The sequence below is a fragment of the Rhea pennata genome, chromosome Z (genome assembly GCF_028389875.1).
Source record: "Rhea pennata isolate bPtePen1 chromosome Z, bPtePen1.pri, whole genome shotgun sequence".
Taxonomy (NCBI): Eukaryota; Metazoa; Chordata; class Aves; order Rheiformes; family Rheidae; genus Rhea; species Rhea pennata.
Window position 1 is genome coordinate 1,913,553 of NC_084702.1, and position 63,075 is coordinate 1,976,627.

At 43.4% G+C, this 63,075-nt stretch overlaps 3 protein-coding genes across 5 annotated transcripts; 1 reads left to right on the top strand and 2 right to left on the bottom strand.

Annotated features, from left to right (window-relative positions):
• Positions 1-5,329: 5,329 nt before the first annotated feature.
• ZBTB5 (zinc finger and BTB domain containing 5) lies at positions 5,330-16,033 on the bottom strand. 2 transcript variants are annotated; one of them, XM_062599071.1, is made up of 2 exons: positions 15,752-16,033; positions 5,330-10,262 (listed from the first exon to the last, which is right to left on the bottom strand). In XM_062599071.1, exon 2 carries the CDS (start codon positions 10,256-10,258, stop codon positions 8,237-8,239), a length of 2,022 nt encoding a protein of 673 aa, XP_062455055.1. In that variant the 5' UTR covers positions 10,259-10,262; positions 15,752-16,033; the 3' UTR covers positions 5,330-8,236. The 2 variants fall into 2 exon arrangements, with proteins under 2 accessions (XP_062455055.1, XP_062455054.1); XM_062599070.1 differs by lacking the exon at positions 15,752-16,033 and adding an exon at positions 15,165-15,474.
• On the top strand, positions 15,970-28,366 carry POLR1E (RNA polymerase I subunit E). Of its 2 annotated transcripts, none has more exons than XM_062599072.1 (12): positions 15,970-16,251; positions 16,402-16,505; positions 18,999-19,075; positions 20,379-20,464; positions 21,197-21,252; positions 21,652-21,796; positions 22,797-22,904; positions 23,378-23,474; positions 24,027-24,160; positions 24,860-24,941; positions 25,582-25,713; positions 27,982-28,366. In XM_062599072.1, the coding sequence occupies exons 1-12, from the start codon at positions 16,191-16,193 to the stop codon at positions 28,139-28,141; spliced, it is 1,242 nt and encodes a 413-aa protein (XP_062455056.1). In that variant the 5' UTR covers positions 15,970-16,190; the 3' UTR covers positions 28,142-28,366. The 2 variants fall into 2 exon arrangements, with proteins under 2 accessions (XP_062455056.1, XP_062455057.1); XM_062599073.1 differs by having other exon boundaries at positions 16,202-16,251; positions 16,407-16,505.
• Positions 28,367-37,607: 9,241 nt separating this feature from the next.
• FBXO10 (F-box protein 10) lies at positions 37,608-59,550 on the bottom strand. Its single transcript, XM_062599595.1, has 10 exons — positions 58,966-59,550; positions 56,058-56,897; positions 52,363-52,512; positions 50,701-50,837; positions 46,934-47,004; positions 45,820-45,972; positions 43,361-43,636; positions 42,110-42,420; positions 39,249-39,430; positions 37,608-37,770 (listed from the first exon to the last, which is right to left on the bottom strand). Exons 1-10 carry the CDS (start codon positions 59,548-59,550, stop codon positions 37,608-37,610), a joined length of 2,868 nt encoding a protein of 955 aa, XP_062455579.1.
• Between the last annotated feature and the right edge of the window lie 3,525 nt (positions 59,551-63,075).

Consider the following 63,075-nt stretch of genomic DNA (forward strand, 5'->3'; position numbering starts at 1 on the left):
GGTTTATACATTGCTAAAAATAGTGGCTTGCAGCTCAGAGCAAGGTTGGAAAGCTGTCCTCATCCCAAGGTAAAGCAAACATTTCTGTTCAGTGTGTGGGAATGGGCAGAAGTAAGCTCAGGCACTACCTCCTGACAGCCAGCAGCTGAGCAGGGCCTTCATTCATTTCTTTCCCTTGTCCTTTAATTCAGCACTCCCAGGAATATCAGGTGTCTCGGCCTGTGCAAGGGTTGGTATGGCTCCGTAATCTTGTCCCCACTGCTGGTTCTACACTGCAGCATCGCAAACGCCCTAGGTTGAAGGCATGACAGGCCCTCTTCCTTAAAAAAGCACACTGAATGCAATTCTTTGGCAGGACAAAAAAAAAAAAAAAAAGATGCTCTCTCCTCCCTGCTGGTTCCCAGCCCTGTGCCATCTTCTTCGTATGATAAACTGGCTGAAACGACATTTTTTTCCAGTGTCTCTCCTGGGATATTTTTCAGCCAGCTCCATCCCCTGAGGCAGCACACACATACTTCAGAGATGGAGGGAAGCCCATGTGAAGGGATGCGTTTCAAATAGCGCTGTCATTACTGTGACGGAGAAGCAGTTTCCCTGTTTATGCTAGTCTCAGACCCATAAGCATGGACACCTCTTTGCATAGAAACCACAGGGGTGTAGTAAGGACAAGGTCTGAAAATTAAGGAGAACCCTCTCCTCCACACCTGCAAATCATCTGTTTCTTGAAGTGATTTAGGAAGCTGTAAGATTCTGCAAATGTTTTAAGAGATTAAGCCAGTAACAAACTCTGCTCCCCCAATTACCTTGCTGTCTCTGCCTTCCACAGTTGTACAGCCTCTCTTCTTGCCGTGTCACTGCCCCATTACGCTTCGCTTCCCAAGACGTACTTTTTTTTACCAAGAGAAGAAAACATTCTTCTTCATACAGCCCAAAGGGTTTAATCATATTTCAGGTCCGGGTGAGAACAGGTCTGCTTGTCAAACTCCTGTTCAAAGAGACAGGCAAAGTAACACAAAACCTTCGCTGTTTAAAGAACATATAATTGCTGCTTTTCTAAAATCACAGTGCATGGGGAAGGCAGGGAGAGTGGGCTTCAATATGCAGAAGGAAAGTTTTTCATTTACAGCTAAAGAGCCTGCCTGTGCTGCCCCTACATATCTTTCACAGCAGCCCCCTTCCATCAAATAGCTGGTTACTAGGTTTGGGTGCTACTCTCAGCACTCGGGAACGAGAGAGTCAAATGCTTCTTCTAGCAAGACAGCTGAAGCCCTGCAAGATTCCCTTTGGGACTCTTGTAAAGAAGTCTAAGCTCAGCTTCACAAGCCTTCTTCTGAAGTAAAGAAGTTCAGACAAAATACGTGAGAAATGCATGAGGAAAGCATATTGCCAAAAGGCCAAGAAAATCTAGAGAAAAATGAGGGCAATCCTTCAACAAGACAGGCTGAACTATCCAGAAGTAATAGTGAAAGCGCAGGCAGTATTTGGCACCAGATGGACAAAGAAATTTGAAAGCAAGCCTGGGACAGTAACAAACCATTACGTGCTTATATTGTCCAGTTGACCATTCATTATTTTACTACATAGGAAGGTTTCCGGCAAGGGAAAATGAAAGTGGACAAGTCTACATATATCTAAAAGCCACAGTGTAGTGTTATCTCCACCTGTAATTTCATATAAAACCCAACACTGTGCTATGTAGTAATCCAAATCATTTCTTGAGAGCAAGATGAAAGAGGAGGGGAAATAGCTGGCAGAGCACTAAGCTTTATGTAGAGTAGGAGCTGAAAAATATGGGGAAAAAGTCTGTATTTAAGAATGTTTTTGAGTTCATCGAATACATTCTGCATTTCTGTTTCCCAGGGAAACTATTCTTCATGCTGAAATCTGTATTTAAAGTTATGTTGGTGTTAAATGAACCATAGTCTGATAGTAATAAAAACTATCGGAAGGTGTTTGCTAATTAGTTATTGATGCTAGCTAGTTAAAGAAAGATGTTTGCTTCATGCCTCAGAGAATATATGACATGTTTATCAATACATTTTGATTCACAAACCTTGTTTGCTACTGCATACTTGCCTATTAAAAACAGCAAATATTTGGGAAGTTTCTGAGACCTCTGCTGACCAAGGACAGGTTTGTAGCTGGGGTGATGCAAATAAAAAAGTGTGTTCCTGAGCATCTTGCATAGAAATTTTTAGATCGGTGCAAGAGAAATGAGAATGATTTACCTTGATGCTGAAGACCTTTGCTGTATTAAACGGATAGAAGTCCATAAGGTTAATTTCTCAAGCTGCACTACACATTTTTGAGGCTTTGGTTTTGGCATAAATAATTTTGATATTGGTGAGATTAGCATAATGGATTTGGACAAGTCGTAGCTTGTAAATAAGATTGCCCGAGTGACCGAAGCACAGGAACTGTGTTTTGTAGTATCTTTAACAACGACACATTCTGCAGCTCTTGGTCATCTTGCTCTGCCACCAAGGTGATTGTCAGTATGCCCTTACTAAGATTTTGCTTTGTAAAAATACTTCTAATAATGTAAGTGATAGAATAATGTTAACCTTATCTCTTCATCTCTGTTTAAAGGACCCTGGAGCTTTTGTAGAAGTTTGAGCATGATTCTAGTGACATTAATACATAATTAAGCCTTAACTATTCTCTGTCTGAGGGTCAACAACTCCTAATAGGATTTCCTACTCAAAAGTTCAGGACAGTCAAAATTTTTAGTCGTCAGCCAGTTAATAACTGTAACAGTAGTGCAATAACCTGAAACAGCTACCAGGGGTAGCAGTGCTATGCTTTCAGATTACTATTTCAGCAACTCTCTGTAATGTATTTAGAGCAACAGTGACAATGGATTATGGATATTACAGATGGTGCATCTCATTAACCTCACAAATAAAACACACTCTTTAAAAATGAAAGGCCAACTTCTTTTAAGCTGCCTACCTGACAAACAAATCTCTACATGAAAGCTAGCTTCCGGTATTTTCTCTCCTACATATATTCTTCATTCTTTCTAACTCTCTGTAGCGCAGTAAAGAAACTGTACCTCTGGACACAATTCTCCTGCTTCTTTCAGATAACACCAAAGACAGCAGTTCAATACCTTGGCTGGTCAATGCACTCGCACAAGGGTAACTAGTCTAAGCACAGTTTGTTGTGCTAGTCTAGTGTGTAATTAGTCTAACAGTTTGCTAAGATACAAGATAACAGGTTATCTTGCTTCCATTTTGCTCATAAGAAATAACTTTTTCTGGCAAGTGTTCCTGCAGCTACGATGAGAATCTGACTTCGATAATGTTACTGTTATTTTAATAATAACCATGAAGACAATCTCTTATAAAGTAGGTTCTACAAGAACAAAATTGTTGCTAAGTACTGCCTTTTATAAGCTTCTGATAAGAATCAGTATTTCTTTAGGGTAGCTGATGACTTTCAAGAAAGATGCCTTTTTAAGGGCTTGTGTTCGTAGTTATTTGGCACTGAAGCAAGGAGATTCCCACCAGCTGTGCTATGGGAGAAACATCATTTCACACTAGCACAGCTACTTCTTCATTCATTATGCACTCACAGCCAGAGGAACAGAACCTGGAAACTCAAGTGGTAATATACAAGCACAGCAATAAATGCACGGGAAAAGTTAGTAGCTGTGGACAGGTAGTTAGTTGACTGTGAAGCAACTAGTCATGCCTGTTCTATTCAGCCATATGCGAGGGTCATGGCTTTAATCACCTAACACAAAGTAGCAACAGCGGTGACACTGACCAAGCGAGAGTATCAGTAGTAGTTCAGCTACTTCGGCTCAGTAGTTTAATTGGTAAGGTACTTACCAATTCCTACACAACCACTGTCAGGGATAAAACCTTCTCCTGGTAGACCAAGAGGAGGAAACTAAAAAGAGGTATTAGTGTTTTGATTTGTTACTATTTAACAAGTTTGAATTATAAGCAAGAGGTGCTTGTGGACTGAGGAAGTAACATTAAAATACTCTGCTGGAATTCATTTAGATGTGCCTGAGCCAGTCAAACCCAAGCTGACACATAGTGGTCATCTGCAGAGACACTTAGCAGATGACAGAACACATATTCTGATTTCTGTGCAAGTTTTCAGTATGTACCTTTGCCATGGTCTTTCCAAGATGATCTCTGGCAGAAACAGTGAGATTTTAAAACTGATGAGTCTATAAGCAAACACAAGTCCTTAGCTAAGCATGCATCCTGTAAAATTACACTGATGTAATATTCATGCACAGCTTCCACCAACTGATAAATTAATTCAGAATCTTTCCCTTCCATAGTAAGCTCCAGTCTTACTGCTTCCACAAACTTATTTTTCTTACATTTCCAAGAAACATCACGATATAAAAATATAGCATTTAAATTATAGAGCAACTGGTCACATTAGTATAATTTATTCAGTAAGTCATCAAACTACTCTTCATTGTTTAATATTGATAACTTCAGGTATGTTGTGCAGCAAACCTGCAAGGTCACTGATTTGCATTCAGATATTGTCAAAAATAACCCTATCTTTTCTTGGCCCTTTATTCTTGCTCCCCTGCCAGCAAGCATCTGTGTAGTCAACGTTAACTCACCCAAGAAACTGAACCAGCTGAAAAACTACGTATTTCCATAAACAGGTGGAAACAACTTCCAGATTCCTATGACTTTCTCTGAGACCACTTGCCCAGCCTTTGCTTGATAAGGGAGATCCAGGAAAAGCATCCTTTCTTAACAAGGCTACAACAGGAAAGACGAGCCCCACAGGCAGGTCAACCAGCAGTAGAACACACAAAATGGTATGAATGAAACCTTTCACTTCACCTCTGTAGCAGAGAGGTAGCCAGAAAAGACCTCTGCACACACAAGTAGTGGCACCATGAGACAGTAAATCTATGTGCAAACCACCCTGAACTTCATCAAAACTACCATGGTGAAGTTCTGAACTGAGGCCAAATCACTCTGTTGGTTGAAATTAGCTCACAAAATGCTGATGGAATAATACAGTCCTTCAAGATTTTATGCTAGCTCAAATACTGCCCATCCTCAGCGTGATTACACATCTTCCTGAAATTAGCAAAACTTCAGGGTAAGGCAGAGCAAGGGCAGAAGGCCTGCACGAGCAGTACTGTACGTTCACCTAACTTGGGAAAAACGCAAACATACACTCATATTTCAATAGGGTTATTTTGTAATGCCAAACATCTAGTAATATACAGAATGCAATTAGTGAACTCACAAACATTACTTGTTTAGTCAGTCCTCTGTACACTATCAGCAAGTGAAGCAAGATAATATGGGCAAGAAAAATCAAATCAGACACATCAGCACGAAGTGTAGCATTTATTCTCAGGTTTGTTTCATAATACTAACATGATAGTACTTTTACATGAGATCTCACTGTAGTGTTCAGAAACTTAAGTTTTGAACAAAAATTGCCATGGTAAGTTTTTTGACAGCTAGTAGGCTTGGAGATGAAAAACTTCCCATTCTACAGTACAAGATAGCTAGAGTAGAGATACTTCAGAGATATTACTTCATATCGGAAGATGAAGAGAGTAAAACGCTAGACACAAGCGCCTGGACTTGCATGATGCCCCTCCAGAAGTATGTATCAATGAATAAGGAAAATTACAATTGCTACTTCCAAAGATGTCCCAAGTTTAACTTTTTCTTTAAAAATGACAGCAGTCCTCTCTTACAAGTTGACATTTCTCAATGTCATTTAAATCTTATTATAAAAACAGATCCAGAAGTACAGTTAAATATATGTTTAATTCATCTGCTCATGTTAATTCTTAATTATTCTAGTCTCCTTACTCACATATCTGCTTTATTCCTATGCATGATGGGATTTCAAGGATTTCAGATGTGCTACAGAAAATGGACACAAAATGGAAACAAAACTATTTTTTAAAGAAAACACTAAAAGGCAAGAAAGATTAAAAGACTATCTTACTAACAAGGCAACACACTAACACAAAAATATTAAAATATGAAATACTGCATTTTATTGATGTTTCAGTGAGATCATTTAGTATAGCTCAATGTTGTTAGTCCCCTGAAATCAGTTATTTCAAATAAAATGTGGCATTTCCTAATCTTTTTATAAAATGTGGTACATTTCTTTAATGCTTTAAAAATTTAAGAACCAGAAATAAGACCGTTAGGTAAATTCTACAATGACATTTCAACATTTTGAAGGAATTAATCAGGTCATTCACTACAGTTCCATCTACCTTGGATGCGCAAGCTGCAAACGACGCACTGACAGACACTAGGTATTTTTTCAACATGGACAGGTGACATTAGAGATGAAGATGCATTTCTTTATCAGCCATTTACTGTTTCACATAAAGCGAAACGTAGGAGTTCCATGTTTCCTTCGGTCTGACAATGAACGATTTTTGTACTTCAACAGTTTTTATAGCTCATCCTGCCAAGTTACCTACAGGACTGTGGACTAAGATTTTATTTTCAGTTTATGCAAATATAAATCTAAGATGTTAAAGATAGCAAACTATCAGACAGCACAAGTCTTCAAAACTGCTGAACATCACACAGGATATATTTGCTGTAGAGACAAAGAGGAGAAAGTTTCCAAAGAAGCATTTACTCTGTGATTTTGACACAGAAAACGTTGATCGTTTGTTTCTCCTGAGTAGAAGACACGCTAAAATCCTGACCCATCTCTTATACAGCACAGTAAGATTTATCAGAAGTGCTCTCAAATGTTATTTAGAAATCTAATACGCTGAAAGTTAATAATTAAGTTCACGTGCATCTTTAACTAATACTATTTGCAGTCTTTTTTTTTTTTTTGTTACAGTGGTATCAAAGAAGAGGAAATTAAAAACAAGATTTATCTGATTCGCTTGAAGAACAAAGATCAAACTGCTTTACAAGGTGTACAGTGCTCTTTTTTAAAAATTAAAATTATGCCAGTTCTTTTTTAAATTTATGTAGAAAAAAATACTGTTATGACACTACTTTAAACTGAAGGCCTGGATTTGATAACTACATTATTCAGCAACATAAATAAATATGGCAAATGAGGATCATTCCTTACTGCTTTGATCTGAGAAAAAATCCATAGTTGGAAAGGAAAACAAAGGAAAACAAGTATATGGAGAAGGAAATCAAAGCCTAAAGATAAGAATATCAGAAATGGATAGTATGTTGACACAGTAACATGGATCAGATTGACTATCAGCATCTGGAAAGAGCAAGAGACTATCTTATACAGTAGAAAAAGCCATCACAAATTCTCTTTCTCATTCAGACTAACAAAGCAGGCAAATACAAGCTCTTTTCGGACTTCTGTGCACATGGAATTTTAACATATGAAATACAAATCGGTTAAAATACTGCTAAGAATAGCACAAACAAGAAACAGTACTTCACTTATCACTTAATACAAGTTTCTACAGAAAAAAAATTGGTGAAACACCCAGATCTTGCTGTATTCAAAGTATATATACATCTGGCAGACCAAAAGTTACTCCTGGATTTAATTTAAGCACCTTCATTACATAGTGTCCTTTACTACAAAACAGCCAAACATACATTCAGAACTCTAAAACTATTTTTTATAATTAACATATTGTAAAGCATTTTATGGCAGACAGGTGCATCCAAAGTTGTTTTTCTTTTAAAGATATGCAGTTTGTATTTTTCATACACAAAGAGCTCTTTGCATTATTTTTCATATACAATTCATCAACTTACTTTTTACAAGTCATTCATTTAAATGCTTTCACTTTTACAAAATACCCTTAAAAAAAAAGAAATTTGCACTTAAATTCCTCATTCTTGAAATGTACTACTTAGACATCATCAGGAGACAACTATGTTCTCACTCAACCTCCACCCCTCTGCCCTGCAAAGGAACTACATAGTTTTAGGGATTATATCCCTGCGAGCCCAAGGCCTGCATGTACATAATAATAATAATGCTTAATATAGAAACAGTGCCACCTTCTGAAGATCTCAAAGCACTTCACTAACAGTTGTTTAAGCCTCACAACACCCCTGTGAGGTAGGTATGGTATTATCCCAAATGCACAGAACCTGTGGTGTGTGGGGCATAATCCCACTTAAAAGCTCACTGATCCCCAAGAGCAGCTTCTTAACCTGCAGCCTTGACCAAAATAGTGTTATTGTTCCTGAAATACTTCAGAGACTTAAAAGTTTGTATTGTCATTCTCATTCAGGCTAGGGGGTCAAAAAGATTAAAGCAAAGTGCTAGGTAGATTGCTGCTCTGCCACCTCAGGCAGGTTGTTTTGGAATGTTTATATAGATGGCTGGACTGGCTGAATCTTTTGCCACACTTTAAACAGGCATAAGGCTTTTCTCCTGTATGTACACGGATGTGTTTCTTACAGTCTGTCAGAGTCAAAAAAGTCTTGCAGCAGATCTTACATGCATATTTGCGAGCACCTTCTACAACCAAGACATTGTGCTCAGATAAGGCCTTCTTACATTTTGAGAGGACATCTGCAGATGCCCTTGTCAACTGTGGTGGACCAGGTTGTGAAGGATGCCCATTCTCAAAAGAAGTCGTCCCGTTCATTATCAGCTGGGTACTGGATGAGTTATCTTGCAGCTGGGAGCTCCTGACAGAGGTCACAACAGGCATTTTCGGGGCTATGCGACGGTAACCAGGAAAGCTACTAGCTCCACCTCTTACAGAGCCCATCATTGCCCTTGACAGAGAATGCAAGCCCAAGCCTGACCTCGGAAAATCCATACCAAACTGTTCTGCAGCCCGGTATCCAGAAGTCTGTACACAAGGAAGGCCCATTACTTCCTGCATTGGTCTAACAAAGTGAGAGTCTGCAGGCTCACTGAACGGATTCTCTACATGAGAGACTGTCGCAGATGAATGACCACTTGCAGGCCCAGATTCTGGACTCATTAGGTAAGAGGCATCACTGTCCATTCTGCAGTCACTTGTTGTATTTGGAATGTTATCATCGTTATTTTGACTAGCACCAAAGCTGCCACCTCTGTTTTTATTCAGAAAGCTGGAGATACTGAAAGTGGACTTGTGTTCCAGGTTATTTGACACTTCCATAATATGGATGTCTCCCACCCTATCAGTACTGGACTGAGGATCGGAAAAGCTACGATCACTGCTTTCAGGACTCAGTTCTATCTTCTCTGCACTCACTACTCCTTCCACTTCAACAGATTCACTACCTTCTGCTTGTGAAGTGACATCACTCACTTCATCTTGAGGTTCTGGGGAACTCAAGGGCTCAGATTTAACCACCACTCTCATATGTTCTTTTTCATTCAGAGCGACCTCTGGATTCTCACATGGGAAATTGTTCTTTTCAGAAGTAGTGTCCTGATCAAAGCTGGTTTCCACTTGTGTTGCCTGGGATGCCATGGACATCTGTGAAATGTTTCCTCCACTGTTGTCAGACTGGCTGGGCACCTGAGCATCTTCCTGAGCACTGAAAGATTGATCAAACATAATAGTATTATCCTCCTGATTATCAGTAACAGCATCAGCCTTAGAATTGTCCACAATCTTCAGTGAATCTGGTGAAAAGAAATCTTCCCGTGAATGAACTACTGACTGCCCACTCTCTGGAGTAACATCTGAAACAGACTCATCTATGGTAGGTCTAATTCGCTGCCTGGCCCGATCCTCAGAAGACTGTTTACGCTTGTGGAGACGACGGATAGGAAAAGTGGTACGCTGCTCTATGTTACTTCTCATTGATGAGCTCATAGTATTTGGCTGTTCCTCTGTGCTCTGAGAGGAATTCAATGCAGAGCTCACGATGCTCAATCCCAGCTGCTGAAGCATGAAAGATCTTTGCATGCGTGCATTTTGCTCTTGAACTCTATCATTAGGTGGGGACATTGGCAGTGTCCTGGTAGTAAGATAATGTTTACAGGCTTTAACAACAGAGTTCAAATGTAAGTGAGAAGCAGCCAGCAAGACATCCATAACATTGCTTTCTCCGAGCATTAATGTGGAAGTGTACATCATGTCAATCAGAGCAGCAAAGGCTTCTGCTGTCACCACTTCACTGTCCAGCTGAATCATGTTCATAGTTTGATCTCCCTCTGCAACAGTAAAGAGAGCTCGGAAATGTGTGCTACATGCTGCCAGAACAGAACGATGGGCTTTGAAATGCCTGTTTCCCACCACAATGACACAGTCACAAAGCTGGCCATGAAGCCTCTGGTAGTTTAGCTGCTGAAAGATTTGCTCAAAGTGTCCTGGAAAATCCATGATCCTACAAAACAGAACAGAAGAAATTATAATACTAAAAATGACTGGAGTTTCCATTAGACCACAAATGAGAGACAACGGCTAAAAGCCAGATAAACAATACTTTAAAATTAATTTACCACCACTTAATACCATACTGGTACTAAATGAAAGATGTCAAGGAGCACAATGCTGCAAAGAGCACAAAGGAGAGAGTTAAAAAAAAATCTGTTAACCCAGTATAGCCGCTAACACAGCATCAAACATGCCACAGACAGTTCTACTATAAAGGGAATAATGCAAGCCATGTGGCTCATGTTAATCCTTGTTCAAACTAAAATATACTCTTTAGCTAAACTTCTAATCTTGACTTAATTTTCTATTTTTGAAGAATCCACTGAAACCTTTGATAAATTGTTCAGATAATTACATAATCTTACACTCAAAAGTCTGAACTTCAGTTCTGGTCCATGTAGCCCAACTTCACCTTCAGCAACTTTTTTTTTTTAACCTATTTTTCTCTGCTACAATGCAGAACATTCTCTGAAATATCTGCCTCTTAAAAAAATAGAAACAGTTAATGGAAAAGAAGGAATTTTTGCATTGGAATGAGTGTCCAATAGCTATCAAGAATTTATGAGCCAGAACATACTGAACATGCTTTTCTTCCTCCCATAAAATAAATAAAATGGTCATGAGATAGAAAAGTCATAAAAGATGTCAAATTAACACAATATTGCAAAGACTAAAAATGTTAGGTCATGTGGGAACCCAGCTAAACACTCCCTGACAGCCTCATTACATTGGAGTTAAGGGAAGTACAGCAAACGGCTATCCCCAAACCAAGATGCAACTAGCGTTCATCTACCTCCTACTCCTCTAAGATATATGACATACACTTTGAAGGTCTTAGCTAGATTTCACCATATACTCCACCAGACTAAGAACCATGTCCCTGTTCAACGTACACAGGCTATCAAAGAACAGGGGTGTGAAGTAAGCACAGAAAGGCTAAAACTTCTACTGGCAAAAATCAGGAGCAGTAGAGAGGCATTTGCCTCTACCTGTAATTGGCTCTGCTGTATTTTAAGAAGAGTAAGAAACTGCACTTTATGCCTTCCAGCACTGGTGAAGATCCAGGTCTACCAGGGCATTAAAAATCCCCTAATTTAGCAGCACTAAGACTATGGCATCAGACTGAAGCAAGCACTGTAATCAGATTTAATTAAATATTCTGCCACAGTTCCCCTTATTTCTATAGATGAAGACATGTAATAGAAGAGTTTGAAATGTGACTTCTTTAAGGAATATGAATACAGAAATACTATGAGACGTTTACTTGACAGTATGAATATACTACGAAAATAAGACATGTTCAGACAAGAACAGATTACATTAAACAAGACAAAGTTCAGAATTACAGTTTTTATTTATGCACTTTTTCTCTAAGAGAATTCTAACACACATGAAAGTGAGGAAATCCTTCCTGGTGTATAAAACAAGAGGGAGGAAGAAAAAGGAAGATTCTGAAACTCATTTACCTCAGACAGCTGGATAAAGGGAGCACTAGGCAACTGTGAAAAGAAGCACTAATCCCAATAGAAAATGCTTAAAACAATTCACTGTAAACTCCTATGAAAATAACAACTCTGAATAAAGATCTATTTAACGTTGTTACTGTACCCAGCATTAAAGGACACAGGTCAGATTGAAGACTGTTCTTGTGACTCAGTCAAGATAGTAGTTCAAACAGAAAGCAAACACAAGTTCCTTCTGGAAAAGCTTTAAAGAAGTTTGCAAACTAATTTATTTTGTGTAACAAAGAGAGAAAAAAAAAGAGTACTCACTGCCTCAGAAAAAGGAATTCTATGTGAGTAAAGGATAGTTTATCATTTGCACCTCAAACCCCATTCCCAACCATCTATATTTAGGTATATTTGCTATTCAAGGTGCCAGATCTGTAGGAATCCTTGGCAAATAGCTAAAGCTTGAAAGTGTGCCAGTATTATGTTAAATAACTGTTTACCTATTAGTTACATTTCACAAAATATTACAATGCACTTGTACTGTGCTTAACTGTTGTGCCAGAAATAATACAGCTGATAAAACGGTCCCTTGAAGGCTAAAAAACACACTCAAATGTACACAGTAATCAGTGATAAAAGCAGTATTAAAAAAAAAAAAAAACTCCAATATCAGTTTGATTTTTAACAAGCCAGCAAGATGGTGAGAAAGAGGATGTGGAAAGAAACAGAAATCTCTGCTTCCTCTGACATTTTCAGCAAGAAGAATCCCTTCAAAACCTACAGTAATGGGTTCAGTCTGAAAAAGCCATTACAGTAGAATACCTAAAGTGAAAATTTAGTTAATGGTAGTTAAAATCATTTCTGGATTTTCCCCATACAACTAAAAGCTGAAAGCATGAGAGCAGACTCTAGTGTTAGGCTGCTTGTATGTGTTGGCTACAATTCTCAGTGCCAGTCAAGAAAGGCATTTTATTTTGGGCCTGACAAGACACAGAAAAGTATCAGTAACTAGTGACTTCACTGCCTAACAGTGTAGTTTACAGTATTAAATTTGAGGTGTTTGCTTTGCCAGGCTTTAGGTATAGTCCAGTTACTCACAACTCACGCATCCTCCCTGGTTTCAGGAAGGATGATTTACAATTTGTCTAAGAATCAGAGGAGATGAACTACTCTGCAAAAACTGCTGACGATTGCACCAGTCCTCCACAGAAGAATGGGAGATTACCATATGGCCTAGTATTTTCTCACTGTCTGAAGGTACTGCAAATACACAGAACTTTCAGCAAGACCAAGTCATCAGTAAACAGTAATAGCATAGTCTGTCAGCTGCAAAGAGCATCTTTAAAAGGGGTAATACCAAGTCTCCTAAAAGAAATCAGATTTTCTTAGATTCTCTTGGTTATCTGAAGCAACTGACCCCCCTTGCAGTGGCGAAATGCGTACTCATGTGCCCCTGTTCCTTGTATTTTGGCTCACCTCATCTTAGCACTATGATGCATCTCTCAGACTCTAAATCCTGCAGTAGAATAAAGTATTTGAAAGCAAAGACACATACTAAGAGACTGAAGCATCATGCTCCTGCATTTTGATATGCCATCAGGACACTCAGGACATTGTTTCTGTCTTACTGTGTAAGAAACAGTACTACATCGGAAGTCTATTTGGGTGCTATCACTACTTCATTTATTTACAAAGGGAAAAAGCAGTGAAGACTGCCACACAGAACTGGCAACAAAGACAGCTAATGGCATGGAAACATAAACAGCTATCAGTGAGAATCAATCTGAACTTACGGTTAGCATGTCAACAGCTCAAAGCCTTACTTTTGGCTCATGATATTGTGGCAGTCCTTGTTACTGGCCATTTCTCCCTCAAAAGAATATCCAGTATTGAAAAGAAATAATTCAATTACTAGCTATTCCTATTTAAGAATCATCCCCACTTCACCAGTCATACCACAAATACCACAGAGAGCCAAAAGGCTGCATGCAAGTGTCCAAAAGGAAAGAGTAGCCATACGCAACTCAGTTTGATACCTGCTTGCTCAAAATGCATTAAATTCTAAATACAGATCTTCAAAATCACTGCTCCAGAAGTCCACAGATTTTAACAATTTCTCTCTTATCACCCTCCTCGGTGATTCCGAAGGAGTCTTTCCTAAGCTTTTAAATAACTACTTGGATGAAACTAGGGTTAATTTAACTCTGTATTAAAGACGTATACTTTTGACAGAAAATGGTTCAGATCAGAGTAACAAACATTAGTAGAGGAACCTCAACAAAGGCTGCATTAGTTTTACACATAAGTTTAACTTAGAATCATAGGATAGGGAATTTGGAAGGGACCTCTGGAGATCATCAGTCCAACTCCCCTGCTTCAGTAAAAAAACTATCTATGTAAATGATTCAACAGATCAATACTGTATTCCAAACGAGAATTATCAAGATTACTTGCTTCTGATCTCCCCAAGCTCTTACTGAAAACTTATGTGTGATTTCAAATTGCTGATAAAACAGCTATGTTATATAATCTCTACACACATGTACAATTCTGTATATTTTAGCATGTACTACTGACAGGTTAAAAAAAGTTACCACTGCTTAGAAGTCTCATGAGAATGTAAATATTTAAGTTATGTAAATGTGACAATTTCATTGAATTCTTTCTGAATAATCTTTAAAGAATGGGAAGAAATCAAGTAGTTTTCATCAGTACAAAGATGGTAAGTTTATTGTGTGTTCTCACACAGGGATCAGTCTACCTTTGCTTTATAATACATCAGTTTATATACAGAGTGCAACAGCAGTAACATGGTTACCAGCTTGACCCTAGCAAAAATTTGTTCATGTGAACATGAAAAAGGGTGGCATCTAGCCACACCAACCCAACAGAGACAATACATACGTAATAAGAAATAAGTAGTACGCACAAAACATTTGTACACCAGCAGTACACGTAACATTTCTGCACTTGTCTGTTATGAGCCTGTTATGAGTAATCTGACAATTATAGCAAGCACCAGAAAGTAAAACCTGCTTTCTAACCTGTCAAATAAATGTATTTTTCTTTTAAAATTCCAAAACACTAAAGTGTACAAAGAGAAGAAAGATCAAATGCTTTTGCATTCTTTCCTGAGCTTTCTGAGAGGCACTGTACCGAAGGACCGAGTCATGAGCTGGAACATCCAAGTTTCGGGTCTGTCTCTAAAGACTTCTTCTACACTTCATCCTTGCATCATTACATCCTCAGTAGCTAAAAACGTATCAATATTTTTAAGATTACGTCTTACCATCATGCGCAAAACAGAAGTCAAAAATCCCTTTTCAAACACTGCATCTCATGCTTAGGAATGTGGTTTTTTTTTTTTTTTTTTTTTTTTTTTTTTGTATTTGATGACTTACTTAGAACCAAATACGTTTCAAGGATGTTGAAGCAGAGGCAAAACGTCAGCTTCCCTGCAATAACTGGAAAACAGCGTGCCCGAATACTCCACTCCTCGACTCCGCGTTTGCGAGGTACGGCCGATACCTTGAAAGCGGCATGTTTGCGTAACCCCCGAAAAAGCCTGCGGTTCGGCAAAAGGAGGCCCCCGGCGGCCGTACCAGAACCGTAAACAAACCCCCTCGCCGACCCGCGGCAACACCCGCCGCCCCCCTCAGTCTCTTCCCGGCCCGGCCGAGCCTCGTCTGCGGCCTCCCAGCGCGGCGGCCTCAGCCGCCCCGCTCGCCCGCCCCCGGCCCGCGCCGGCGCCGGCGCTGCCCCCCGCCGCCCGGCACCGGCACCGGCACCGCCGCCGCCCCGGCAGGTCGCAGCGCGGCGGCTCCTCCGCGCGCCCCGCCCGCCGCAGGCCGCGCCCCGCGCACGAACCTGCGCGACGGCAGCACCCCCGCCCGCCCGCCGCGCATGCGCACTACCGCGCGCGCGCGGCGCCGCGCACCACGTCACCGGCCACCGCCTCGCGCCGCGCAACGTCACCCGCCGTCCTCACCTGCGCTCCCCTCCCTACCCGCCGCTCTTCGCCGCCGCGCGGGAAGGGCCGGGGCGGCGCCGGCGCCGGAGCGGGGGGATCCGCGGGGAGCGGGCGGGGCCGGAGCGCCCGTCGTTCGCTGCCCTGCTCGCCCCGTCTCCTGCCCCCGGCAGCCGCTGCCCTCCAGCGGCCCCCCTCCGCGGCAGCCGGAAGTGACGCCATGAGGCCGCGGCCCCGCTCGGCGGGGAAGGGGCGGGGCACGGGGAGGAAACGGCCTGCAACCGTGAAGGGGGACGAGCGCACCGACCAACCAGCCAATCAGAGGGCCGCCTGGCTCCCGCTCGCTAATCCGCGACCTTGTTGCTAGCGAGCGATCGGGTCCCCGGGACTCGCTAATAAGCTGGCCGCTGATTGGGCGCGTTCCGCGCCCCGCCCCGCCGCACGCTGCCGAGACGACAACATGGCCGCTGCCCTGTGGCGCTACCGCGGGGACCCCGAGGCGGAGCAGCCCGCGCTCCTAGGTGAGGCGGGCTCGGCGCGGCGCGGCGGCGGCTCGTCCCACAGTGGGGGTGGGGGGAGGGCCCAGAGCCCCGTCGGCGCCGCGGGGCGGCCTGGGCGGGCCGCTGCCGGCGGCCCCGTGCCTCAGGCCTGTCTTTCGTGCTGCCCCGCAGTCCAGTTCTCCAACGGGAGGCTGCAGAGGACCGACGACATGCACTTCACCGTGTACCGGGACAGAGACAGTACCAACCCGCGGAAGAGGCACCGGCGGATCCTGGTAAGCGCTGCGTGCTGGCTCATGCTTTTCTAGCTAGCGCCGTGTATTTCCAAGCTTCGGCAGTTTTGTCGAGGGGAGACCCCGGGACAGTTTGGAAACATGTGTGTTTCTGTATGCATACGTTTTTAAACTTATTGCTGTAACAACTGTAGTTCTAAAAAGTATGCCCTTTTTATGCTTTAACTTCTGTATAATAATATGTATGTAGAGCCTCAATAAGTTGCATATTCGAAAAGCCACAAAACTGCCTCCTTCAGCATCCAAACTCCTGCTGGGCTGTTAGAGATCAGAGTGAGATCACAGAATGGTGAGGTTGGAAGGGACCTCTGGAGATCACCTAGTCCAACCACCCTGCTCAAGCAGGGGCACCTAGAGCATGTTACACAGGATTGCATCCAGGTGGGCCTTGAATATCTACAAAGAACACTCCACAACCTCTCTGGGCAACCTGTTCCAGGGCTCTGTCACTCTCACAGTGGAGAAATTCCCCCTCACGTTCAGGCAGAACTTCCTGTGGTTCAATTTCTGCCCATTGCCTCTTGTCCTGTCATATGGGACAACTGAAAAGATTTGTCCCCATCCTCTTGACACCCTCCCTTCAGGTACTTGTACACGTTGATAAGATCCCCCCTCAGTCTTCTTTTCCCCAGCCTGAAGTGGCCCAGCTCTCACAGCTGTTCCTCATGGGGTGGATGCTCCAGCCCTCTGATTGTAGCTGTAAGGGCAGGTATAACCGGACACGTGAACGTAGGACACATTAGTATTTCCATCTCTATGAATTGTGAGGTTTTGGATTTGTTTTTGCACCTTTTTCTGGTGGTTTCTGAGAATAAGAATGAGAAACCCTGGTCAGATACAAAGTTACTTTTAATACCTGTGGCACCTCTTTTCCTCTTTTTAGGCCATTTCTTGCTTTCCTGGTGTATTTGCTTTCATAATAGTACAGTGAGTGAGACCCTTAAAATCAGCAGCGGCCTTTGTTTTGTAGCAAGTTTAAAAAGTGATCAGATTTTGGGCCCTCCTCTTTCCAATTTTTCCAAAAACATCTCTGTATCTTGGAATATTATAGAGATTTCTGTCTAAGTTGTAGTTCAGATATTGGCTCCCATTATAATAGAGATAGGAGTGACAATGAGGAGGTATAGTAGTGAAAAGTTTAATACTGAAGATAGCTCTACTTGGGGTTAAGAAGAGGACAAATACTTGTTTTGTTACTATGAAGAGTTTTGTAAGTTCTGCTGAGTGACATTCTCGGCAAAGGCAGTTTATAGTTTCTCTAACAAACCACAGGGTATCTCAGTACTCCAGAGAAATGGTACCAAATATTGGTATGCTACCAAAGTCTCAAAGCATAGCTGTCTTTTGAGCGTTTTGGGATTAGGAAAGTGAATGAAACAAACCTCATGTCCTTTCAAACAGAATATTATGGGCTGTGCCTCTTGGAATGGAAAGGAACTTGGCACACAGTATAATATGACTAATTATATTGATAGTGACAAATGAGAATTAGTAACCTTTCCATCTGAACTGAATACATGCTTAAGTAACTAATTTTGATTGATACACAATGGTGTATATGCTGAATCTAATACTGATTTACTGATGTTACAGGTGCTTATTCTAATAACCTAGCTAATAAAGGAGGTAGTGCATGAAAAGTAAAAGCTGTTACTTAAAAAATAATCAGGTCCATGCGATGACAAAATCTTTACAATCTTTTTCTTTGTTTTCTGATTTTTTTGCATTTACACAATGAACATGAATTCTTTACCAGTCTTTTTTTGGGGGGGAGGGAGGGTTAAATTACATTGTAAGGATTTTTTTTCTTTCTTTCATTGAAGAGAAAGCAGAGTTCAAAGTCAGAAGGTACTTTTGGCTACTAGTATGAAATTTTACAGCTTTTTATATGCATGGTTCACTCCAGGACCTGTATGAATATTTTCAGCCAAAATCCTCAGGACTGTTTCATTGCAGTAGAGGCACACAGGCATTTAAAATGTGTTTAGGTGTCTAAGCCATTCCTTAAGGCTGCTTGCCCTTTATCAGTCAATATAGTTACCTGGCAACACTACAGCTTTAAATGAATCATTCACATTTACACTGTTAGTTTTGGCCGTTGTTTCTGAATTAAAGCATGATTGTCAACATAACCAGGTGTTTTAATTGCTGTGACATGCAAGTTTGTTATTGTGGTAAACTCTTAATTTAAGATATGATTGCCATTATTTCCTTTTGATGATTTCTTGTCTTCTGATTGGCTGGAAGCGGAAGTAGGGTGATAGCCACTTGCAGCTTCAAGAGATGTCTTTCTTTTAAAGGTTTTGTCCTGATGCAAAATACTTCCATAGCAGATGAAGTGTGCTTTGCCAGCTCCGTGACTGACATTTGATGCCTGGGAGCATAGAGCTTTGTGGCGGTAGATAAATAAAGTGAATGTAGGGATGGTTAATCACAGATGGACCTGCATTAAAGTCATTTTTCTGTGTTTTTCAGGTCTCAGAAACTGAAAGGCTTTCGTACGTGGGGAATAACTTTGGTAGCGGAGTTATGAAGTGTAATTCCCTATGCAGGTATGGGCGGTGGGCAAAGCTGGGGCAGGGACCAGGTGGAAGAATCTTGCCTTGTTATTCCCAAAAGTGTTTGGTTTTTTTGTTTTTTTTTTTTCTGTAGCTGAAACAAAGCTCCAAAATGGCTGCCTTCTTGAATTTGAGAGTTAAATTTAGTTTAATGAACCCTTATGCTACAAATGTTGAAGCTGTTCTGTTTTTGTATAAATTTAGAACTGTTATCTATGAACACTTCATATCACACTTCATGATTAAGAGGTAGTTTTAATGATTTCAGTGATGCTTGTTTGTGCCTCTGGAGGCCCTGAGATCTGTGCCCACCTAATGCAAAACTGTCACTTGAAGCTAAACAGATATCTGCAGCTAAGTTGGCTTGTTAGTGTCCCCATCTGCCCTCCTGTGCTCTGGGACTATGGGAGTGGATTCACTGGAGAAAGTCCTCACACATGCCACTAAAGCAGACAGAGGAAGAAAGAGGCTCAAGCACCAGGACTGAAATTAAAACAAGAAACGTGGAGCCAGACTCTTCTCAGTGACACTCAGTGACAGAATGAGAGGAAGTGGGCACAAACTGGAAACACAAGAAATTCTATCAGAACATAAGAAAACACTTCTTTACTGTGAGGGTGATGGAAGACTGGAACATGTTGCCTGGAAAGGTTGTGAAGTCTCCATCCTTGGAGACTTCAAAGCTCAACTGAATGAGGAGGTCCTGAACAGTCTGCTGTAGGGGACTCTGCTTCAGCAGGGGGGTTGAACCAGGTAATCTCCAGAGCCCCTTCCAACTCCGACTGTTTTATGATTCTATGAAATGTGGGGTGAAAGGGAAATCATGTGAGATAAATGATCCCATTTTAGAGGCAGCAAAGTAACATTTCTGTGAAATTCTGAGGACCGAGACTCAAAGTGATTCTTTCTAAGCAGAGAACTGGCCACAGGAAAAACCCAGGTTTGGAAAACATGAGAAACTGCGTAGGAGCACTGAGAAACTAAGCATCATGACATGTCAAAAGAGACAAAAAGAATGGACACCAGCACTCAGACGTGGAGACTCCATTCTGTGCATCTTGGAGCTAATTCAGTTGTCTTAGAACTTCCACGTTTACATAGAGCAACAAGGCTTTATGTACATATGTCTTGAAGGGAATTTGTTTTACTGTGAAATCCTGAATGTCTTTGGAAAATCAGTGTTTGCAAGGCAGAAAAATTAGCAGGGGGTGAGAAGTGCACAAAGCTTTGTGCCATGCTATTGTAATAGCATCACACTAAACTGTCTCCCACTGATCATCTGCTCCTGTGTTCTCAGGTATTTTGTTGGTGTGTTAGACAAGGACTCTGGGCAAATGGAAGTCTATAATGCTGAATTATTCAACATGCAGCCCTTGTTGTCAGGTAGGAAGATACTTTGTTTAATGCTAGCACCAAAGTCACAGTGCATGCATTCAGCCATTGATTTGTTGCTGACAGCAGCAGTCTCTGCTTCCTCCCTGGCTGTTCTTTCTCGCTCATTTCTGGATGACAATACATACACACTTCTTGTAAAGTGCTGCTTAATGTAGAAAATAAAGGAGAAGAGAGCAAGATTGCATCTGAATGCAGCTGCAACTTAGGATGGAGGCTAAACAGAAGACATTACAGGAGGGAGGGTGGAAGTACCAGAGCTAATAACAAAGTTGTCCGTGTTCAGCATAATGCAGATCTGTCTAGGTTTACTCTACCATCAAAAGCCTCAGAATATTCAGGTCTAGGGACCGAATCACTGAAAAGCAGAACAACTTTTCATCAGCAGAACTGTTTTCTAGTGTTTGACCCAGAAGGATAACTCCAAGGGTAAGGTCATGGGCCTTTGGAAGCTTACTTCTTTCATGTGCCACAGTATCTGGGTATTCCTGCAGTCCATATATGCTCATAGGTTTTTACAGCACAAATTGGTGTTTTTCTTCTTTATTTTGATTACATGCTGTATCATATTTTTTGTGTTCTTTTAATTGAAAAAGTGCTGTGGAAGGCATCTTGACATGATGTGCCAAGTCTTCCATAATGGATTAGAGCAGGAGAACTATTGAATGCAGATGTTTTCCTGGTTGCTGCAAGCTGAGCATACTGATTTTTGTTCCTTTATAGATAACTTAATAGCTGATGAAACAGAGGATTATCAGAATAAGTCCTACAGGGAGAAGGTAAAGTTGAAACCCCTTATCATATTCTAGTATGGTTATCTAGCTAACGATGGCAGATGATACTTGTTGGAGATTCAGATGTTTAGTTTACCACTGCAGTGTAAACCTGTGTAAGTTCAGTACTTCGTGTATTGAAGATCTGTGAGACAGTGCATAATTAGTTCCTAATTTAGCAGTATTTTTTTTTTAATTATGCCTTGTATACAGTCTTGGAGATTTCTCTCCCCTTATAGACAAGCGCTTGCTTTATTGCAGGGCTGTATCCACTGATCTATTTGAAGTCATCTTAGAGAATGTGGTTATGGGGCCACGTGGTGATAGTTAGGGGAGTTTTAGTCTTGGATACAAAGTGTTTTGAGTTCAGGAATTTGTTGTGATTTGCATCTCTCTTCCATGCAGATGGATTTGTGCATTGAGGCCTTTGGTACCAGTAAGCAGAAGCGAGCCCTGAACTCTCGGCGAATGAATGCAGTGGGCACTGACATCCTGAATACAGCAGTGACAAAAGCAGCAGCAAACATTATAGATGCAAAGGGAATAAAAGGTAAGAAGCAAATGTAACATGGGCAGTCAAAAGCATCTCTTTCTGTTAGTGACTTTCCACATATAAACCAGAAGTGGTGGGAAGGAGAAAGTGTTTTTCCTTGAAGTGGGCAAGGAAGTAGTTGGTTGAGCAGCTGAGAAGGGCAACTTACAGTTCTGTGGGGAACTCACAGTTCTTTCCAAGAACTTCTTTCTTCTGGACCTGTTAGAGTTCTTGAGAGTTGCCAGACTAAAGGAAGGTCCTTTTGGCATCAGTGTCTGCACACATTTTTGGGAGCTTACTTGGAAGTCCCTGGATATCTGCTTCCTGGAATGAAGGCAGCAAATTCACCTGGCCTGAAATGAGACATTTACATGCAGGTGAACTGCATCCTGGTTTCATAGCAGCGTGTGTGTGGGAAATGGTCCATGCCCCAAGCTAGGTCAGGGCCACCTCAAGAGCTGTTGTGCCAGACTGAGGGGCCTAGTCCTTTGCTGTGGAAGAGTCTACAGCAGAGACATTTCTGCTGTGGCATTAGTTTTTGCCACTGCTTTATGGAAAGTTCATTTTTCAAGGCCTCACTTGATCTGGTCCTCAAAATACAGCACATGAGAAGATATTTCAAAGAGTGCATCTTCAGTTTTATTTCTTGTTGTTAAAGAGCAGAACATTTCTGAAAGAAGTGATAACACTTGTGTCATCCGCCATCCATCATGCCAGCCAGAATGCTGAATGCGTTGGTGTGCATATCATAAGCTCTCAGTCAGCACCCTGCAGAATGCTGTCTGTGTGACACTAAGGAAACAAAATGGAGGAGAGCTGTGGTCTTCCCATAGCACCTTCGCAAGAGTCAGATAAATGTCTAAAACTGCAATCCAGTTTCATTTTCCAGCTAGAACTAGTCTAGTGTTCATCCAAGAACCCCACTGAGTTCAAAGAAAGCATTTGCCTTGTGGTTGTTTTCCCAGTGCTCTTGTCTGTATGATTCAAATGCTGTCTTCTTTCTTGCTTCCCTCTAAAGCTTTGATCCAGGATGTGGCCCAAGATGAAGTGCAGAACATCTCTGTCTTCCTCCCTCCATGTCATGAAGATGCTGACAAGCCAGAAAATGTCTACAAGTTTGAGGACAGTATCTTTTTCTGTGTCTGAGTGTGGTTTCCCACACTTGTAAGCCTTGATATCTGTCACGCTAGTGAGTGCTGTCTGGTGTCTGCTGACAGAGCTGAGTCTTCTCTCTCCTGAATCAAAACCTGTGAACAGAGATGTACTGTGCTGGGGCTATGGGCTTGCAAGTTCCACACCCTTCTTCCTTCTTTTAGAGAGAGAAGGATTCAGTGCCTGCCTGTTAGAAGCAGTTCAGTTATGAATAGTAAGGAAGTCAGAAATGTAGGAGAGATGCTTTGTGACAGAGCCACAGCGCTTTAGAAATCTTTGTTCTTGGCCAGCCTTCCAGTGCTATGATTATGTCCTGCCTATTTATAGCTTACTCCCCTCTTTCCCAGCCCCATACCTCCTTTAGTGATAGTGGATAAAGCATATCTCCCTGTGGACTGTTCAGACCGTGAAAGAGCACAATGGTTCTTTTCTTTAAAATCCTTGCAGTTCTCTCCCCAGCAGAGTACGAAGCATTGCGGGTTCCAGCAGAAGTCCTCATTAACATAACTCCAGAGGAAATCATCAAGAAAACAGAAGAGAAAAGGTAATGCTGCATGTAGTCTTCTAATAGTCATGACTGCCTCAGAGAGGCTTTAGTGTTTTGTGGGGCAGAATGGATACCGTGACCTGCTGTGCTCTACCCAAGCTGATCTTTTCAGTGCAGATGGAGGACATCTGTCAAGCATGACTGAGCAGCACTTGTCTCTGGGGAGTCCACATTCCCCAAAGTGTGTGTAGTTTTATGGCAAAGGAAGATGTGTGCACAGCAGCATGGCTGCCCTGTGGGGAATTCTTTTGCAGGGGAGGAAAGGGAAAAATCCAAAACTGGATTTGGAGGTAGCTGCCTGGGAGAGTGAGCATGCAGCTGTTCTGGGCATAGTTCCTGAGCACTGTCCCAGCAAAGTACTGACCAGAAATTTGCTGTGGCTTGACAAGCTGAGACAGGCAATCTCTTAACAGTCTGTGAGAGGGGCTGGGTTGAACATGGTGGACATTGACAGGAAAGTGTGCGCATAAAGCCACCTCATGGGTTTTGCTCTGGCAAAGTTCTGGGAACTCTTCTGGTTTGTTGATTCTCATGCTCTCTCCTCTTCAGCTATTGCTCCTTCGTTCTAGAGGAGCTGAAGTTCTTGCCTCCTGATGAGAAGAGCAGGGATCACAAAGCCCGATGCCTTTGGTTCCTGGACACCCTTATTAAGTTCAGCTTCCTAAAAGTCATCAAGAAGAAGCGTAAGACATTAGTGGAAAGTGTTCCCTCTCCCCTTCTCAGCTACATGCAGGGACTTGGTTTATAATAGGAATTCTCAAAAACATTGCAGAAAATACTTCATTTAAGATTTTCAGGACTTGTCATCTCGCACAGAAATTTGTGCATATGAGGCTCCCTGTCATTGCTGAAAATGTTATTGTTAACACTTTCAAGGGAGGGAGATGGGGAAGGGGAATGACAAGTCTGCCTGTAAGTATCCTCCTGCGTTGTTGAACGCACAGGGGTCACTGTGTAGGAGCTAGTCAAAAGGCTTGAATTAGAAGTGAGACTACCTATTCATAGCTTACTCCCCTCTAGACTAGTCTAGGTGGTAATAGAAATTTGTTAATAATTATTTTAATAAACTATCCTGACAGGACTGCAGATAAAGAATATATTAAAAGTAGAGTGATGCACAAATTTATTTCAAATTTTTTAGTACTGATATGGAAGGTCCCAATTGCCAAATAAAAAGCTATTAGGAGCCTCTGATCTGAAAGTTAATGAAACCAGAAATCAAGTGCCTACATTCCTTTTATGTTTTCTGTGTTGTTGGGAAGAGGTAATAAACAATAATAAATGTGTCATTGGGATTAGGATGTGTCATTATACAGGCAAATAGCCTGTATAATGAAGAGTCTGTATATCTTGTTTTATTGCAAGATGCCTTTCTGCCCTAGATCCAATGGGCCCTGAATGCCCACACATCATTAGCAGGAAACTTATGAAGAATTTCACTTCACTGACCTACAACAATGGCAGGTAAAGAATTGTTCTTTTAGTTTGATGTTCTTGAAGCTGTGACAGAGCAGAATTGAGCTTGAAGAGCTGTGGAGACATTATCAGGAAATCTCAGCATATACTTCCTTCCAAAACATGAAACTACAGTACCTTGTCTCACTTAGCAGTTTTGGCCCATGTAATTTTCTCTGTAGAACAGTGGGTTACAACCTGTAGTGGTCTCTGAACTGTGCAGTGAGCAATCAATAAATATTTCTATAGGGTTGTCAGCCAGGAATCTGCAGTATGCAGTGTTTTTGATGAGTTTCTAGCAGTCACGTTTCACATTGAAAACCCTCAAAACAACTTCACTTTACTTTCCTCTTGCAAGGCACCAATGTGCCAAAGAACCTGAGATGTCATCTGTCATTGGTTTCATCAAGGCCGCACAGTGATTAATGACCCCAGAATCCTGCTTTTGAACAGAAGCATAATGATCATATGAGGAGAACACAGAAGTCTGTCAGGCTCTATGATCAGGGATATCTATTGCTTTCAGCTCTTACCTAGTATGTAGGAAAAGTCAGTCTAATTGGGGCTCCAATTCTGTCTGCACCTCATGGGGATTGTGTTTTGGTTTCACTGAAGCTTCATATTTCCTGTCTTTTCTCTTGGCCTCCAGTGTCCAGAATTTAATCTCTGCATCAATGAAGGCTAAAATCGCAGCATACGTCATTGCGTTGGCTCTGCACGTTAACAACTTCCAAACAGATATTACTGTCCTGCAGAATGACATGAAGCTCCAAGAAAGCAGGTGAGCCATTGCATTTATTTGTATCTGATGGGATATGCTGCAACCCTTCTACAAATGGCACTTGTCACAAGGAGGTTCTCAAGTATATCATGAGGCTCTTCAGCTGTTTCACAGAAAAGGTTACTGATGCAGACAATACCAAAACAGCTGGCTGGGTTGAACTCTAGCACAGGACTCATCTGCTTCCTTCTAGCTCTCTTGCCTGACAAGTAGCGTTGCTTTCCACTTTCATCTCCACTGTGCCCCTTCTTCCTGCAGAGCTCTGATCTCTGCTAGGTTCCAGTCTGGGTTTAATTGCAGATTTGCAACTGTCTGGAACAGGAAGATTAGAAAAGCTTTTTTTTTTTTTTTTTTTTTTTTTTTTTTTTTTTTTTTTTTTCCCACAAAATTAGATTGTAAGCATGCATTTTGTGCTTCTGTGAAGTAATCACAGGCTCCTGAAATTTCCCCACCCTTGGCTTGGCACCAAGAAGAATGTTTTATTTCTCAAGTTCTGATGTGTTTAGGGGGGGTTCTGCAAGTCATCGTGCTGGGAGAATGAGAAGAAGTTGTAGGCAGAGTTCCTGGCGTTAGTATATGAGATGAGGATTTGCCACCTGGCAAGTGTGATGAATGCATGTGAGTGAAGATGAATGCATGGAAGACAGTTCACAGAATAAGTTTCTAGGCAGACAACTCTTGTCGGGATAACTGTAATGGGAAGTTGCTTCCTAGCCTTCTATTTGTCATGAAAAAATAAATATACTCTGCCATGTGGTTTGCATCTAGCGTATCTTGCAGCTGCAAGACGTGCTTTCACCAGTAGATGTCAGTCAGTGCACGGTCCCAGGCTCCCCAGGCTCTGTGAGAATTCATCTTCTGGTTGCAGTGGATCTCTTACTCCTGCAAAATAAATCAGGAATTGATTGGAGTTAATCAAATGTCTAATGAGCTTGCTGGGAAATCTCCCAACAAGCAGACATTAGCTCAGCAGACAGCTTGCTAATACGATTTCTGAATGGACCAGGTTACCCTATTGGCAATTGGAGTTCAACTGTGCTATTAGTATCTTTCTCCCCATCCTGCTCTGTGGATGATGATTCTGAGGACTTGCACTTCCTAACACAACAACACTGGTCCTTCACAACAGGATTGTGAGAGCTGATGTTGCTTTAGTGCAGCACTTCCCTATTACTACAAGAAAGACATTTCTGTCTGCAGGATTTTGTTGCTGGGAGTATCCTGTAGTTTTTGGTTGAGGGATGTAATGTGAAGCTGCTTTGATAACTGAAGTTATCAGAGCCTTTAGTCACCTCCTGGGTTTGAGAGTATTGATGATGAACATTGAAGGAATGAACCCTGGTTTTGCCCCCAGTTATGTTCTTTGGTGAATAGTGAGCACTGTTTGCTAATTTCCTCTTTTGGAAAGAGGCCATACTGTTTTGGGGGGTTAACATGCACATTAAATTTTTGCTTTTAAATACTGTACTGGGGCTGGGAGCACTGGGCAATGTATACTGGTGAGAAGAGGCTGGAGGAGACTGGGACCAGCTAGGAAAATTGAAGCATAACAAGTTTGAGAACAATCTGGTATAGCTTTGGGATGATCCATTCTTGGAATGGGAGGTTTGATTAAAGAACTCTAGAGATCTCTTCCTATCTAAATTTTTTTTGTATTTCAAGGATATAAAGTGACTTGGGAGGATTCTTGGGAGCCAGAACACTTCCTTGCTTGCTATTTTCAGAGGCGTTTGGTTTTCTCTGACAGGCCTCCAGGTGTATTCTGGTCTGCCCTGTTTTGCCCAAACTCTTCTTGCTACATACCTCAGCCAAGCCCCTCTGCTTAGGGATGCTGAACTCCAGCAGCTAAGAGGAGTGGCTCTTGAGCTGTACTAGTTTTCCTGCATCATACCATGCACAGGAAATGAGTGCCTTGTGAAGCATTTGCATTTGAAGAATGCAGATGGTGAGGATCGAGGCTTGCTGACCTTCCTTCAAAAATGCAGAGCAGCATTTTTACAAGTTAGCTGGCCATTGAGTAGGACGATACGGGTTTATAATGCTCTCCAAGGTGGTTGTGCTCAGGTCAGTAACATTCTAGCTGCCACAGCAAGGCTCCACTCCATAGCCTTTGGATACCTCAAGCTTCTGTCACCTTAGTACTTCTGAAACCCTATTACTGCTTCCTAGCTTCTACCCTGAGGGGAAAGAGCATTGCTCTTTTGCATCATGTCTGCCCCAGAAGGCATATCCACCCCATTGACATAGTATTTCTCTGATACTTTCCAGGATGATGGACATTGCGAAGGCCATGAGGCTGAAGATCTCTAAAGCAAGGGAGCTACCAGGACTTGAGGCTGAGCAGAACCACAAGCTGGGCACTCTCTCTCTCCCCTTACCCATGCAGAAGGCATCGAAGGGCCAACGGAAGCGCAAGAAGATGAACTGAAATACCTCTGTAGTCAGAGCAGAGGTGAAACAACTTCTTTCTCAGCTGCACCCAAACCATTCAGTGGCACTTATATCTGTTGGATTTAGCTGTCCACAGACAGGCCAAGACCCAGCTGAAATCCAGTCTTGTTGTTGGACTAGGACAGATGCTGACTTTACTAAACTGCTTATTTTTTCTATATATGTTAAAAAATACATATAATAAACCCTTTGCCCTTCTTCATGCTCATGTGAGAGAGGACAGATGTAGGATGAGCCAGAGCAAGGAGAGTAATACCTGAAACCACAGGTTTTTCACTGAGTACTAACAGGTTAGTTCTAGCATCATTACCTGTTGGATTGGCTAGTCTTACCCTTTTTGACACAAATGTGAGGTGAAGAGCGTAAGAAGAGAGAGGCTAAGCAGTGTTGGTTTATACACAATTTCAGCTCTTTCTGGACTTGTTTCTCCAGATTTTCAGTTTAATTTTGTGTTCAAATAGTGTTAAGTTATAACACAGAGAAAATACTGCTGCCTCTTTCTGTATCTCAAGAGGAGGAAGGACTGGAGCTGGAGTCATGTTGAGAAAGTTGCTTGAATCAGCAGCTGCCCATTGGGAGAGACTTCTGTGCTAGTTTCCCTGTATTTTCAATTTAGTTTTAGGCTGCTGAGTTTCTCTGAGCTCCATTCCAGGTGTTTGTTAAACAAGGTTGTAAGAATCTGGGGCTTAGGAAAAGTAGTGGATCAGCTCCAAGAAGAAAAGGTCGTGTAAACATGGAGGGATACAAGATAAGAGCAGTCTTCTCTTTGAAGGTGTGTCTGCTTCAGACAGTAATTCGGGTTCAGATACACCTGTGTACATCCTTGGGATCTATAGTAGTTTCTTACTATGCTCGTTTGTTAGATCTGTAAATAGTCAGCTATTAGAAGCAGCGCAAAGTATGTCCAGTTTTCTCGTAGAGGGTAATTAAATGCCATGGAAATTACAGGATGCAGATAATAACTGTAAGGTTTTTTGTGGCTTGTCTGTTACCATTACTGTGGAAAATCTCATTGGGAAAAATGTGAAAGGCTTTAGAATGAAAGATAGCAACAGGATTAGTTATGCACTCTAACGAGTATGTGGGGGGCTTGTTCAGAGAACAAGAACTGTTGAAAAAAGAGCAAGTTCTTTGCAGTGCATAGGATTCTGGGTCTCCAGCTGCTGTTGTTGTATGCCTCAGCAGGGAGGCCCAGTGTGTAGGACTTGAACTCTCAAGTTGTGCCCTGACTCTCAGTCTCCCTGTCTTGCTTTCTCTTATCTCCATAGAGATCTCCATCCACCTACCATAAGAAGAATGACCCACTCTCAGACACCTTGCAGCCCTGGAGATGATCTCCCCAGAGGGAGTGAGGTTTCAGGCAATAGGAGGCACTTAGCTTAGGTCCTGAGAGAGCTTGGTCCTGCCTCAGCCTGTGTTTGGCTCTGAGAGAGGATTAGGCTGAAGCTGGGTGTTATCCTGCCCAGTTTGCATATGTGTAGGAGAGCAAACTTCTGATGTGCAATATTGTGGCTCACATGCTGGATTTGGGAATCTCTTGACATATCCAGGCATTGTTCTTGAGTCTTTTGTAGAGTAAAGTGGTTCAGGTAGCTAATCTTTAACTTAGTACTTACTTTTTTTAATTCTAATTATAGTCTGTCTTGTGTGTATCACAGCTAGGAGTTCCAAGTTAGACTGATATGAACCACTATTCTGAGATGCATATAATCAGTTTACTTGCCATCTGGCTTATTGCCCATGTGCTCCCTTTCCAGTGCCACTGATCAAGCAATGAAAACACACGTGACCCGCTCTGACAGTGCCATGAATTTTTGGACCAAAAACTAGCTACTGTTGCACAGCTGCTTCTGCATGCTTCAGTGAGCAGAGGGGTAGAAAGCAGAGATGCGTGCCCGGGCAACTAGGCAAGCCCCAATGCTCCTTTCAGAGATTTGAAGCTACTTGGGGCAAATACGAGGATGTTATAGCCTCTCTTGAAATCGTTGCAGTATGCACTAGAACCTGTTCTGACAAAGTCTGATACTGTCATCCTTGCTTCTGCAAGAATGAGTGCTGATTTAGTCCAATGGGGGAAATGACTCCCACTGCTTTCTCGCTAACTCAGCAGGGTTCTTCACTACTGGAAAAGATGCCAAGACACTGACTTGATTGTGAGGGCTCAATGACTGAAATCTAGTCTTCGGGTCCAGAGAGAGCCCCCACACTTTGTGCTACATAGAGCCTGAGAGCAAGCCCTGCTGAACCAAGGAATTCAGGGCTGCTTGGAAACAGGTCATGCTTGAAGGGATTGCTAGGTATGAACTACACAAGCTGTAGGCAGTCTAGTGGGACTTGGAGTCCTGAGTCAAGTGTTGGTCTCCCTGTCTGTGTAGAGGAGGCGAAAGGAAAGGTGAAAAGGAGAGACCACGAAAACCCACTGGCGTTCAGGAAGGATGTTTCACTAGGAAGGAAAGGTTTGCTAATACTCTCTGCTGAGCTTTTGAACCTTGCTTGAGAGCATTTCCTAAATGTTAGGAATACAAGGAGGAGTGAGCAGTAGTGGCTAGGAGAGATCCAGTGTCTGTGCCCTTTTCTCTGCAGGTGTGTATAAGTTGTCCAATAGGAGACTGAAAGGCAGAGCGGTACCCGGTTCAAAAACCGTGCCAGAACGCCACCAGCACGTGGCATAGATATACTGGGAGCAGGAGGCCACTACTTACTGAACTGTCTCTAAAGGACTGATCTGAGGCATTGCTTTGTGCACATAGTACTTGGCAGGCACCATTTTCTCCAAACAATTGCCTCAGCAAGCAAGTTAAAAAAAAAATCTATATTGTAATAGGAAATAAGTTTACTTGTTTCTCAGTAAATGCAGCATCAACATGTTTGAGCCATGAAAACTAGATAAGGCAGGAGCTGCAAGTTGAATGCCATGGTTCTTACCTGAATTCATCTATGAAGCATTGAAAATCACTGTGGAAAGTAGACTGTGCAGACGTACATTCTCGCTGTGACATTGTGAGGGGATGAGAAATTTTATGAACAGGCAATAAAAACTCCTCTCAGACACTGATGCACTAAATGTGTGCTCCAGCAGGACACTTGCAGTAGCATGGATGCTTGTGTGTCCTGGGCCCTAAGCCTTGGGCTGTGTCCACTAGAGGAAGACTTCCATGGATCCCCAGTTTGAAGGTGACCAGAAGCTCTCCTCAGCCACAGCCCCAGAATCAGTCCAGTATTTTGCTGGCATGCAGATGGTGGTATTGTCCTCTTGAAAGACTATCAAGATATCAAGGATATCTACCAAGTAAAGAGGCCCATTAAAGTTACCTGCAGGCAGCCTACTTCTCACATCTAAGACAGAATGTGCTACTCTGTAGAGCACTAGGGGGACCATGCTGTAGGGTGCAGCTTTTCTTGGTGATGTTGTTGTCTTGTCTCAAAACGGCCTCCTGTATGTACAGCAGAAAGACAAGTAGAGCAGCAGCGACGAGGGACACTCAGCTCTTGTCAAGTGCCTTTGTAGAAATTAACTTACAAGTAGACAAATGTGCTTTTTGAGCAGAGCAAAATTCAAGGACTGTGTCAAGCACTGGCCACGTAAGTCATGAGGTATTGCTCTGGCTTTGCACCATGTTCAGATGGTGAAAAAGCCGGCAGAGCTCCAGAGTGTGACCTGAGCAAGCTCCTGGTTTGTTGCTGAGTAACTCAGTTTATAACAATGAACAACTGAACTGAGCATCTGCACAAGTGCAGCAGCAACCCAGGCTGCTTCCCTTATGCTCTCAATGTGCATAAATTTCTGTATGGCTGCTTGGCAGCATACACATCCTCCACTGATAATGCTGTTCCTGCCCTGAGGAGCAACAGGTACAGAAAGAAGAGGGTGTTAAATCTATTTTGAAGAAATTATGAGAAATCCTGCCCACCCACCCCCCCACGTTTTAGGGGTCTAGTCAGTGGGCTTCAGAAGCCTCTGGGGAAGTACCGGAACCAACAGGTATTTTCCAAAAACCCGATGAGCGCAGAAGCTGCTTTGGCTTGGAAGTAACTAAACCTAGTCTCTCTGGGAATGCTGACTCCTCTCATTCCCTGCCTGTTTGGGAGAGCCTGAAACCAGGTACAGCAGAGTCTGCCTCTTTACAGAGCCTGTTACAAATATCATCCCAGCTGGCCTCTGTTTAAAGCAGTTTCACAGCTAAAAAGCTGTGCTGAGAACATATAAAAATCGTCCTGGGTCAAAGCAGTCGTCTGCCTACCTCAGCACTGACAGTGACAGCAAGAGGCTACTTAGGGCTAGCAGGTCAGCCTTGCTCCTTTATATAGTTCCATCCCCTTATACTCTTCCAGCACTTACACTCACCAGATTGGAGAGCTAGAGAGGGCATCCTGGAGCACTCCCTGTGGTATCCATTTATGACCCTGCTGGCCAGAAGCTAATCAAGCCTCTTTTGGCTCTGCTGATCCCATCTTCTGTCAGTGTGCCTTGCAGCAAGTTCCAAAGATTGCCTCCCTGCGAGGTGAGGCAGAACTTTATTTCACCAGCCTCCACCTAGTTTCATGTGCTTGCAGTTCTCAAAGAACAGATCTTTACCCACTTTACCCCTTCCTCTGTATGACTTCCTATTTATGACTCTTGATCACATCCCTTTCAAACTCCTTCTCTCTTGGGTGGACAGTCCCAGCCTATTTAGTCTCCTCCTAAAGCAACTGCTCCATTTCTTGAGCATTTAGGTGCCCATTTCCACAGTCCCTCCCTGTTCCTTCTTTATCTCTTCTGTCTCCTTGAGACACAGAGACCAAAACTGCACATAGTGCTCAACTTGTGGATGACTAGATTTTATATACGAACCCCTTCCCATCTCGTCCTCCGTTCTTCCATGAGAGTGTTCAGCACTTTGCTGATTTCCCATTGAGCCAGTGCAGCAGGTCCTTGAACCAAAGGATGAGGAGATCTGTCTGCAGAGACACTAAGAGCTTTGTCCTGAACTTTAACTGTCAATTCTACACTCAGCACCTTGTTGACCTAGTTTAGATTATTTTTCCTTAGATGCTTACCTTGTGTTTATCTAGAGTGAAGTTGTCACTCTTCTGTCCACTCCGTTTTGAGGATGTCCTAGAATCAGCAGTGTGACTACCTGACATAGTTTAGCTGAGCATGGTGAGCTCCCATGCACTCCCTTATCCAGATCATTGAGGAATGTGTTGAACACAACTGGTCCTAGCAGTGGTTTCTGAGGCACTCCACAGCCAACACCTTTCTATCACCACTGAGAAGTGACCACTGGGCCTTGCCCTTCAACTCCTACCCTTTGCACCAAGTCCAATAAAAGGTCCCTTCCTCTAACCACCTGGTAATGAGGACTTTCCAGTAAGCTTTGCTGTGGAACCTGTCAAAGGTTCTCTGGAAGTGCAGACCTCCCCATGCCTCTACCCCAAGGCATACTAACTTCTCAGGGATGTCCTGTCTTCAGTGAGGCGTGATCTCTGCTGACAGAAGGTGTGCTGACACTCTTCCAGTGGGTCACAGTTCTCCATGTGCTCAGGGATCTCATTATTTCATGTGCTACCACCATCTCAGGGATATCAAGACTCACCAGTCTGTAGTTTCCAAGATTCTTTCTAGAGCCCTTTTTGTAGCTACACAGGGTGTCAACATTAACAATTCATCAACCCTCTGGCTTGGGGGCTGTTTATAGCAGCAGGTTAGCCAACCTGAACAGCATTTTGGCAGTTTAATGTTTGAATCCAGTCAGATTTCCTGGCACTGTGGAACTATATCAGATGTGGAAAACCTCACAATGTAAAGACTAGTGCAAAAATTCACTGACCTGGACTGGTCTGCAATTGATCCTTTTACATCTTGCTCCTCACTGATTTCCTAACTGATGTCAGCAAATGTGTTTTCCTGTCCTTATGCATCCTTTACAATATGCTCTTCACATCTTTCTTTTGAAGTCTTAGTTTTCTGGTTGCGTTTGCCTGTTCCTGATGCTCAGGCATATAGGAGCTCCCTGGAGTACTTCATTCAACCGTGGCATTGTAGCTTCTAATACTGTATTTGTAGCCAAAATGTTTCAAAATGTTTCTCTCTACAGTTCATCCTTGATAAGACATGGTATTGGAATCTTCCACTGTTACCACCTGTCCTAAATCTGCAGTTATTCTGTTCTCTCTTTCTTGCTTACCTTTATCAGCTTGATCAAAAGTCAGTGATTGGCCTTGGCCTGCACTTTTTTATTGTGAGAGTCTGGGGCTTCCAACCCTTCTCTCCTTGCTTCCCCCGCCTCCTTGCTTTCCAGTAATGTGTTCACATTTTATATTGTCCTTCCTGTTCAGTAGCACTCCCCGCTTGTTATTCATCTAATGCTATCAGCCTGCTAACGCATCAGTTATGCCACGGACTATCCCCTCTCCCGCAGGTCTCTGAGATCCACCTTGTATCAAGGTAGTCTGTTTGAGGCCAGCCATTATTTCTGAGGTTCTTAGAACCTCTGCATCTCTATTTCAGTTGTGCTGTTTATTTCTCTCCAGGCATTTTCAGAGGAGCATTAAGTATTACTAGTTGCTTCTCCATGCAAGCCAGCCTTCTGATAACTTCCAATTTAAACATAGCACCAGTATCTTTCTGCGCCAGCAGCCTGTCTCTGTTATGACCAATTTACAGCCCATCTCTCCAAGCTGTCTTGCCCCCAGAGGTTCCCCAAGTTCATCCCTGTACACATCAGGGATTCAACTTCCTGCCTTGCAGCATGAATATGGGTTCTGTCAGCCTTCCTTACACACGCATAGATCACTGGTACCAACTTAGGCATTAGTTCCTCTCTTGTCACTACTCTCCAATTTTCTTTGGAAAATGTTTCTAACAGAAATATCCTAGTTTGTATTCAGGAACAAGAGCTTCATGTCACGAATAGCACCTGGGCATGTGCCAGTGGTAAGTCTTGTTTAAAATAGAAGGAATTCTGTTGACAAATTACCAGATGGAGGTAATAGGCTCATAATTATCACCGAACATAGGCTTCACTGACCTGTAGAAGATAGCACATGAGCCCATAAACAACAGCTGCCCTTCACAACAAACTCAGTTACTAAAATGTAGAGAATTTTTAAAATATAGCACTTTATTTATGGCATACAGCTTTCCTTAGAAAAATGGTATAAAACAATAGTTTTCTTTAAAAAAGTAGTAAGAATCACATCTTCTAGCAGCATCAGTCTGCAAAGAGACAGGAGAGGTCTGACACTGCAACACAGTTAGGTCAGGTTGTACTGGAGGAGAAGCCTGTCTGGACAGATTATTTGCTAAAGCAGGTAAATAAAATCCAGTAGGGAACCTATTCACAGAGGAGAGAGTGGCTCTTAAGTTGCTGGGCTTCTCCCAGCATGTATCCACTAAAGAGCTGGTCCAAAATGGAGAATGGAGAGGTGCCCGTTGCAATGTGTGTGTGTACCTGTATTTTCTAGTATTCTAAGTACACATAAAAACTTCTGCAGCCAAAATGGCAATGAAACCTGGTCTGCGTGTTTCTGGAACTGCACTGCACAAACCTGAAGATGAAGCTGCTGTATTGTTACACAAAATCACACCACCACGGAAAACAGCTAGAGAACTTACTAACCCTTCTGAAGATGTAGTGGTCAGGAGAGTTTGGGGACTCCTCCACAGCATCCGTCAGCCCATCTATTGGAGCACAGTCCACTTTATGCAACAAGTCTGACAAGGTGGAAAGCACGAGGTGGTGAATTTAGGTTATATGATTAAAAAAGAGGTTGTCTTCACATGCATGAAGGAGCACATGGGCATAGTGGCAGACAGGGAGCCCCAATAACCCACTCAGAAAAAAGAAGCCCCTTCCCCAGCCCTCCCTAGGGCTGTCCCAGGAGAGCCATCAGCCCAGTGGGCCAAGGGGGCACCCACCACAATGAGCCACAGCAGCAGCTCTCCAGGTCACCTCATACATGGCAGCATAAGCATATACTGCTTACAGAATACACGATGGGATACAGGGGAAAAGCATTTGGGGAATGCCCAAGACTTTTATGAGATGTTGAGGGGCAGAATCAAGGATGGAAAAAGAGAGGGATCAAGGTGGTTTAGGTACAAACAAGCATGGGAAAACAGAATGGTAAAAGGGAATAAAAAGAGGCTTGTTGCATGTGAACAGGTTGCTGGTCAGCCTCAATGTTTGGCCATGCCATGTGCCTGATCAGCACAGGCTGTCTTGTCTTCTCAGTAAACTCATTTTTACCTGTTTTCCTGGGTGAGAGGCTCTCTATCTTGTGTGCATGCACATGCATGTGTGTGGAGGCCTAAATGCCAGCAACTGGAGTCAGACCAGCAGTCACAGGGATCCATGGCGTGCTGTGCTGCCAGAAGCTGCAGCGAGTGGGAGTATGTATATCAGTGTGTTGTCACTAGTGAATAGCTAGCTGGACTACCCATGGAGTAGGTCAAGTGGCTTGAGAGCCAGGTATGTGCATATATCTGTGAGCTGGCTACCAGAGGGAGCAAGGGGTTCAGACTAACTGGTAGAGAAACTGTGAGGTCTTGGAGATGCCTGCAAGAGCCATCTGCGTGTGTCTCTCTGTATGGTGGGGAAACCGAGCATCCAGAGACAGCCATAGAATGGATTGTGTCTAAGCCCAGTTACCCCAGGGATCCGTAGTGTTTGCATATGTGATGAGTTGTGTACCCACAGTGGGAGTGGGGCTGCAGGCCCCAGGGCTTGTATGTCTAGGTTCCAGCAACTGGGGAGAGCTGCAGTTCGGGTGCGGATACTGGATACATGGAATGTTTAAGCTCAGTTACTGGAGGGATCTACATCATTGTAAATTTGTATATATTTCCCACTACCAGACCTTCATGCTAATCAGCCAGTGAGGGGAACAGGATGAGGCCTTTGATGCTGTGTGTGTGACTATGTATATGTTTGTATGAATGGCTGAGTTTTTTCTGTCTGCAGTGATTTGTGTGGCCTTTCTAGGTTGGAAACACTACAAACATGGAAATGAACTAGAATACACAGGACATGTTTTCTACCTCTGCAGTTCTTCTGCCACAAATGCAAATGGATCACTGACAAAGCAGCCTCAAAGCAAGAGATTTCTAAACAAGTAAAGTTGCAGTCAATGTAGGAAGAGATACATGTGCTCTGAGTTTCTGGGGAGGCTACACAAGGCCCTGCTGTTAGTGTATTCCATCCAAGGAATGTCTTTTGCATATATATTGCCTCAGCGAAGATCTCAGGGCAAACAATAAAAAATTAGTGCCTGTTCTCCCAATCATTTTTTATTTACTGTTATGTCACTGACGTAGAATCTTTGATTCAAAAAGGGAGCACAGTCCAATGGAGCTCCCTGTTTTTGAACTGTGAGATCTTCCTAGTGACATCTCTGGAGAAAAAAGTCTGAGAGAATCTGACAGTCTGAGAGACAAGTGAAGAAACTTTCCTGTCTCGTCAAAGAATAGCACAGAAGATACTCCCTTGGTTGTGGCAACCTCTGTCCACCCTGGTTACTGTGGAAATCTTCTGATTGCTGCTTGCCATGGAGGACACATGGGTGGTTCCTTTGATATGAGGTCGTGCTGGGGGGTTCATCAGCATACACTCCACATCAAATCTGGGAAGAGGAGAGAAACCCTAGGTGTAGCCATGAGAGGGGGGGGTAATGCCACTTCTGCAGCAGCTTTGAAAATTGCCTCCTTGAAATTCACTCTTCAAGTAAGAAACAAGGAGCTAGCCTGTGCTGATAGGTGCACAATGCTCATAATCCAGCTTTTGTTCTGATAACCAAATGAGACAGAAATTGTTTGAGATTTGAGACACATGCCTTGTTTAACTGCAAGAATCACTGTCTGATTTCCCAGCCAATGCCTCTGACTGACTTCAAGTTCTGGGGATCAGACAAGGGCTTGCAGAGGGACAGCTAGGAATTCATCAAATGCAGGGACTCTCAAGATTTTTTTTAAGGAACCAGATCTGAAAACCTAATGGAGGAGCTGCTGGGATAAGGGGACTGGAACAGTTGCCCAGTCCTTCCTATTGCACTTTATTTTTATGCTCCTGAAACCTAGAGGACCAGGTTACGAGAGCTTCATCTCCCTTGAGGGCCACATGGTCTAATTTCTCTCCAGTAGTGCACCTCTTCCAATTTGATTGTGTCCTGTCCTCTAGCCTGGAGTGAGATTCATGCCCCACAAGGAGGAGGCAAGGTCATATTTCTAGTTGAAAAAACCTATCCTCTGAACACCCAAGCCTGGTAAGGGTGTGGGCCTGTCACTTTGTCTCTCCTCAGAAGAGTGCTATGCTCTAGAGTTCTGATCTAGAAAGACCTATTCTGAATAAGGCCTATAATGCGAGTCACTGAGATTTAGATGACAGTTGTAAGCTAAGGAATGCTTTACACTACACGTTAAAGGCTTCCAGGTATAGCAGTAGCTCTGAAGACCACTAGAATAAATGGCTCTTACTTTGGCGCAAAGACCAGGAGAGCTAAATCACTCCCAGGAAGTACAAAGGCTTTGAGATCTATTCTACTTCTCATTCACATTGCTCTGGTAGCAAAAGCCTGTACATGCAATCTGATGGCCTGAAGCTACCCCTTCCCCTGCCAGCACAGAAACACAATGTAAACCATGGTGCAAGTCCAGCCTGCTCTCTCCTCTTCTTTCACTGAGCCCATGCTATAAGCATCCTGGGGCTGTACTTACTGCAGGGCTGAGGCAGGCTTGCAAATGAAGCAGCCAGACCTCAAAGACCATATAAGAAAATGCAAGTGAGCTGGCCAAGGCACAAGGCAAATGTCAGTATGGCCAGAGACAGACTGAAGGTCCAGACTGGCCTTACAAGAAACAACTCATGCTTTTAGAGTTGATTTTAGTTTTGATTTCATGAGGAATCTCTTGGCTCACCTTGATCTTCAGGCCTTGCTTGCTATGATTCACCAAGCACTTGCTGGTGAAGCTGGTGCCATAGGCTAGTGACTGTGTGAATTTGGGAAGAAGAGCAGCAAAGCTGCGCCTTCCAGGCTCCCCTAACATGAGCACAGAATGGTGGCTCCAAGCTCGGAATCACACCCCATGGTGCAGGAGGGCTCACCTTTTCTTCAAGGTGAGAAGGATGTTGTTTTGGACGATACAGTCCTCTGTATTCGATATTGGTTGCAAAATGGATTTCTTGGACCTTCCTTGGAAAATGAGGTTTTCCTGCACGAGGCCTTTGGCTTGGTCAAAGAGAGCAATCCCGTAATCCTGAAAGGACTGGATCCTGTTCTTGGTCACCTGAAAAATAATCTTTAGATGGAGGGCCCAGGCAAAAGGACAATGGCCATACATCTTCATACAACATAAAACCAAAACCCAAAGCTCTTCCACACGCTCACTATCACTCCCTGGTGATCTGGTAACATACCAAGGGCACAGCCCAAACATGTGTGATCAGGAATGTTTTGAAGAAAGAGAGTTGTTAGTAGGGGTAGGACCATGGTCGTGAATACACAAGCCTTTTCTAAGCTTTCCACATTTCACTAGTGACCCCAGACTGCAGTTCAACTGCTGTCAGTGCTAAATACTGCAGGCTTCCCTGCAGTGGGTACATAAGCCCACCGTGAAATATGAGCACAAATGCTACTAAACATGAACTTGACACCATTCTTCACTCTCTAAGTTTCTCTGCAGTATTTAAAGGCCATCAGTTCTTTGTATATTAAGAAAAAGAAAGCACTTAGGAGTTTCCTTTCCCCAAGACATAGCCATTGCTCTCACTGTGCCATTATCTGGAAGATGAGTACAGCCCATTCTTCCCCCTGGAACCACATCAACAGTTTCTGCAGTGCTTTTTGCCCACTGTTTGTTCCCACTAGGACTGCAAACAATGCTTACTTGTTGTCAGGCGCCTCCGGCAATCTGCTGGTGGGTAAGTAAGTGAGAAACAATAGCACAGCAACATTGCCAACATTTCAACATGCATCTGCGCCCCTCCCTCCATTCCTGAAATGAATTCTGTGGCATGAATCCTAACTGTCACCCAGGAGACTCGAGGCTGGGAATGTGGAGAATTCCATCTCTTTTAGCTTCTGGTCCAGACAACAATGTTTTGCTGACCAGCATGTTTTTCAAAAGGTGTTTGCAGCTCTTAGGCAGACTCAATCAGAGCATTTGTCTCTGCAGGGTTTTCTGCATACTCAGTTTGGAGCTCCTTCATAAAGAGGAAAATTGCATTCATCTAGAATTTTGAGGCACCGTAGTTTCATCCCAAAGAACATAGAAGAAGCCTTAAGCCAGATGCTAACCTTGGGTACTTGCTAGATGGAGCACTGCATCTAATTTGCAAAAACCAGCTCAAAACCCAACTACTCCAGTTATACTCTCGACAGTGCCACTCAGCTAAAGAAAGGGGACAAGCTGTGAAGAAGCTTGACTTTGCCAAGGGCAAGCTGAATGTCACTGCACCAAATTGTATTGGATTGTTTGCTGTTCTCAGGGGAAAGAGGTCTCTCCTACAAGCAAACTGTGTATCCATTAAGGGAAATGATTACTGAGTAGTCCTTTACAAAGGCTTAAAAATCAGCAGAGGTGTGACAAGTCATCTATGGTTTAGTGTCCAAAGGGATATGATCTTGGAACTAGAACTTCCAAGATTTATTCTTTTATTTGCCCCTGAGAGGATGTATGAGCTTGCACAACCCCTATATCTGTACGTAACTCTGCTTCAGGTGTCTGAAATGCTGCTGCTCCTAATAGTCCATTAAAAATCTACCTTCATATTGCTATCAGTGTGCATACTGAGCACTTTCAGGCTACACACCAAGCCACAGCTGGTGCTTGTTTGCTTTCATGTGAGCGTAAAAAACGGATAATCATGACCTAACAATGCTGAAGCCAGAACTGTTCTCATCTTTCCCTTCTGGATTCTATCCAAAACTTCTAAACCTCTCTATACAGATATCAGTATGACATTCTTTTCAAACCCACTACTACTGGAAATCTCATGTTCTCAGCAGTATACTGTTGCACTACAGGGTTTCTTAAAAACAAATATTTACCTAATTCCCACTTAAATCTTCCTCAATTTCAGCTTTGGTCTTCTTCAGCCCATTCCCCATGACAGCCCAGGAAAAACCTGGCTATTACAGGAATTACTGGAGTGCTGATGGAAAGGAGCCCTGAAGATCTTCAGCCCAGCATTCTGGTCGGAGCAAGATAGCCCCCAGCACTAACTAGATCAGGGCAGCCCTGACTTTGTCCAGCCAAGGGTTGGAAGTCCCCAGCGATGGAGACCTTGGCACCTCCCTGGTGACCTGTCTCAGAGCTGTGCCATCCTCTAGGGCAAGAATGTTTCTCTGCTGTCTAACCTGGATCTCCCAATTTGCAACTTGTGCAGTTGCCCCTTGTTGTATTGCCTGGCACTGCTAAGTATGGTTTGGCTCTGACTGCTCCTTCAGATAGCTATTGGCTGCTGTTAGATCCCTTTTGAGCCTCTTTGCCAGACTAATCAAGCCCAGCTTCCTCTGCTTCTCCTTGCCAGTTGTGCACCCCAGGTCCCTGTCCAACCTGGTCACCTGCACTGACCCCTCTCACTTTTTTCCACCTCCTAACTGACCTGGGTGTTCCAAAATGGGCAGAGTATTTCAGCGGTATGAATATGTATTTCATCATTAGGGCTAAGGAGAGCAATGATAGCTTCTCTTGATCTCCTGGCCACACTTCTAAGGTAGGCCAGAAATTACACCTCCTCTAACAAAGGTGGGATATGATACAATTCTAATTGGATGCTTCTCCCGGTGGTAATGCCAGAGCAGTCTTTTCTTGCCTGCTTGCAAATCAGGGGCCTACTGGCTTCAGACTATTCTCAGAGAAGTAGAGCTAGAGCAGGCTCTCTACTCTTCCCAGCTGCAGCAGAGCAAAACAGATGCAGGATGCAAGGATCCTGGTGCCCTCGCTGATTGCTCAAACACGCACCTTCATATCCGCTGCCTGGAGCAGCTGGAGACCGCACCTGTGGTTGCCTATGATGTCGTTCTCAACAATGATGCCATCTCCCTTGGAGACAATGCCATGGCTGCTGTTATCATAGATGCCGTTGCCACGTAACTCCACCTGGCACTCTGCCTCTACCAGCACACCTCCCAGGCTGTTGCAGGAAATGCTGTTGTTTGCAATGCATGTGAGCTGCGTGCTCTGTAGGACTGCAACTCCATCATTACAGTTGGCATGAATTACATTGGCAATGATATTGAGTGCTTCACTGCTCTTGACATACAACCCAGCAGCTGCCAATGAGAAAGAAAGAGCAAAAGTATCATGACAACAGCCCATAGTACATTATTCTCAAAAAAGTATGTCTCTCTGTGGAGCCACAGGGCTCTTTTCTAGAGGGCCAGTAGGAATACGCAAGCAGTACTGCCCAACCTCACTCAAGAATATAACTTGTTTGATCATCTCCAAACTAGTATTGTTTAATTTACAAAATAAAACAATGCCAAACACAAAACCCAAAGCAACATCAGGGCTTTTCACTTGCCCTGTTGGATTTAGGTCTTCCAGGTGTAGCAGTTAAAACCTTACAGCTTCAGTTAAGAAGATCTGAAATGCATTGCTATTTCTAAAAGCTACTAAGTTTCTTCTGTCATAATATGTGGTAAATCACTGAGACTTGTCATGACTGCTACACTGTTCCTCAGATCTCTCCCCCAGGTTGAATATAAGGTCTGTGGACCACTGCCTTCTGAGTTTCTTCCAAGAAGGAGCAAGAAATGGGAGGTGGTACACTTTAACCCTGTGTTGGAGTGTCCTGAATTCTGGCATGCTCACACAGCTTTCCTTGCAACACAGAAGAGCTGCTAACCTTCACCAGCTCAACCTGGCCTACGCAAACTGATCTTTGAGTGGCTAAGATGGCCATGCTCAGTATCTTGCCATCTGGTTAGAACACAAACATTGTATGGGAAAGACTGTAGAGGCCATTTCTACTTCTACTACCCTAGCAGCCTGAAACTACATTGCCTAGCTGGCCAAGGACAAGCCCAGGTCTAGCCCCACTGTTTCTCCCAGGGTGTTTCTGGCTGGCCTGACAGATGAGCACAACCTGGTGCTGATGTGTGAGGATGACAGACCTTTCTGCATATCATTCTTTTTGGAGCACAAGGGAGAGGAGTGAGCATGGGGAGAGTGGGGACCGGAGCAGCCAGAAACCTTCAGCCATTAGCTCACCTCCATTGTGACTGATACTGTTCAACTCCACCAGTGCCACACTGACAGGATGTCGGGAGGCCAGGTATTCATCCTCACTGTCCAGGTCATTCTCCCAGCTCGCGCCCTCTCTCTCCTCATGAAAGTTCTCATTGCTTACTTGGTTGGCAGGGTAGTCACTTTCTTCATCTTTGTGGCAGAACACTGCAACTCCATAGATGTTGTTGTGGCTGATCTGGTTGTTGGTGACATGAGGGAGGCTGGAGGACATCATCCACACGCCACAGCCTTTGTTCCCTGCAGTTCAGGGTGGCAAAGTTCACGTTACCCAGTAGAGCTTGCAGATCCCCCCAGCCCTGTCCAAAAGTGGCTGGTACGTGTACAGCAGATTGGACAGAGGGGATCTTCCTTACTGGACAGACACAAAGTCCAACTCTACCTGACAGGAATTCAGGGCTATGCTTCAGCCCTGACTTTGTCTTGTTGAGTCACCTCTAGTCCTGAGCTCAGTGCCTAAGTTTTCCATTTTTAGTTCTTCCTAGCTCTCCAGGTATTTTGGCAGGCACTGGCAACGTTCTGACCTCATCTGGAGTCCCTCAGTTCAACTCACAGAAACATGAACTAAATCCCCTTTGCAGTATTGCTCTGTTGGATGGTCAGACACAGCCCTGTCCCCAGCCTTCATCTCCCATTGGCTCCATACATAGGTGGTTTCACCACAGAAGTGCATTCATAGAGATGAAAGTCTTATCCCTGCATGCTTCCTCACTTCACCTGGCTGCAGCTGAAATGTCTCTTCTTGTGAAACTGTGACATGAAGCTGAGGCTGACTGAAAAAAAAAAACTCTTAAGATGCTGTATCCCTTCCTCCCCTCTTACTGCTATATTAGAGTATAGGGCCTGCTTTCCTCATAGTATACAAGACAGGCATATGATGTCTCCCCAGGGATAACACAGTGATGGACATCTGCTTCCTGAAAAAAACCTCCTCTCCTTGGACTAGGCATATGCTGGTTTCTTTGTCCAGGGCTGGAAGTCCTTGCAGACAGGAGAACAAGCAGCTCTAGGAACACTAAACCAATGGAGTCTAGTTTATCAGACTTCTGCCTCAGGGGCCCAGGTGTATTCTCTGGTATCTAATACAGGCATGAGCTGCAGCTTCTCCATTCCTAGGGTGCATGAGCCCTAACTTCTTCCTCTTCCTCTCCTTGATCACTGATTTTTCAGAAACCTCTAGGAACTTCCTATCTTTTTATTTTTACCTTCATTCAGGCCACAAGGCTCCAGCACTGCAAGAAAGACATGCACACAGACATGCACATAGAGTCATGCCACAAGACTGCCTATGTATTGTTTCCACCACAAATGGGACTACAGAGGAGCTGCAACCCCTCTCAGTGTCTCAGATCTGCACAAGGGCCCTGGATGACTCTGCTGTACCACTGTTTCTCTGCAGCCATTTTCAAACCTCCTTAAAAAAAAACCAAATCCTAAGTTTCTAAGCAAAGCATGTGGGGAGTTTATTTCCTATCAGACATAAGTCTAATTGTTAGATTACAGATTTTGTCCAGCTGAGACAGCTTGTTTCACCCTCCCCTTGGGATTAACTGGGTAAATGAATGCAGCAGGCTGGCCTCCCTTATTGTCTAGAGAAACTCAGATCCTCTGTCCTTTGTTCTTATTCTTCTTGGTCCCAAAGAACACTTAGTTTTTGACCTCCAGTGGCCTGAAATGAACCTAGTCCATTGCTGTCAGACTATGCTACAGCCATCTGCTCCAGAAGGCCAAGAACTTTCCCTCAACAATTATGTCTAAGGCTCAAAACTTCAGCACAACAGCACAGGGATGAGTTGAATTGTGGCCATCAGCAGCTCACAGCATCTCCCACATTGAGCTGCAAGAATGACAGCACAGGAATGTTGCTTCATTAATTGAAGAGTGCATTCTCTACCTGTTCCTTGCCCTATATGCAGGTCCCACAGCAGCATGGAAAGGTATGGTGCAAGTCTAGCCTTCCCTTTCAAAGCAGAGCCTGAAGGATCATAGAATCAGTAAGGTTGGAAGAGACCTCTGGAGATCATTTAGTCCAACCTCCCTGCTCAAGCAGGGTCACCTAGAGCATGTTAGACCAGGTTGCATCATGGCAGGCCTTGAATATCTCCAGAATGTATCCCCAGGATTTACAGGTCATTTCGCTGAGAAGCAGCTGCATGCCACTAGGGACAAAGTGGTTGTATTTTGAGCAAATAGAGGGGTCTGTTGTGAATCATAGCCAGAGAATGCTGGCAGTGTAGCCTCCAGACTGCCTTCACATAGCTGGGCCACACAATTTTCTTGACTTGTATCCTTTACAGCCCATCACCAGGTCATGGAGCAACTAGGAGTAGAGAGCAGTCTTGTACAACCAAACACAGGAAAGGGGGTAGGGTATTAGATGACAAAAGGAAAGAAAATTTCTTTTCCTTAGTTTGCTTCCTTACCATAGATGGTGTTTCCTTCAATGAGACCTTTCCCGCACTCGCCCACCACCACACCATCTGAGTAGCCACAAGTTATCATGTTGTTCTTGAGGACAGGGTCACCCCCACAACGAATGTCTGCTCCACCCCACTGGTTCTCACAGATGATGTTCCCTATGGCCAAGCAGAAAGAACAAAGAGGATCAAGAACACAACAGTGGTGCCACCTCAACCCTGCCTTATGCTCACAGAAGAGCTGTTCAGTAAGATAAGACTTTGCTCAATTAAAAAAACTTCCACTGCCTGATTCAGAACCTCCAGAGCCTTCCTGGTCTCCCAAGCCTGGTCTTTATCCCACCACATAGGTAATGCTATTCCTACACATAGGACAAATGCCTGATATTTAAAAAGACTATCTGAAATAAAAAGTAGGGTTTAATCTTAACAAGTTTCCCACTATTTTGTGGACTGGTAGACTACAGGTATTTCACCTGTTGGTGGCAGTTCAGTTCATCTAAAACCATGCAGAAAGTATAGACTTTCTATATAGAAAGGGACTATATGTATATTCTTTCTCAATATCTATCTTTGAAAGCATATTTGTCTTTGAAGATCAATTTCCATTTCCTTCTATTTACTTTCTTTGGGGAAAAAAAAAAACTTGTTCTATAGAAGGTGGAAGTTTCATTGGTATTATCAAATGCAATTTCAGGCATCTGTTCCAAAACCACAGAGAGGTTAAGAGGTTGAACTTAAGGTAATTACCAGTTCTAGGTAATCATTCCCTCTCCTCACTCCTAGGTGTATGGCAAAATGAGTAACTACTCAGAGATGCCATAAAAGTGGAAAAAATCATTAACAACTTCAGCTTGCAATGTACATTGGAAAACGAAGAAAAAATGAAGTTCATGCAGTACACTGCTCTAGAACACAGTTCTGTGTCCAGACTGGGAATACACACTGCAGGAATACATGATCTCTCTGTAAATGACAAATGCCAACAGGGCAGAAGAAGCTAGAGGATTACTGCATGCCACCCCACAAGCACAAGAAGGTAAATTTTGCAACCAAAGAGACAAAGGATTTAAGAGAGTGCACTTTCATTTTCAGCCACTGGGCATTTTCATTTTCATACCTGTGATGTGACCTCTTCCATTCTCATTCACTGCTATTCCAGCAGCCAGTCCCTGGAAAATATAGTTCCCACTGAGGAAGAAGAGGAAAAGAAGGTTACCAGAAGCGCTGCTTGCTCTGCTTTTCCACACAGGTATCTGTCTTTTGGCTGACAACAAATCACAGTTATTGCCTGTTCTCTGCAACGAGATTGCATCACCGTGTGTAACACTGGGACAGTCACACAGCAAAGTGGAAAAGATGAACACACAGAGGGGAAGGTATGTGCAAAGCACAGTGAAGCTACTGATAATACCAACTTTCAAGGTGGAAAAAGCACAAAAAAGAAGTCATGACTTCTTACATGAAGAAGTAAGACCACCTGTGTAATGGGATGTTACTGTGAATATTCAACAGCCACTGTGTTAGACAAATTGTATAACCCAGGATCCAGTCCCCAGTAGTGAGCAGCCACAGATGTATCACAAAGTGATCTTCCTACAGCATGGCCTTACTGCTTCACTGCAGTCTGAACTAACCGTTACATCCACAATTTAGATGGATTTCTCTTCTCCTCAGAAATGGTCAATTGTTTTTAAATTGTGCTATATATTGGTGTTTCCAATATCCCCCAGCAAGAGTATCATTCCACAGTGAGTTTCCATCAGGCCTGTGTGCTGACTGAGTTTAACAGAGATGCTGACAACCCTAGGCTGAGCTGTGTGGTTTTTGTATTTCAGTTTGCAGCATGTAGCAGGGAGCTTGCAGGTGTGCAGAGCTGTGCTGCCCTCCAAAGTTTTTCACAGATGCAGAGGAAAAGACCTGTGTGTCCCTCTGGGAAAGCCCTGAGTAGCAACTGGAGCCAGCCTGCATAAGCACTATAGAGGAATTTGCTAGAGCTTTAGCCTGTTTTCCCCATCATTCTGACTCCCAAAAAGGAGGTGCGAGTGCTCTAGCCTAGGTCCTTTTATAGAATGGGATTCCTGCTCTGAAATTTCTCAGTATTGGTGAGAGAAGCTCCAAACCAAGCAGAGCTTGCATGGTTAAAAATGGGAAATATTAAACATGGTGGCAGAAGCACAGGCAGAGCAACGCTGGGAGAGAGAGACGGAAGAAAACTTGAGCACCCAGCACTGCACGAATAAGTCTCCTGCATTGTACCCTGGGGTTCAAGGAAAAGGGACTCTACATATCACTTGTAAGTGGGAACAAAGCCAAAGAACTCCAGGCCCATCATTAGCTCCTCTTCTGCAGTGTGACAACATAGAGGACCCTGAATGTCTGACCTATTGCTGAGGTTCAAAGTTGAGGAACAATAAGTTTAACAACTAAGAAAGACAACTAGCTAACTAAAAACTCTGAAACAGATTCTCTCTTGAAACCAACCCAGAAAGATTCACCAGAAACAGCCTGCCACACGTGGAACTTATGCTTGGGAGGGCCTGACTCCTCTTCTTCTTTTGCCCAGCTATGAAGAGACTGTAAATGTTTTACACAACTGGGCTAGGGTGAGAGAACAGCACTTGAGACATATGATGACACATGCTGATCCATAGCACAACTGGCCAGTGAGGATATGAAGAGGTCTGGAATACTTCATTTCTGCAGCCTTGCTCCCAGACTGTGGTTGAATGCTGCAAGACGTGGGGATTGGATTCTCTGGAACTGGGTAACAGTAAGCAAAACTCAACGGTACACTTTCTAGAAGGACAGTAAACAAGTGCAGCTGGAAGTGCAGGTTATCTTTGCCCAGTTGGACACCTAACTTCTCTGGTGGTCTCTGATTTTCCAAAGATAGGCGTACTTGCAACTGTGTAGTCTGACTCAACAGCTGTTACTCTGTTTAATTACACCTTAATGCCTAGTTAGGATCATTCAGTTTTGACAATTAAACAAAGCCTCCATTGTTCTGTGAGTATAACAGAAACACAATAAGCAGCATACAAAGAACTGAAAACTGTAACTGTGGGCTGCCAGATTCACTGTCACACATCTTTCTTCCTTTTGAAAGGACGACTAGGTGGAAAAGAGCTCCCTCCCATTCTTTTTCCCCCACACCTAGCATCGTCAGGGGAGGATTAGGAATGTAGCCCAGCACAAGACATCTGTATCTGATATCGAGGGGTTGCACCAGCAACTCAGTGGCTAAGGAGAAAGTCATCCACAAGAGAAAATCATTCTAAAAACACAAGGAGCAGAGTTTTCTGGTTCCCACTTCTGAATAAGCAGTGTCATTCTAACACTGTAGCTTACCTGTTTTTGAACACAGGCAGTAGGTCTTGCAAAGCTGAGCAGCAACACACTCAGCATCTTTCAAACCTTGACCTGCCCACAATAGGAGAAGATCTTTTTCTTATACAGAAAGACCCTTTGCTATTGCAGAAGATCTTTCTGACAGAAAGAGGTATGCTCCCAAGGGACTACATCATTTTTAAAAATAATACACAGCTCCCATGTTACAGGTGAGCTTTTCAGAAGAATACTCCTTAGCTTTTCCCCACACAGCCCAGCATGACATGACAATGACCCCCACCCCTGGAAAGGAAGCAGCAAACAGCTACAACAGATTGAGCTGGGCTTACAGGTCTCAGGGAAGGGCAAAATATTTTTTTGTTTCCAGTCGTTGAAAAAGTAGTCAGCAAAGGACATGAGTTCTACCAACTTCTCTCTTCTGTTAACCTGCCTCCCAACAGCTGAACACATAATCTCATAGGTGAAACATGGCCTTGCTGCAAGTCCCATATCTAGAATCTACATGTAACACATGGCACATCTATGAGATTCTGGATACACATGGCACATCCAGGAGACTTTGGTAAGTGCAGCCTTAACCAGCACCTGAGCAGATGTATTGAGACAGTGCATCAGGAATGATGGCACTCATGAGAGAGAAGGTGAGCTATCACCCACATGAATCATGGGATGGGAGAAGGGGTGAGAATACAGACTACGTGCCTCTAACATCTATGACCAAGAACAGCTGTTTTCTCATTTGCACTCTGGAAGCTTTGTGTGGCTGAGGGGGGCTGAGCCACAAGGAATTTCCCTACGAGGGTCATGGAAAATATCTAGGGAAGACGCAATAAGCAGTTTGGAGAGTGGAATGCACATGCCAGCAAGGCATGCTATTTCTCCTGCAGCACATTTTCTTCATGTGTAGAACACTTTTGCACACTTTGTTGGCTAGTGTTATGGCACAGAGCACATTTTTAGGAGATGCAGTGCCAGTGCAGCAAGGAATTGGGCTCAAAATACCAGCTGAGCTAAATATAAGAGAGATTGGGGTGCTAAATAGTTTAAAACCAGTTACGCTATCTCTTCTATTCAGTCACCAGTTGATATCACCAGATAAAATTGATGGTACTAGTGTGAAGAAAACCTGTCAGATTCTAATACTAACATCTAAACTGAGTGGTATTAAAAACACACAAGTCAATGACTGCTGGTATTTAAAGTGGAAAGGGGAATTCTATGCTATGAGTATAGAAATCTGTTTCCCAAGTTCACGGAACAAGCACTGGGATGTGTATCGTTCACTCTTCACTTCTTTGGAGGAAGAATGTTCTTCCCCCAAAATCCAGGAAAAAACCCAACAAGCTCAGCACTTGGCAAAGACACCCAGGTACAGCAAGCAAATAGACAGAAGTCACAAAAAGGCACTAGTACACAGCGGTTCTATTTCTGCTTTAACCTGGTGATGGAAAAACAAAAGGAAAAGCACAGACAGTAGGAGGAATAATTGTTAACAGACACAGGAGGAGAGAGATAGGTCATTGCTTGCTAACATACCTCACAGCAGGGTTTCCATTATACAGAATATAAATGCCAGCTTCTTTATTCCCATAGATCTGATTGCTACGGATGATGCCTTTCCCGTTGCCAACGACAACAATGCCTGAGCGAAGGCCGCTGTGTATCTTATTACACTGCAGTTTTATTTTTCCACATGTAGAGAGAATAAAAGCAAAAGGGAGTGAAAAAATGTCACTTATAAAAGTGAACAAGATGAGACAGCAACTGCAAAAGAAAGCAACCCCTCCTCACCTTGTTGGGAGAAGCACAGAGGAGTAATTAATTCAGCTTCTAAGAGATCACTTTCAAAGAATCAAGGCATGCTTAACTTTTACTTTTATCTGAGATTTTGTTACATAATTCCAAATTTCCCTCTCTACTGTTACTGCAGACTCTTCTTTAATCAGCAGCTCTGTTTGCTGATTAAGAGGTTGCCCTTGGGTTGGGATCAGACAATGCTTAGTCCTCCTCAGTCAGTTTCAAACTATACAGAGCTACCAAGCCTCATGACTAGCACATGAATCTCTGGTGTGATAGGATTATAGATCATGCCCTCCTTACTGCCTTGAAGAAGAAAAAGACCATTAGTGGCACCCTACAGTGCCACTGGAGCCAGGAATTTAAGGAGGAAGCTCAGTACAGTGCTTTTCCTTGAGCAGCAGGATAGCATTTTACACTCAGTCCCTTCCAACACAAGACCAGAGATGTCCATCCACTAACAACACAGCCAGAATTACCATTGCATAAAACCAAATGGCTGCTTTTCATCATGACAGGGGTCACTATCTCCTACAAGGACAGGAGTACCTTGGGATCCTCCTGAGCAGGACAGCAGCCCCAGTCTGGTATTTCCAGGGGAATAATAATCACAAAAACAGGCAAGGCAAGAACAACAGCTCATACAAAGTTTGCAAATAAGGCCAGATACACACATACACACAGTCAGAGGCTCAGCAGGAGTTGGCATCTCCTGCTTCACTCAGTTGGAGCTTGCCTGGCACATCTCCCTTGGGGAGATCACAGTCTGATGCAGTTCCAGACAGAATCATTCAGATGTTAACTTTTGTCTATGTTTGTGCCTGCCTTGCCTGTCCCCGGCCCCACATGAGGCCTCTGCTTCTTCAAGCATGACATGCAGATATAGCATTTGTTAAACAGTGATGACCTCACCCACTGTATAGCTGGAGGCACTACAGATCCAGAGGAAATACTATGGTGTTGGACGGCAGACTGCTGATCACTCTCCTTCTGCCTGATGACTGTGGAGAGTTGAGGCCCTCCACTAAGTCTCAGGGTACTGATTCAAAATGTAAGATAAGTAGAGTTTATAATGTAATGCTGATCTACTAACTTTAGGGATTAGGGAGGTTTATCTGATGGAGGAACATCCCCCTATCCTCTATGTGCAGCAATTTTAAGATATCATGATACTACGAAATAGAGCAGGAGAACATGCACGTACTGTTAGCTACTGCTTTCATCCTGCTTTGCCCTTGGGATTAGCTGTAGTCCAAATCATCAACAGAAGTCTAAGAATAAACAAGTGTAAGGGCAAAGCTAGCAGCAAGACTACTGTTTTCAATAGTGGGAGGTAGATCCTGCTGCCTCTTGGACGGAAAGAGATCTCTGTCCTCCAACTCATCTTAGAGCGGTACATACCAGAACAAGCGGATTGGCTCCCTTCCGGATGTCCACTCCTGCCTCACAGTTTGAATGGATGTTGTTATTTGCAATAAGGCCTCCTGCCGACAGACGCAGAAATATCCCTGATGCTTTACAATGGTGGATGTCATTCTTCAGCATGATAACCTGTAGAGGAGAGAAGAAGCACCTGTAATTGTAATTAGAGTGATGAGGAAGAAGAGAAACTGACCAAATGATGCAGATCTTTCCACTGATTCTGCACTTCTAAACCCACTCTGCATCTATCACCAATCTGTGCTGTGCCAAACAGTCCAGTTACAGCAGCTGAACAGAAGGTCAACATATGTTAAGAAGTTTTAAGACTATTCAGCATTATTTGCTTGCATGCATCTGTCCAGGGTTGGGAACCCAATGCATATAGATGTTATACAGAACAGATAGGCCTTTGACTTAGAAATCCTATCACTTCCTAGTGCTCAGCTTGAAAGAGTTTCATTAAAGCGCTTCCCCAAAGGTTTAATTCACTGCATTACATTCTCACACTGTCAGAAACATTGAACTATCACTCCTCCTTAACATGTCTCCAAACAGTTCATGGTACAACAGATCTGTCCCCTCCCCACTTTTGCTGTTCCTTTCAGGCTGCAGTCCCCATACATGTCAACCTGCTTCCCATATACAGACAGCAACTAGCTGGCTCCTTACTTCCCTACTGCACAGAATTGCTCAGAGTGGAGACAGAAGAACTTACAGAAAAACTGAGACAGAAAAACAGTGCCACAGAGTCTTCCATGAAGCTGACTGGGCAAATGTTGTACAACACACACACTCAGAATACAACTTCTCTTGTCTTGCATGTATAGAACAAATTTGTGCTAGCTGGAGCAGAACCAAGCTAGCAAGCAAATGGAAATCACTACCATACTCATCACAACCTAGTTTCATCTAAGCAAACAAGTAATTAAATACTTGTGCAGCAGCAGTCTTTAGTACTTTCTAGTCAAACAAACTCATGTCTTGTTTTACAATTGCTGAAAAATCATCTACAAACTGCTTTTGCATATCCCACTTTAATCAACAACATAGATCAGAAGCTAATTAAATTATACGTCTTTTTATATGCTTATTCCAGAAAGATGCTTCATGCAATCTCTTAAATAAACGTGGAGCTCAGTGAGACCTGACAGCTGCCTATCCTGATCAGTCACTCTTGGTTGCCCTCACAGGAGGCTGAGGAATGTGGAAAAGGCAGACATCTGTTCCAAAGAACGCTGACACAGAACAGATCCAGCGGTGCTCGGTTCCAGGCCTGGCATTGCTCATTGACCAACCAGACACATTCCTGCCTACCATGGCCAGACTTACTTAAGGACATGGGTAAGAGAACCTGAGAAACAGCCATTCATGGTATTTATACTACTATAAGTTCCTGAAGCACAGCAGCTGCTGTGACACCTAGGTCAGACCTAGAGCCCTTAACCACAGCTGAGCCCTCACTATGGCTCCTTGAGATTCAAGTAGAGGAGTCCTCCACACTCCTGACACACCTGACTCCCCTCTACATGGCAAAAACAGAGCTGGAGATTGGTGAAGCACTGCAGTGCTTTCAACAAGTCACTGTGGGAAATTGGGGAGCTATGCCCATTCTTGCCAGCAGAATCTGGTACATTGGACCTTTGCCCAGGTTTATTGTGTGATGGACGCACAAAGAACTAGAATCCTAGCTTAGTAAGGAAACCAAAGTTTTGTCCACTCTGAGAACAAAACCTCTATGTATTCTCAATTTGCTTTACGCCTTATTCCATTTACAAAGCCAAAGATCTCAGACTCCCATTATCTGAAGCTCTGATACACTGATCCCCCAGTGAAAGCCTCTGGGCCAACTTCTAGCTATGCAAACTATCACTGAGAGCAGCATCAACTAGTCTAATCCCCATTCTATCTGTTATCAACTAAAATCAGGCTGCTGAACAAATTGCAAGTGAACTGAGAGGAATGAAAAAGGTCTAGGTCAAAAGTGCTTGAAATGCACTTGGCACTAGCACAAGTCCCAAGGAAAATGGCACCTGAGTGGCTCATATAGCGTGAGCAACAAGCCAAGAAGTTCACCAAATACTGTCAGTCAACAGAGGGGAGGGCACCTTTTGGAAAAGGAATCTGCAGATCCGAATACCTCTCTGAAAAAAACATGCCATTCTCCATTACCAAGAAACGAAACAATTCCGCCACCAGCATTCTGCAGGCACTGCAAACACACCTTGGGAATTAGCACAATCACTGTAAAAACCTTTGCTCAAAATTGATCAGAAAAACATTTCCCTACAGATTTTTTTAAAGCAAGACACTGAAAAATGAGATGGCTCCAAACCAAAATACCTTAATTCTGGTAGTGTGGTACAGGCCTTGCACTTTGGGTGACTCTTTTATGTGTTTTATCAGTTCAGACCCCCGGCCAGCTCATGCAACCCAGGATGCACTTTCTAATCGAAATACTAAACTAATGCTCCATGGGAGATGTATTCTGATGGGAAGGCCAGCAATAGGGAAGAAAGTAGGGACGGATCCACTAAACTACACATTCTCTGAGCCCCACAGTAGTATTTTGACATCAGAAAGCACTGATTTGATGATAAAAAGATGGTTTAACTTAGTTTTTAAGCAAGGCAAAGTTCTGCTGGGCAAAAAAAAATCCTTGTATAAAACTCAATTTTCTGCTGAAAAATTCTGACCAAACAGTTCTTTCTTTCCTTTGATCCATCCCTAATTTTTCCCCCTATACTGAGGCAGCTCTGTTTTTTGCTATCTCCACCTGCTGTTTTGACAGTCACAGAGAGACTTTCTTTTTAAGAGTTGTGTGCTACCTTAAGGCTAATTTTTGGGGTCTTTTTAGTAGAACTGGCCAAATTCCAGGACAAGTAATTATCTTCCTGCTCAACAGCAAGAACACTCCATAACAGTCCAAGCCAGTGGCAGCAGAATTATGGGCTGGTATGTTAACATAATTAGAGGTCTAGACTGTACTGAAAAGTTTTAGCTGGCCATACAAAACTCCTGCTGCAGAGCACCAGATCTGTATTTTCATACTCATTCATATGTGAACTCTCTTAAATGCAAGAAGTACGAGGACAGTGGATGAAAAATCTCTGAATAAGCATATACATAAAGAGGTGGAAAGTACTGGGCAAACACAGGGTTAGATGAAAATGTTTTGAAGTGAGAATGTTCATGTTTTAGCCTCTAGCCATATGGTCATAAAAGCAAAATCTCTCTTCATGCTTCATCTCTGCCTGCTACAGAGATCCCCACAGGCTTTCCTGAAGCAGCCAGGACTGACTGCAAAGAGACATGATCTTTACCTAAAGACTAGGGGACTGCCACGGCAGCTCCTAAGGCCCTGAATTTGTGGTAGGGACTGTGCTGGGAGCAAAAAAGGTGATGATAACTGTGGCATCTTTTTTCAGGGTGGAGAGTTTTACTTCTGGGATAGTGGAACCGAGATGCAGTCCTGGAGATGTGTTGAGATATAACCCTAATGTGCTACTGAGTTAATGCTTTCAGTGGCAACTATGACGTTACTACAGGTGGAAAGCATGAGGCTGCAAGTGATCTGCCTTTCATTTGGGATGGTTAAACCAAGCTGTGTATAGGAAAGGACATGCTAGAGCAGAAGGAGAAAGATGGAAGAGGACTCACAGCAATCTTCACAGTACCTTACTGTTTTGTATGCACCTCACAGCATAGGTCAGGTCCCTGAAGATACTTCCTTCCAGTTTTGCTTGCCCTCGTGAGCAAATGAAGATTCCTCCTTTCCCATCTCTGAAGAGGCATCGCCGGACAATGCAGCCTTGCAGAGAGTTGGCCAAAGATTCAGCCTCCTTGTCCTGCTGCAGCTCCTGCTGCAGAGACTTGAGCTGAAGGTCTCTCTGTAGGGCATGCAGCCTGTTGCTTTGCAGTCTGCTGCGCATAACATTGGTGAGCATGCGTCTCAGACTGTGGGCTTGGTATGGTAGTTTATGTACAGCCTCTTCATCTTCACCGTGTAAGTCACTGTCACTAGAGTTTGAGTCAAGGGTTGGGTATTCCTCTTCCTTTGCTGCCCAGAGATTCTCTCTGAATTCAGCATCCTTGCCGGCTGAGTCAAACATGGCTTGAGCCCTTGAAGCAGAAAGGGGGTTATTTTGTTCCTCCCCTACAACAATCTCGTGTGTTTTGACTGTGCCCACCGGTGAGTTCCTCCAGCATTCCTGCTTAGTCATGCTGCAAAAAGCTGGGTCTGACATCTGCATGGAAACTGAGTAAGACTTGGCCAGCCTGGTCAGGTGTTTGCAGGCCCAGTTCCAGTCAGAAGTTGGGCAGCCCTCCACAGTTACTGAGGCATTTTCACTCCCAATGAACTCACAGTTCTCCAAGATGCACAGAGCCACACTGTGGAAATGAATGCTGGATTGGCTGAAGGTGCAGAATTTCACCTGGCACGTCCCTGGTGCATAGATCTGCAGCTGCCCATTTTCAAAGTTACAGTTGTCAAACTGGACATACCCTGAAGTTGTCTGGCAAATAAGCACAAGGTGAGATCATTGAACATTACAAGAAAAAGCAGTCTAGAGTTACTATAAAGGCCTGATACAGCACACAGCTCACACACAGAGTATGCATTCAGGTATAACAGAAAATTTCATGTACGAACAGATGCAATGCTGCAGGTTGAATTAACAAGAATCCGTTTTGCAAAAAGTGACAGACACTGACTCCACCCCACTGGCAGCTTTACATTTAACTTTCTTGGCAAGATGCAATCTCAGCAAGGCCCAAGGGTCAATCAGTGGTGCAGGAAGGCCTAGAAGATGTGCTAAGATCACTAAATCTTAATAGTGTGCCCTGCAGAGAAGGGTTTGCAGCCTTCAGAGACATGTGTTTGCCAGCTACTATCATTAATAGACTCAAGGGTTTACTAGGTGGAGCAACAAGTGAGATGACATCAGACATGCCTGGAGATACACAGTTCTCTCTGGAGCCATTAGCATACTTGGTGGAAGGATGCTGCATTCACGATACATGAAGTGCAAAGCAAAACAGATAAACATTTCTCTCACATTGCTGTGTGATTATGCTGTGATATTGCAGTGACAGATATTATCAATTCCTTCTCCCCTTGGCTACAGTTTTCTGTCTAATTGCAGCCCTAATGTGCTGGTACTTGCAATACAACAGCCCACCCCTGCCACGGCCTTTCTGTTTTCTTAGGCAATGCATGCAGTGTTTACATATGCTGGGGAACCACAGGTTTGCTTGTGCACGGCAAAATATTTTCTTCTTTACTACACGGGAAGAACAAATCTCTACTTATCTGCAGAAAGGGCCAACACGAATGAGTCACATAATAGAGGGGCTATTTAAGAAATGTTGAATAGTGTGCTTGGAATTTCACCATGTTCCTATCTGGACCAGAAATCTCCTGAATCATTATTTTATCTTCCCTTATTACCCCAGAATCCCTACTGGACCACTTTAAAAGGTGACAAATCAATAGCTTGTGACAAATCGGTAGCAAAATTTGTCAAGATTTACAGTGTTTGTAGCCAGCACACCATCCTGATGCTTGTTTTCAGCCTTGAGCACTCTCAGAAGTGGCCACATCACAAATGCAAACAGGTTTGCCTGTAATCAAAGACAACACCACAGAAATCCCTTCAGACCATTAGTTTGCTCCACGCTAAATCATATCTTCCTTTTTTTTTAATTAAAAAAGGCTAATTAAAAGGGGCACAATCAAAGCAGCTCCTGCCTAGAGGGCCTGTAAAAGCCCTTCTGAAGTTGCAGCTCACAAGGCTAAGCCTGTATGTAGGTTGCAGCTTGTTTGAATTTTAATTCATTTTTCATTTTTAGGTTTGTAAGGAAATATTCCTGTTCCGCTGATGGCAGTCAGAACACTTTATCACACTGCTGAGAACAGGAACAAGAACAACAACCTGAAAGATGAAATGCAGCAGTTTTCACAGACTATAAACCAAGTACAGGAAATAGTGCAGAGTAAGACATTATGTGTCATTTTCAATAATCTTGCAAATTGCAGCAGATAAACAGAGACTTTCCAAGCAGATTTGTTACCAATTTTCCCACCAAATAGTGGTACATTATCTTTCTCTTGGGTACTTTCAGGCTAATTAAGTTAAATATGTCATGTAGTAAAATGTTAAAAGGTAGATAAAACAATAAAGAATAATTCTTGATGAACTGACTCCTGGCAAAGATTTTCTCTTCAGAGGCAGAGACAGGAGCAAAAAGCCACGGGACCAATGCTTACATTGGCCACATCCACTCTAGATTAATCACACATTTATCACCGAGACCCCATAATACTGTGTCCCTGGCTAAGATCCAGAAAAACAACCTGGGGCATCTTCATTAAGAACTACTCACCCAGAGTGAAGGCAGATTATTTTTCAGTCATGAATTGCTTTTGGGATAAAGCCCTGCCAGCACTGTAGCTATCGTGATGCAGAGCGTACAGTGGGGAATCCTAATCCACTAATGAGTGCTTTCCTGCACTGCCATCATCCCAGGTAGTTCACCCTAAAAGTGACCATCCCCATTGCCTCCCACTCCATTGAGCCTCACCTTGTAGAGCACAGGAGTGAACCGGGCTGGCATGAAGACCACATTGCAAAGACGGGTAGTAGAGCAGTGCTGGTCAAAGCTCCCCAACAGCGCCACATCCCCCAGCTTTCCCTGCCCCACAATCTCCACAGGCACTTTTAGCACCACTTCACTGTGCTCCTCATACACTCCAGGCAGCAGCACGATGCGGTCATAGGGGCTGGCAGAGGCCAGGGCAGCTCTGAGGCTGTCAAACTCGCATCCTGGTCCAACACAGAGCAGACGTCGATCCTTCCTCCTTCGGAACAGGTAGAAGCAGTTGGAGGACTCCAAGTCCTGTGTGTTTTTGGTCCAAGTTTTAGAGGCAAGGTAATGCTGTTTGAATGTTTCTCTCCAGGACTGTGGATCCACATTGGGCTGGTTGGGCCAGTTTGGATGTCTGTAGTCAATGCAGCTCAGGCACAGCTGTCGCCAGCGTGTTTTGTCCAAGCTGAGGATAAGTTCATACCACGCCCTGCACACGAGGCAGCAGCGGCCCAAGTCAGGGAGATGTAAGTAGGATAAAATGAGCTGCCATAGCTCCTCCGGAAGGCCACTGATCTCCATCATCACCTACTAAGGATGGGACATAAAGTCAGGGTTAGCTAGGAATGCCAGAAGGTCAGGAACACCTCACTCTGTGAGGCACAGACGGGAAAGTTGGATCTCAGCAAGGAAGGTAACCCTGTGTCAAAAGGGACATTTACATCCCACCTAGACATACCTTTCAGGAGACACAGCTCTACAGAAATAAACCCATATTTGAATGTCTTCATGTTCAATGTACCTAAAGCAGAGAGAGGAAATCTAACCAAGACTACCCAGCAGCTTCAGCATTAACCCTACAGTATCCTGCCACCATCATCCACTCTGCATCTGTCTCCCTTCCCTGTCAACAGATGCTAACAAACTCAGAAGGGTCTGAAACAAGCTTTTCTAAAATCTCTGCTCTTTCAAGATAATTAAAACTCTGCTGTTTTAAGCTCTAGGATTAAACAACAGACTGTGCATGAACGAGCAAATCCTGCTACCTCCAACTGGCTGCGAGAATTGCAGTGTTCACTGCTATGGGTTTCTGCAGCAATACTTACTCAGTTTTCCACATACACATGGGTCACAGCAGGTCTCCCAACTGCTACAAAAGTTGACTTTTCACTCCAGTGCGTACCCTGCATCTGCCAGGCAAGATTGGAAATGAAATGAAGAAAACCAATGGCCCTGTGTCTCCCTGTCCCAGTATGATGACTATCAAAATCAGAGAGAGGAAGAAGGAGTGCTGAGTGGCTGTGTACAACTAGCACAGCCACAGAAACACAAAGAATACGGAGTCAGGGCTGCAGGGACCTACATGTCTTTGGAAAAATCACAGCTGACAACCAACAGAATCTCTCAGCAACACGCAGGTCTGTTTCAAAGGACCAATGGCAGCTCTGGGAGAGTCCCAGCCCCTCCTACACATGCCTTGCAAACTGTTCATTAGCTTCCATCTGGTGACATGGGTGCAAACTCCCTGGAAGCAAGGAGTTGCTGATGTAAGAAGGGCATGCTCAACAGATTTAGCATTTGCAGGATGCAGGTCACTCTGACCTCTAATATTAAAAGGCACCGCTGAAGGAATTGCATGAGAAAGGTACCTCTGTACGACACAGCACTCACTGTGATAAATAGAAAGTCATACTGCAGGGAACAACTCAGCTAAGAGAACCAGTTAAGGCTTCTGCCAGTGATGAATGTAGTACGAGGAAAATGCACCAAACAAAGGACAAGTGAGGTTTCCAAGTTCTTAGCCAGAGCCTGCTTTTTAATATTTGGGACACAAGGCTTGTTAGGAAAAGTGTGAAGTCTTTTCTACAAGCCGAGTTCACCCTGTTGCCTATCTTTTTCTTTGGAGAACAAGCATGAATCATTCCATGAACTTCTGCATCATATTTGAGAAGTGAGAAATTATTCCAATGTTCAGGGCGCCACTCTGTGGGAAAGAGAAATCAGAACTCTGCTTTTGAGCTACAACAGACTTTAATTAACAGAATAAACTTGTAACAAGGCCAATCCTAAACAGGCTGGTACATTTCTACTCAGCAGATGAGGAATCAGCCATGGAGAGCCCTGAGAAACAGAATTCAGAAACCATTACTGAGCAAGCTGTGACTAAAGGTTTGCAGTCATATTAAAGAGGCAGCCATATGATGTAAAACTAGACTTCACAATTCCCCAATAACAATAGCACTGTACAGCATGAGCTACCCTGTACCCAGAAAGAGCTCAATCCAAAGCCCAGGGATGCCAGTGGGAACCCTTGGATAGACCAGAGATCGAATAGAAAATATCTGGAAATCACTACTGGCAAAGCAACTTCAGCAAATAGGAGCAGCCCGTAAAAGATCTAAAGACATTTGAATCCCAAACCTATCCGAGGCTGCCCCTAGTGAGGAGTCATTTCTCAATGGTCATTTCTCTTTCTGCTCTAGCTCACAGTTACACACATCCAGTGTCATTCTCTTTGTCCCATCCTGAGAAACAGTAGCTGCCAGTGGCACAAGCCCCTTGTGATCAAATTCTCTCTGCTGGAGTTTGTAGCACAAGGATTCAGTGGTGCAGGATTTCACTCTCTGCTTTTCATGTTCACTTCTCATCCTGGTGTATGCAACAACAGAACAGAGCCTCTCCAACTCCTTTTTCTCACAACACCTCTCATGGCTTTTGACAGAACAATAAATGTTCTGCTTCAGTAAACAGAAAGTTATCTCAGAAAACCTACTACTAAATATTTGAGCCTAGAAATGTTATTATCAGTGACCAGAAAAATTAATCATGAAAAATGAGGAGCTACATCATCCATCAGCACTCTTCCTACAGCAGCTCACTGCTGAATTTTACTTACCCTCTGTGCATTAGCAGTGCACAGGATCCCAAGATCAAGGATCCCAAAATCAACGTTCCCAGTACATTAAGAGCTGTACAAAGAAAATCAGAAAATATGTGGGGAAGTCATCAAGAGATCTTGGTTTTATGTCAGTTTAGCTGCCGTGACAGCCCTTACCAGCTAAGAGGCTCTGACCTGCAGTACAACACTTAGCACTGAACAGTTCTGTTTTCACAGTCTCCCACCCCCACTACCATCAATTCCTGCCCATTTACATGCTTGGAAACAAGCTCAGGCAAAGAGTTTATTCATCAACTTACCTTCTAATGCCAGAATTCATTTTACGTATGATGCTGTTAAAAGCAATCAGGAGTAATCCTTATTCACTCAGACATACACACTAGCAGGACAGACACATCATCTAGGCATCACTGCTTAGAACATTTGCTTGCTCTTTGATCACCTACCTTTGACCAAATTAGGTGAATTTTACTTCTCTTTACAGGCAACTTCACTTACACGTATTCAGTAACTACCACAAGGGAAATTCTATACTTAGAACAAGCCCCACTTTGCCCTGGAATAGAATTTTAAGTTTTCCTTTTACAATACAAATAACTTTTCCTCCTACGTTCCTTATACAAAGCTCAAATTTTAGTACCTAATGAAGAATCTCCAAGTTTATCTTATTGAAACTAATGCGTATTTGCTGTTACAGAGATATTCCCACATGCACCAGTCCACTTAGTCTACTCAGGACAAAGGCCTTGCGACTGTGATACAGTGTCCTTCATGACTTAAGTCTGTGGAACACAGCAATTCTGTTTCTCTCTCCTCTTGTAACATCCCAGGTGTGGACATCCCAATAAAATAGAAATCAGACATAAAATATTTAAAGAAGTAGAGTTCTGAGCAGGACTTTGTGTGGAAGACTTATTCTCACACTGTTTCAAGGAGCCAAAAAGCTCATCAGTTTCTCTTTATTGTTTCCTTTGCTTTTGCAGGCTTATAATAATGCATTAAATGTTAATAATCCTTACTGCTAACTTTGTGCTAGCAATCAAAATACTGAAATAATCATAAAACATTCTTGTTTAGTACTAAGGTACTAAAATCAATCAAACCCCACAACAAAAATAATGAAAATAGGGACTTCTTCAGTACTTTAAATCTTCCCAACTCTTTTACCAGATGATACCAACGTAAGTATCTGACATCATACTGACAAG

Bases quoted from the DNA above. Each gene is read 5' to 3' on its own strand.
- ZBTB5 (XM_062599071.1), bottom strand. From the start codon at position 10,258: ATGGATTTTCCAGGACACTTTGAGCAAATCTTTCAGCAGCTAAACTAC.
- POLR1E (XM_062599072.1), top strand. From the start codon at position 16,191: ATGGCCGCTGCCCTGTGGCGCTACCGCGGGGACCCCGAGGCGGAGCAG. The intron at 16,252-16,401 runs GTGAGGCGGGCT...GCTGCCCCGCAG, and splicing joins GGAGCAGCCCGCGCTCCTAG to TCCAGTTCTCCAACGGGAGG. The intron at 22,905-23,377 runs GTATCTTTTTCT...AAATCCTTGCAG, and splicing joins TGTCTACAAGTTTGAGGACA to TTCTCTCCCCAGCAGAGTAC.
- FBXO10 (XM_062599595.1), bottom strand. From the start codon at position 59,550: ATGGAGATCAGTGGCCTTCCGGAGGAGCTATGGCAGCTCATTTTATCC. The intron at 47,005-50,700 runs GTATGTTAGCAA...CTTCTTCCTCAG, and splicing joins AATGGAAACCCTGCTGTGAG to TGGGAACTATATTTTCCAGG. The intron at 45,973-46,933 runs GTATGAAAATGA...GCTTGGCCATAG, and splicing joins TGGAAGAGGTCACATCACAG to GGAACATCATCTGTGAGAAC.